Source organism: Rhinoderma darwinii, chromosome 2 (assembly GCF_050947455.1).
Source record: "Rhinoderma darwinii isolate aRhiDar2 chromosome 2, aRhiDar2.hap1, whole genome shotgun sequence".
NCBI classification, from domain to species: domain Eukaryota; kingdom Metazoa; phylum Chordata; class Amphibia; order Anura; family Rhinodermatidae; genus Rhinoderma; species Rhinoderma darwinii.
Genome location: NC_134688.1, coordinates 316,375,383 through 316,447,471, shown reverse-complemented (window position 1 = coordinate 316,447,471; position 72,089 = coordinate 316,375,383). Strand labels below are relative to the sequence as shown.

The window sequence follows — 72,089 nt, the reverse complement described above, 5'->3', positions numbered from 1 at the left end:
ACCGGTTCTCTAAGATGGCACATTTTATCTCGCTGACCCGCCTACCTTCTGCTCCCCGACTGGTGAGTCTCTTCATTCAGCACATCTTTCGCTTGCATGGCTTGCCTCTTCACATTGTGTCCGACCGGGGGGGTTCAGTTTACCTCTAAGTTCTGGAGAGCCCTCTGTAAACTCCTGGATGTGAGTTTGGACTTTTCCTCTGCCTATCACCCCCAATCCAATGGGCAAGTTGAGAGGATCAACCAGATCATGGAGAATTATCTCCGCCACTTCATCTCTTCACAGCACGATAACTGGGTACAGCTTCCTCCATGGGCCGAGTTTTCATACAACAACCACACAAGTGAGTCCACCACTTCCACTCCGTTTCACATCGTGTACAGTCAACATCCCAGAGTTCCTCTTCCTGTGTCGACTTCATCTCAGGTACCCGCTGCTGACTCTGCATATGGGGACTTCCTGCAAATCTGGCAACAGACCCGGTCCTCTATTTTACTGGCAGTAGATCGCATGAAGCGAAAGGCAGATACTAAGAGAAGAAAGCTGCCTCAGTATATTCCGGGGACTAAAGTCTGGCTGTCCTCTCGGAACATTCGCTTGAAGGTACCCTCATACAAGTTCGCTCTCAGGTTCCTTGGTCCTTTCGAGATTCTGCAAAAGATCAACCCTGTCTCCTATAAACTGCGGCTGCCTCCTACCCTCAGAATCCCTAACTCCTTCCATGTGTCCCTCCTGAAACCAGTGGTACTGAACCGCTACAGCAAGACTTCTAGTTCCACAGTTGCCCCCAGCGGTCCTTCTGATGTATTCGAGGTAAAAGAGATCCTGGACTGCAAAAGGGTAGGAGGAAGGACTTTCTATTTGGTGGACTGGAGAGGGTTTGGTCCTGAGGAGAGGTCCTGGGAGCGGCCTAGCGGGTCCACATACCCTGTGTCCGTGACATGTACCTTGCACATGTTTCTGGAGGAGTAGTGAGAGATGCTGTTTAAGCATGAATCTCTATATGTACATATACCTATGGTTTGGGGGGAATATTTTTGTATGTTTGATTATTTTACATTTTGTTTGTATGATGGGGTAGTGTGTAGGAACCAATAGGGACAGGTAAGGTACACACACACCCTTGTAGGTAATTGCCACCTCAACCTTAGAACTGGTATGATTCATTTGATGATGGATTGAATGTTAGAGGGGAATTGGAAGGCGATACTCCACCCCACAATTAGATTCCTAGGTACCGAGACATCATCTCCTCCTCAGGGATGTTAACCTGCCATCATAGTGACCTGGGTATCGGCCCACAAATATTGTTTCATCTTAAATGAAGGTGCTGGAAAGAGTTGGAAAAGTAATGAACTATGTGTTGAGGCGAGAGGCAGGGCTAAGCCATTCCAAGTCTGACCATGTGAGGGCATAAGTAGCCTTACACGGGTCGGCATTCTAAAATTGGATCGGCCGCTGGAAAGACCCATTGACGCCTCTAAAGAGGAAGGAATTCCAAGCAAGAAAGAACAAGGACTCTGAGGTTCATTGACTTCGATGTTTCATATGAGCTTCGTTCCTCTGATGGACTTTGAGGAGGTTTTGTTTGAACTTCAGTCTATGGACTTTGAGGTTTCATCTGAGGTTCGTTCTATGGACTTTGAGGTTTCATCTGAGCTTCGTTATATGGTCTTTGAGATTTCATTTGATGGACTTTGAGGTTTTGTTTGAGTTATAGACACAGGACTGACGGGAAGGTGTCCTTGAGTAGATAAGTGAGGTTGAGCACGTAAATCCAAAAGTATACTTCATTACATCTAAGACCTTTACCGGTAACAAGTGAGGTTGAGGGGGTAAATACAACCCTACAAACACTTCCCTAAATTGCTTTGTCGAGTCCCCGACAACAGGGGGATTGTAAAGGGAAGTGTCCCCTTTTAATGGAGATGGAGGGGGGTATGTATGTGTGTATGTATATATATATATATATATATATATATATTTTTATATATATATATATATATATATATATATATATATATATAGTGTATTTCTTAATGTCCCACAGTCCAGGTCTGGGAATCTGTCTCTACACTCTGCAGGGGGCCGGCGAGGTAATTGGGGATGTATCCTGTGGTGCACTCGAGCACCACAGGACATTTCCCCCACTGATTAACTTACCTCCCTCCCTCCGCGCGCTCATGAGTCCACCAGTGATGTCATATCACCGCGCCGACACATGTAAGTGGGGCACGAGCGGCACTATTGTGCCTGCGCCTGGCTAACGAGCGAGCATACCGGCGTACTTTAAATAGCCCAGTACGTCCTCGCTCTCTCTGTTCCTGCTTGCCCACACCAACGAACCTCCTATCCTGCTCTCCTCTCCCCGGCTCAGTGCTCCACCAATGTCCTCCTCTCTCTCTGGACTCCCTCACTGCTATAGGCCTGATCCCTGCATGGAGGCTCCCCTACACCAACGATCCCCTGGACAACGAGCGCAGCTACACGCAACCCTCTCTTCCCTACATAACAAGCACATACCCTTGCTTCTCCCCCCTAATCTCCCCCTATACAATGAGCTTTCACCTACACTTAACCCTTACTTCTTCCCCCTATACAACCTACACTTTCCTAGTAACCCTTTTCCACCTGCCTGCACATTATACCCTGGCCCCCTTGTTATCCCTCTCCCACCTGCCTGCACATATCCCCTGGTCCAATTGTTCACATTACCTGCACTTCCTCTGGTACCTGTACATCCCCTGGTACCTGTTTAACCCTTTCCCACCATTTACCTGCTATCCTAATGATAATAGATTGCTTTACAAAACATTACGTAGAACTTGGCAATAACAGTATATATAAAATGGTTCATAAATTGACAGGTAGACAAATCGGTAAAAAGTATGTGTAAAAAACATACATTATACAGAGATAAAAGATATTTGGTAATAAATAACTTACTTTAATATAGGAGAAAGAATGATCCAGCGCTGATGGTGATTTAAAAGGGAAATGAGTGTCCCATGTTTATTTGAGAGGGAAGTTAAAATCAGAAGGGAGACGCAGTCCCAAGACACAAGTAGTCAGGGTATATACCCAAGCCTACGCGTTTCGAACGCGATCTGCGTTCTTAATCATGGCAAAAAAGATAGTGACCGTGTGTCTGAGGCTCCCCTATATACTGAGTGGTCAGCTGTTAGAGCCAATATGCAAATGTAGATAATTAGCAAGATTCTTCAGTTAAGGAGTGGCTAACGAGCACCGGCAAGTGAGCTGGAATGGCATAAAATCAACATAATGATATTGTATGTACGTCTAGTATATAATGTTTGCTCGAAAACAATTCAAAGTCATAATATATAAGTATAACTTCAATATTATTATTAATAGATAAGCCCATTTATCATTGGAAATCTCGTACGGGAAAGACTGAGACACACGGTCATACTAGTACCTGTGCATACATGAAAAACAAACATGACATGTTGACATATCAAAACATTAAAAATATTTATATGAAAAAAGTTTAAAAAAGATTTGAAGAAAAAAGAGAAATGGTTATGTATTTATATAGCAAAATATTAATTATTCAGAGCCTATGATTGTAAAGTTTCTATGTATCAAAGTTAATCCCTTGATTGTAAGTTAGATGTATTAGCATATTGTCATATTAAATGTTATAATAATTTATTGTCCCCAGCAGAAAGATAAATATTTAATTATTTATGATGTTTGTCGGTATAATAATAAACATCTCCCTATTTCTATTAACTTACTTTAATGTTAAAAACATAGAAATGTGGGGGCGTGGCCGGATGTCTGCCTGAGTAGACGTGCTTCACAGTGCTCCTGAGATCCCTGACTCCTTATCCTGCTGATATCCTTGCCATCCTGCGTTTTAAGTTGCCCAAACGGGCAGGACAAGTGCATCTCTCACCCCTGTACCCTTACCGGTCGGTAGTTTTTGGGGATCTGGTGCCGTGGAGCCCTCCTGGAGAGAGAAGATAATTAGTCGGCAGTACTTCCTGTGGAGCACGAGGCGGGCGGAAGTGAAAGGCTGACTGCAGGAATCTGGCTGTGTCGGTTGCTGCTGCTGGAGGCTGGTGTTGTGGATTACTGACGGCGGGACTGTGGATCGACTGGGAAGCAGAGCTGTGCAGCGGTGTGTGGTGGTTGTCCCGTTGCAGGCAGGAGGATCCGTCTGAGGAGCACTTCCCAGGTATTTTACTGGACTGAGCTAGCCATTCACCCTGCCAGCTCCTACATACCCTGCATCCCCACATTTACATCATGGGAGGCAGTAAAGCTGGAAAGAAGGGGAAAACGAGGTCCACGCAAGGCAGTTATATTCCCCCATCAGATGAGGAATCCCTAGATGAGATGGAGGATGGAGCCTCTGGCTCGGCCCTGGCCAAAATCAAGGCTAATGCAGTAAAGAGACTGGAGCAATTTGCTAGGCCTGAACACCCCCCCCCCCCCCCCCCCCGCTTCTCCGGACCCATCTTTATCCCTGTTTGAGGGCTCGCTGAGTCCTCCAAGACCAATTTCACCACAGGACCTGCCTGTTTCTTCCTCTCATGTGGATACAAAATTTGCTGAGTTAATGTCTGCAATTACCTCCTGTCAATCCTTGTTGGTTACTAAGGTTGATGAACTCCGTCAGGACTTTGTTATCCTGAGGCATGATGTGCAAAAAGTGAGGGAACGCACTACAGAGGCAGAGCGCAGAATATCGGAGGTGTAGGATATTCTACACCCTATTCCAGCTCATATTGCTGATTTGAGGAGACAGATGGAGACCTCGGTCGAACGGGCTGATGATTTTGAGAACAGATTACGCCGGAACAACATCCGCATAGTCGGGCTGCCAGAAAAGTCAGAGGATACAGATGCTGTTTCTTTCTTGGAAAAATGGCTGAAGGACACCTTTGATGACACTGTATTTTCAGCATTCTTCACGATTGAACGGGCTCATCGGGTCCCTGCTAGGCCCGGGCCGCCGGGAGGGCCCCCTCGGCCTATGTTGGCGCGACTGCTGCATTTCAGGGATAGAGATGCTATTCTTCAGGCGGCAAGACGTAAAGGCTCTATTTTACATGGCTCTCAGCGGATCTCAATTTACCCTGATTTTTCGGTCACAATCCGGAAGCAGCGTGTGCGTTTTACAGAGGTCAGGAAGAAGCTCCAAGAAAAGGGGTACAAATATGCGATGTTATATCCTGCTAAACTGCGGGTGGTGGATGGGCCGACTGCAAGATTTTTCCTTTCCCCTAATGAAGCCTTGGACTGGGTGGCTGCCGCTCCCCGAGCCCCAGGAATGAACCTCCCCCCATGATTGCTGCGATCCCCTGCTGGGGTAGCCCCCCCCCCCGGATGTTTAATGTGTTGAAATTGTCTCTCTCTCTCTCGTTGAAAAGTATTTACTGCACTGATTTGGTTGCTGATTACATGCTGTACTTACAATGTTACTTAGGAGAGATGATGTGATCTGACTGTGATATACTGCTTTAACCATTTTGTCACTTGTCTTTCACTGTTTACTTTGTATTTCTTTTGTTCCTTTTCCCCTCTTAGTGGGGTCAGGCCTCAGGGCTGTGCTGCTGTTGTAGCTGTTAGCTTAGTCAGGGACCACTGTTTTTTAGTTGTAGTTCAGTTAGTGGGTACAGGTCTGCACTAGAAGTCTGGTGCTTGACAGGGACGGTTGGGGTTTGTTTTACTGTATTTCAATGTACGGGTATGTGTTATATGTGGTGTGTCATGAGTGTGTGTGTGTGTGTGTGTGTGTGTGTGTGTGTGTGTGTGTGTGTGTGTGTGTGTGTGAATGTGTATGTATTCTTCTCCTCTCCATTCCCATCATATACTAGCTCTGGGTCTCCTGCTGTTCTCTGCTCTTCAGGCGTACCATGGCTGTAATTAAGGTCTTGAGCTGGAATGTCCGTGGGCTCAATTCAAAATTTAAACGGTCTCTTGTGTTTAGCCCCTTAAGGACGCAGCCTAGTTTGGGCCTTAAGGCTCAGAGCCCATTTTTCAAATCTGACATATTTCACTTTATGTGGTAATAACGTCGGAATGCTTAAACCTATCCAAGCGATTCTGAGATTGTTTTCTCGTGACACTTTGGGCTTCATGTTCGTGGTAAAATTTGGTCGATATATTCAGTCTTTATTTGTGAAAAATTGCAAAATTTAGAGAAAATTTACAAAAAATAGCATTTTTCAGAATTTAAATGCATCTGCTTGAAAAACAGACGGTTATACCACCCAAAATAGTTACTAGTTCACATTTCCCATATGTCTACTTTAGATTGGCATCGTTTTTTGAACATTCTTTTATTTTTCTTGGACGTTACAAGGCTTAGAACATAAACAGCAATTTCTCATATTCTTAAGAAAATTTCAAAAGCCTTTTTTTGAAGGTGCCAGTTCAGTTCTGAAGTGGATTTGAGGGGCCTATGTATTAGAAACCCCCATAAAACACCCCATTTTAAAAACTAGACCCCTCAAAGTATTCAAAACAGCATATAGAAAGTTTTTTAACCCTTCAGGCATTTCACAGGAATTAAAGCAAAGTGGAAATTAAATTTGCAAATTTCATTTTTTCTGCTGAATTTCAATTTTATTCAATTTTTTTTTAGTAACAGAGAAGGTTTTACCAGAGAAACACTACTAAATATGTATTGTCCAGATTCTGCAGTTTTTAGAAATGTCCCACATGTGGCCCTACTGCGCTCGTGGACTAAAACACAAGCCCTAGAAGCAAAGAAGCACCTAGTGCATTTTGAGGCCTCTTTTTTATTAGAATATATTTTAGGCAGCATGCCAGGTTTGAAGAGGCGTTGAGGTATCAAAACAATGGAAACCCACCAGAAGTGACCCCATTTTGGAAATTACACCCCTCAAGGAATTCATTTATGGTTTTTGTTATCATTTTGACCGCACAGTTTTTTCACAGCACCTATTTGAATTGGGCTGTGAAATGAAAAAAATGATATTTTTTCCAATAAAATGTCATTTTTGATCAAATTTTCTTATTTTCACAGGGAACAACATAACCCATTTTGTTGCCCAATTTGTCCTTAGTGCGGCAATACCCCATTTGTGGTGATAAACTGCCGTTTGGGCCCATGGGAGGGCTCAGAAGGAAAGGAGCGCTATGTGTTTGTTGGAGTCCTGATTTTGCTGGATTGGTTTTCGGGTGCCATGTCGCATTTGCAGAGCCCCAGAGGTATCAAAGCAATGGAAACCCACCAGAAGTGACCCCATTTTGGAAACTACACCCCTCAAGGAATTCATTTATGGTTTTTGTTATCATTTTGACCGCACAGGTTTTTCACAGCACCTATTTGAATTGGGCTGTGAAATGAAAAAAATTATATTTGTTCCAATAAGATGTCATTTTTGATCAAAATTTCTTATTTTCACAGGGAACAACATACCCCATTTTGTTGCCCAATTTGTCCTTAGTGCGGCAATACCCCATTTGTGGTGATAAACTGCCGTTTGGGCCCATGGGAGGGCTCAGACGGAAAGGAGCGCTATGTGTTTGTTGGAGTCCAGATTTTGCTGGATTGGTTTTCGGGTGCCATGTTGCATTTGCAGAGCCCCAGAGGTATCAAAGCAATGGAAACCCACCAGAAGTGACCCCATTTTGGAAACTACACCCCTCAAGGAATTCATTTATGGTTTTTGTTATCATTTTGACCGCACAGTTTTTTCACAGCACCTATTTGAATTGGGCTGTGAAATGAAAAAAATGATATTTTTTCCAATAAGATGTCATTTTTGATCAAAATTTCTTATTTTCACAAGGAACAACATACCCCATTTTGTTGCCCAATTTGTCCTTAGTGCGGCAATACCCCATTTGTGGTGATAAACTGCCCTTTGGGCCCATGGGAGGGCTCAGAAGGAAAGGACCACCATTTGGCCTACTGGAGCTTTTCTGGTGCTAAGTCATGTGTGCAGAAGCCCCTGAGGTACCAGTACAGTTGAAACCCCCGAGAAGTGACCATATTTTAAAAACTACACCCCTTAAGACATTCATCTAGAGGTGTAGTGAGCATTTTGACCCCACAGGTACTGTGTAAAAGATAATGCGCAGCAGATGGTGCAGTGTGAGATTTGCAATTTTATATATGTATATGCCATTTCAGTGTCCAATATAGTGTGCCCAGCATGCGCCACCGGAGATATACACCCCTTAAATTGTAATGTGGGTTCTCCTGGGTACGACAATACCCTACATGTGGCTGTTATCAGCTGCCTGGGCATACGGCAGGGCTCAGAAGGGAAAGATGAGGGGGGTAAGCTGTGCGGAGTGCATCAGGGTAAATTGAAAATCAAGGGATGTATGATACATTTTAAAACAATCTTTTATACAGAGCCCTGGTTTTTCGGGACACGTGTCACATTGGTATATTGTGTTCTTCCTTATCCCCCTCTTATAGCAGACTCTGCACCTCTTTTGACTCTTTCCCTTTCCACCGGTTTGGGGACCTTCTCCTGGAAAGTGTTGCCCTGGTACGATGCGCCCCCCCTTCCTGGTCCCTAAAGATTAGATCTTGAAATTCCAGGAAAGTTCCCCTCTGGCCTGCACATCGACGTAGCACATACGCATTGTACAAAGCCATCTGTATGATGTGCCCGGCCAGCTTCTTATACTACACCGCATGGCGCTGTAGGGCTTCAGGACTTGATTTGACAAGTCCATCCCTCCCATGTACCTATTGTAGTCCAGGATGCAGTCTGGTTTGGGGGTGGCCTTTCCTTCATATATCCTAAACCTGTAGGTATACCCTGATGCACTCTCACAGCTTATACATCTTCACGCCATACCTTGCCCTCTTACCTGGCAGGTACTGGCGGAATTGAACCCTCCCTTTAAAATGTACCAGGGACTCATCAATAGAAAAACACTTCTCGGGGGTGTATGCTTGGGAAAACCGGGCACTGGAACGGTCTAATAGGGGTCTCCGTTTATACAAACGGTCAAAACTGGGGTCATCTCGGAGTGGGCACGGCTCATTATCAGTATAATGTAAGAAGCGAAGTATTGCCTCATTTATTTATTTTTTTAGGTTCCAGTTCATTTCTGAAGTTGCTTTGAGGGGCCCATATATTAGAAACCCCTATCAAACACCCCATTTTAGAAACTAGACCCCTCAAAGTATTCACAACAGCAATTAGAAAGTTTATGAACCCTTTAGGTGTTTCACAGAAATTTAGAGCAAAGTAGAGGTGAAATTTACTCTTTTTATACCATTTTTTTTAAAACACAAAAGGATTTATCAGAGAAACGCAACTCAATACTTATTGCCCAGATTCTGCAGTTTAGAGAAATATCCCACATGTTGCCCTCGGGCGGTAATGGACTGAAGCACCGGCCTCCGAAGCAAAGGAGCGCCTAGCGGATTTTGAGCCCTCTTTTTTATTAGGCACCATGTCCGGTTTGAAGAGGTCTTGTGGTGCCAAAACATTGGAAACCCCCCAAAAGTGACCCCAATTTGGAAACTAGACCCCTTGAGGAATCCATTGTAGTTTTCTTGGGGTGCATGCGGCTTTTTGATCAGTTTTTATTCCATTTTTAGGTGGCGTGGTGACTAATAAACAGCAATTCTACTATTGTTTTTGTATACTTTTTTTTTTACAGCGTTCACCGTGCGCTATAAATGACATATTCACTTTATTCTGCGGGGCGATACGATCACGGCGATACCAGATGTTTATAGTTTTTTTTTATGTCTTATGGCGTTTGCACAATAAAATACGTTTTGTAAACAATCATTCACTTTTTGTGTTACCTTATTCTAAGAGCCATAACGTTTTTATTTTTCAATCAATAAAGCCGTGCGAGGACTTATTTTTTGCGTAACGAACTGTATTTTCCATCAGTACCATTTTTAGGTACATGCGACTTTTTGATCTCTTTTTATTCCATTTTTTGGGAGGTGAAGTGACCAAACAATTGTGATTGTGGTACGGTTTATTAATATTTTTTTTTACGGCGTTCACCGTGCGGGATAAATAACAAAATAATTTTGTAGTTCAGGCCGTTACGGACGCGGCGATACCAATTATGTATAGTTTATTTGTTTGTTTATATATTTTTATTAATAATAAATGACTGATAAGGGAAAAAGTGGGACTTTTACTTTTATTACTTTTAAAACTTTTATTTTCTTATTTTTACACATCTTTTTTTAACTTTTTTTTTACTTTATTACTTTGTCCCACTAGGGGACATGAGGGCAGGAGGCCCTGATCGCTATTCTAATACACTGCACTACATGCGTAGTGCAGTGTATTAGAACTGTCAGCTACTCACTGACAGCAAGCATAGTGGGTCCTGACGTTGTCAGGACCCACTAGGCTTCCGTCTATGGCATAGCCGGACGCCATTGTTTGGTGTCCGGTTGCCATAGTCACCATCGCCGGCCGCTATCGCGTAGCAGGCCGGCGATGGCAGCTTAACCCCTAAAAAGCCGCGATCTCTATAGAACGCGGCTTTTAAGGGGTTAATCAGCGGGGACACAGCGATCGGTCCCCGCTGTAGGAGCTGTGACAGCTGCTGAACAAGACAGCAGCGTCACAGCTCCTGTATGTGTCGGGAGGACGGCCGAAACGGCCGTTACTCCCGAGACGTACTATTACGGCATGGAGCGCGAACGATACAGCTGCCATGACGTAATAGTACGTCAAGGAGCGGGAAGGGGTTAACTTCCTGAAGAAACACTCGCCTCATGTTATATGCTTACAAGAGACGCATTTAACTGGACAAAAAAATTCTGGCCCTTAAACGGGCCTGGGTAGCTAGAGGATATCATTCCTCATACTCCTCTTATTCTAGGGGGGTGTCTGTTCTGATAGCCAAGAGTGTGCGCCTGGAGGTGTTGAAGGTAGCATGTGACCATTTTGGGCGCTATGTCATTGTACACTGCTCATCCCCTGGGTCCTGTTTTACCTTAGTAAATGTATATGTTCCCCCGCCCCTAGATCCCACACTATTGGACTTGATAGCCCAGAAACTCTCAGAGTTCCCCGCTGGCCCAGTGTTGTGTATGGGTGACTTCAATGCAGTCCCTAATATATCCTTGGATCGTACTGGAGGTTCGGATCAGTCCTCTGTTCACCTCAACTCCTGGTCCTCAATGCTTCATCTGACAGATGTGTGGTGCTGGAAATACCCGCAAGAAAAAAAATACTCCTATTACTCCTCTGCCCATAAAACCTTTTCTAGAATTCACCTTGCTCTGGTGTCACAGGACCTTTTGCCCGCAGTAACTGCTATAGATATCACTCCACGAGGCATCTCAGATTACTCGGCTCTCATTTTGTCATTTACGGTTGGTCCCCCAGTTGACTCCAAAATATGGAGACTACATCCGGCCTGGCTGTCCTCTCCTGAGGTTCGGTCAGAGGTGGCGGCCTCTCATGACTCATATTGGGATCATAATTCCTCATTTCCAGACCCCTTGGTAGTGTGGGATGCATATAAAGCCACTCTTAGGGGTGCGTTTATGGCAGGGGTTGCAAGGTGTAGAGCAGTGTCCAGAGAGAAGGAGAGGTCGCTGATAGAAGAGAGTCGGAGAGCTGAGAGAGACTATATTGCAGATCCTTCTCCAGGTGCGAAGAGTCGGTGGGATGGGGTCCAGAGGGAACTAAACCATATACAGGTCGAACAAACTAAAAAGCAGGTGCTGCATACGGAGGCAAGGGTGTTTGAGTTTGGTGACAAAAATGGCAAGCTTCTTGCATACTTGAAACGCCCATGTGCCTCTGTTCCATCTATTCTTTCTTCTGAAGGTACTCTCTGTACTGCCCCTAAAGATTTAAATAAAGTATTTAGTGATTTTTATGCTGACTTATATAGTTCCAGATGCAGTGGGCCCCCGGAGGATATAGAACGCTTTTTGGATGACCTCCCCCTATGGCGTTTGACTGATGCTCAGGCAGGGGAACTAGACGGCCCGCTTACAGAGGACGATATCACTGATGCGATTCGGTTGTTGCCATCTGGTAAGACCCCCGGACTTGACGGCCTGGGGGCTGATTGGTATAAGGATAGCTGTGAGGTTGTGGTGCCCAGGCTTAGGGAAGTCTATTCTGCTGCTCTGGAGATGGGGGTTCTGCCGGCATCTATGAGAGAGGCCCTAATTGTGGTGCTGTTGAAGCCTGGGAAAGATCTGACTCTCCCGGATTCCTACCGGCCCATCTCGTTGATTAACTCAGATGCAAAAATACTTGCCAAAATATTAGCTACCAGATTAAACAAAGTTATATTGTCCCTCATCCATCCTGACCAAACAGGCTTTATGCCTGGGAAGGGTACGGATATTAACGTACACAGGTTGTTTCTTAATATTGATGCGGCACAATACGATACATCCCCTGGGTTTGTTCTCTCCCTAGATACATATAAAGCCTTTGATTCGGTTGAATGGAGGTATCTCTGGATACTGCTTTCCCGTCTAAACTTTGGTCCCAGATTTCTGGCCCTCGTCCGTCTGTTATATGAGCAGCCTGTCGCTAGGGTGAGAACAAATCTGGATGTCTCTAAGCCCTTCTCTTTAGGTCGGGGTACGCGCCAGGGCTGTCCACTTTCCCCTTTGTTGTTTGCTCTTGCAATTTAGCCTCTGGCGCTGGCAGTTAGGCGTTCTTCCTCCATTATTGGTATCCCTCGAGGCTCGCTAGTTGAGAAAATATCCCTGTATGCAGATGATAGTTTGGTGTACCTAGCGGATGATGGTCCTTCGTTGTCTTCACTCTTGCAGCTGATTGTTACTTTTGGGGCGTTCTCGGGGTTGTCGGTTAATTGGTCTAAGTCGGTTATGTTCCCTCTATGTGCAGGATATCGCTCCCAGCAGGGGCTCCCTGTCCCGTTGCAGGTCGTGTCTCAATTTACGTATCTTGGGGTGCGGATTTCCCTCAATTTGTTACGCTTTCGTGAACTTAATCTGTGTCCCTTAGTGGCCTCTACTGAAAAGCAGCTAAACTCTTGGAGGAACCTCCCCCTCTCATTATATGGTAGGATAAACCTTTTTAAAATGATATATCTGCCTAAATTCCTTTACCTCCTACATATTTGTCCGATTATCTTGCCCAAACAATTTTTTGGCCACCTGGATGGGATCCTACGTGGGTTTTACTGGCAAGGCGGCATACCCAGGTTTAGTCTCAGTCTTCTGCAGGCCCCAAGGAGTGTGGGGGGGATGGCGGCGCCCAACCTTTACTTATATTATCTGGCTTCGCAGCTGGTACTGGCTCACTGGTGGATTGACATTGACTTAAGTAATGCGGCCACGGCGCTGGCTGGAGCACTCATGACTTCCTATGAGAGTCTTACCAACCTCTAATATAGGTTTAAAACTTCGTGTCAGACGCCCTTACCGTTAAAAACTATTGCGAATGCCTGGAAGAAGGCACAACTCTTACTAAAAGATACTACGGATTCTTCTGTTTCCCCCAGGACTCCGTTATGGAATAATCCATGGCTGCCTCACCTGGTGTCCCTGCCAGGAGCGATAATGTGGGCTGGGATAGGGGTTCGATTTTTAGGCCAAATATACTCTGTAGACAGCGAGTTTGTCTCCTTTTCTGAGCTAGAGGAGAGATTTGGGGTCTCAAGAAAGGTTTTTTATCATTATCTCCAGTTGAGACATGCCTGCTTGGCTCAATTTGGTTCTGTTATGCCAGCTTTGGGGTTTTCCGGATTGGAGGACCTACTCGGCACCCCAGACCTTCCTAAGACCCTCACTCAGACGTATGCCCTGTTGCTGTCCTCTGTAAAACGTCCATTTGATAGGGCGTACCTGGGGTGGAAGAGAGTTATCCCTGATCTGTCGGAGGAGGAGTGGAGGGAGGTGGAGCTTTCCTTTTTTGATTCCGTAGTTAGTGCTCGAGATTTTTTGATACAATCACGGTTTCTACACAGAATTTACTATACTCCGGTTAGACTTCAGAGAATTGGGGCCTCCGGTTCGGACAGCTGTTTGAGGTGTCAGTCGGATATTGGCACGTACCTCCACTGTGTCTGGTCCTGCCCTAGGATTTCACTATTTTGGTCAAGGGTTGTAGAGTTTCTACATGACAACTTTGAGTTTCCCAGGGTTCTTTCCCCTCAGGTGTGCCTCTTGGGCATTATGAATGAGTTAATACAAGGCTATTATGACAAAATCTTTTTCCGATTTGTTTTGTTCTGTGCACGGAAGGTTATAATTATGGAATGGAAGGCCACGGTGTGTCCTAGTATAGAACATTGGTTACAACTGGTAAATAAGTATATACCATTATATCAGAAATTATACATTAGCAGAGGGTGTCCTGACAAATTCGGGAAGATATGGGCTAGATGGATGGAGATTTCGGACACTGTTGTCTGATAGGTAGGAGTGAGTGACGTGTGACTGGTTGTCTGTTTTTGGTAATAATGGCGGTCAAATGTTGATCCTATTTTCTTCATAATACACTTATATGCACCTGTAATTCGTTAAGTTTTCATGTGGGCTTTTGCACTGTAATTGTGTTTTTCTATATGAGGATTGTCATTGCCAACTAGTGCGGTTGGTCAGTATGTTATGTATGTTTTTGTGCGCAATTTTGCGCTTTTGTACATTTGTATTTTTAGAAAAAGTTAATAAAAAAAATCTAGGAGGGAGTGAGACAGAAACACTGAACGTGTGTGTATTGTAACGCAACTTATATGTATGTTTAGATAAGTGGGTGGTGGTATAAATTTGTATTGTAATACCTTGTTAATAATACTGTGTAGTGTCAGTGTATTCAATACATATTAAGTTATTATGTGTATTGGGATACACTGATGCTATACTGTGATTATTTACTGTGTTTGGTGTAGTTTATATCTAAGAGTGATTATTGTTTGTGTTAATAAATATTACTTTTATTTACTATACAATTGTATACCCTAAGTAGCAAAGCAATTAGATTGACGTTAGTATAAAAGAAAGGTGGGGGATCTAGGCATAACCCTAGTGACCCTAAGATAAAGGAGGTAGTGGGCGACACTAGCCAGTGAACCCTGTTATTACCACGTGCCCTCTTACAGTTATAAAAGAAAACAAGCATCAGTGGTAGAACATCCAAGAATCATCAACGTAAGTGTATGACTGACAATTTTTCTTATGTTTTCATGTTCTGTTAATATTAGCTTTAAATAAATAAAGCGTGTTATTTTAGCATGAAAACATCACCACCAGCCATTGTCTTTTGATAACGGCTGTATTCAAAGCCCAGTTACCCCTGCCACCATTATACGACAGGTGGAGGTAAACAGATTATGGATAGGCTAGCGCAGTATGCTTGCCCCCCCCCCCCCCTGCTAAAATTTGCCAGTCAGCCCCTGCCTGCAGCCTATAAAACGCTGGGACAATGATGACATCACTGGATTACGCCGGCCTACGCAAGGGTCCGCCTCGGCGTGTGGCACCATCTACAGGCTGTGTGTGTGCATAGGACTATCTACAGGGGGGGTAACTATAGGGTCCATAGTCTTATAGATATCTCCGAGATATATATATTTTTTTGGGGGGGGTAAACATATGTCTTGGGGCTTGTGCCCCTGATCTTTCAAGACCCTAGCAACACCCCTGCTTTAAACCCTTCCTGCTCCTTGACGTACCATTAGGTCTTGGTAAACGCATTGTTCGCGCTCCATGACCTAATAGTACGTCACAGGAGGATCGCCCATTTCGGCCATCCTACCGGCACATACAGGAGCTGTGACAACTGCTGTCTCGTAGAGCAGTTGCCGCAGCTCCTTCAGCGGGGACCAATCACGGTGTCCCCGCTGATTAACCCCGTAGAAGCCGCGTTCAATAGCGATCACGGCTTCTTAGGGGTTAAACCACCTTCGTCTGCCCACTACATGATAGATGGCGGCGATGGTTGCTATTGCAATGGCCTCTGGCTATGCCATCTACGGAAGCCTAGTGGGTCCTGACAAAGTCAGGACCCACTATGCTTGCGGTCAGCGAGTAGCTGACAGCTCTAATACACTGCAATACGCATGCAGTGCCGTGCATTAGAATTGCGAACAAGGCCTCCTGCCTTCAAGTCCCCTAGTGGGACAAAATAAAAAGGTTAAAAAAAAGTTTTGTAAAGATAAAAAAATTAACAGTTTAAAAGTAATTAAAGTAAAAATCCCCCTTTTTCCCTTATCAGTCCCTTATTATTATTTAAAAAAAAATAAAATAAACGGCCTGAACTACAAAAGTATTTCGTTATTTATCCCGCACGGTGAACACCATAAAAGAAAATAATAATAAACCATACCAGAATCACAATTTTTTGATCACTTCATCTCCCAAAAAAATGTAATAAAAAGAGATCAAAAAGTCGCATGTACATAAAAATGGCACTGATCGAAACTACAGTTTGTTATGGAAAAATAAAAAAGTTATGTCTCTTAGAATATGGCAATACAAAAAGTAAATGATTTTTTATAAAAATATTTTATTGTGCAAACGCCATAAGACATAACAAAATCTAGAAACATATGGTATTGCCATAATCATATCGCCCCTCAGAATCAAAGAGGCTCTGTCACCAGATTATAAAATCCCTATCTCCTATTGAATGTGATCGGCGCTGCAATGTATTGTTGTTTTTTTTTTAAAAATGATCATTTTTGCCCAAGTTATGAGCAATTTTAGATTTATGCAAATGAGCTTTTCAATGAACAACTGGGCGTGTTTTCTCGTTTTACCAACTGGGCGTGTATTGTGTTTTTACCAACTGGGCGTGTTTACTCGTTTTACCAACTGGGCGTTGTGAATAGAAGTGTATGATGCTGACAAATCAGCGTCATACCCTTCTCATCGTTCCCACCCAGCTTCTTTCACTGCACAGACACAGTGTGACGTCACCCACAGGTCCTTCAACCTTGGCGTCGAACGAAAGAAGATACATCGGCTCCAGGCGTGCGAGAGGGTAATATGCTCATCTCTAGGGAGTTACATAGTTACATAGTTACATAGTTAGTACGGCTGAAAAAAGACACATGTCCATCAAGTTCAACCAAGGGAAGGGAAAAGGGAAGGAAAAATTTCTACACATAGGAGCTAATATTTTTTTGTTCTAGGAAATTATCTAAGCCTTTTTTAAAGCCATCTACTGTCCCTGCTGTGACCAGCTCCTGCAGTAGGCTATTCCATAGATTCACAGTTCTCACTGTAAAGAAGCCTTGTCGCCTCTGCAGCTTGAACCTTTTTTTCTCCAGTCGGAGGGAGTGCCCCCTTGTTTTTTGAGGGGGTTTTACAAGGAACAGGATTTCACCATATTTTTTGTATGTGCCATTAATATATTTATATAAGTTAATCATGTCCCCCCTTAGTCGTCTTTTTTCAAGGCTAAATAGGTTTAATTCTTTCAATCTTTCCTCATAACTTAAATTCTCCATGCCCTTAATTAGCTTCGTTGCTCTTCTTTGTATTTTTTCCAACTCCAGGGCATCCTTTCTATGAACTGGAGCCCAGAACTGAACTGCATATTCTAGATGAGGCCTCACTAATGCTTTGTAAAGTGGTAATATTACATCCCTGTCCCGCGAGTCCATGCCTCTTTTAATACACGACAATATCCTGCTGGCCTTTGAAGCAGCTGATTGACACTGCATGCTGTTATTGAGTTTATGATTTACAAGTACACCCAGATCCTTCTCAACAAGTGAATCCGCCAGTATAGCTCCCCCTAGGACATATGATGCATGCAGGTTGTTGGTACCCAGATGCATAACTTTACATTTATCTACATTAAACTTCATCTGCCAAGTGGACGCCCAAACACTTAGTTTGTTCAAATCTGCCTGCAATTCATGAACATCTTCCATAGACTGAACTATATTACATAGCTTGGTGTCATCTGCAAAAATAGAAATAGTGCTATTAATCCCATCCTCTATATCATTAATAAATAAGTCGAATAATAGTGGTCCCAGCACTGAACCCTGGGGTACACCACTTATAACCGGTGACCATTCAGAGAAGGAATCATTGACCACAACTCTCTGGATACGGTCCTTGAGCCAATTCTCAATCCAATTACAAACTATATTTTCTAAACCTATAGTCCTTAATTTACCCATTAGGCGTCTATGGGGGACAGTGTCAAATGCCTTTGCAAAGTCCAAAAACACTAAGTCCACAGCGGCCCCTCTGTCTAGACTTCTGCTCACCTCTTCATAAAAACAGATTAGGTTAGTTTGACAACTTCTGTCCTTAGTAAAACCGTGCTGGCTGTCACTTATAATGCTATTTATTGTCACATAATCCTGTATATAGTCCCTCAATAGCCCCTCAAACATTTTCCCCACGATGGATGTTAAGCTTACTGGTCTATAATTACCTGGGGAAGACCTAGAGCCCTTTTTGAAAATAGGCACCACATTTGCGCTGCGCCAGTCCCTTGGCACTATACCAGTCACTAGAGATTCTCTGAATATTATGAAAAGGGGGACAGAAATAACTGAACTAAGCTCTTTAAGAATTCTAGGGTGTAACCCATCTGGTCCCGGGGCCTTGTGCACATTTATTTTATTTAATTTAGCTTGGACCATCTCTACATTCATCCAATTCAGTATATCAACTGAAATATTAACAGCACTGGCAGCTACATCAGCTGCTCTTTCTTCAGTTGTATATACAGAGCTAAAGAACCCATTTAGTAACTCTGCCTTCTCTTGATCCCCTGTGATCAACTCCCCATTACCATTATCTAGGGGTCCTACATGTTCAGACCTTGGCTTTTTAGCATTTATATACTTGAAGAATTTTTTGGGATTTGTTTTACTATCCTTGGCCACCTGCCTTTCATTTTGTATTTTTGCTAATTTTATTACATTTTTACAGATTTTATTAAGCTCTTTATATTTTCCAAAGGCTACAGCTGTACCCTCAGATTTGTATTTTTTAAATGCCCTTTTTTTGTCATGTATTGCCCCTTTCACAGAAGGTGTAAGCCATGTGGGGTTTAATTTGAGTCGTTTATACTTGTTACCTATAGGAATAAATTTTGCACTATAATAACTCAAAGTAGATTTGAAAATCTCCCATTTATCATTTGTTCCATTATTTGACATTAGTTCTTCCCAGTCCATATCCTGAATTGCAGCCCTCATCCTGGGGAAATTGGCTTTCTTAAAATTAAATGTTTTTGCCCTCCCAGCCTGCGTTTGTTTTTTACAGTATAGGTAAAAGGAAACTATATTATGATCACTGTTACTGAGGTTTTCACGAACATTGACATTCCCAACAAGATCTGCATTATTAGAAATTACCAGATCCAACAGAGCTTCACCTCTAGTCGGGTCTTCCACAAACTGGCCCATAAAATTTTCCTGCAACAGGTTGAGGAAATGTCTCCCTTTTGCAGTTGAAGCCGAACCATGACACCAATTAATATCCCGGAAATTAAAATCTCCCATTATCACTACAGTACCCGCCTGTGCAGCCCGCTCCATCTGTTTATATAGCTGAACATCCATCTCCTCAGTTATATTGGGGGGTCTATAGATTACACCAAAAGTAATTTTTTCAGTGTTTACCTCCCTTTCTAGTTCCACCCACAAGGTTTCAACCTCCTCACAGTCTTCACCCACTATTGTCTCTTTCACACTCGCCTTCATATCATTTCTCACATACAGACATACACCACCACCTTTCCTATTTGTCCTGTCTTTCCGAAAAAGTGTAAAACCCTGTAGATTTACAGCCCAGTCATGTGAAGAGTCCAGCCATGTTTCAGCAACACCAACTATATCTATATTTTCTTCCAGTATCAAGGCCTCCAGCTCCCCCATTTTGCTTGCTAGACTTCTGGCATTTGTGAACATACACTTTAACTTGCCTGTCAGTTTTTCACTTTTATTATCAGAAATGTGATTTGACATTAATCGGGCCTTTTTATTTACACTGATGTTTTGTAACGAAAGGATCTCCTTATCTTGTTGTCTAGTCCTCTACCCACATTCTGTTTCTCCCCCCACCAATATAGTCTGACCCCTCTCTAACCTGGCTACCCCTTTTTTTTCTACATTGACCTCCCTCCTCAGCCCTAGTTGCTGCCCTAGTGATGCTGCTGCAGATTCAACTGTACCCTCTCGGACGCCTGGAGCCGATGTGTCTTCTCTCGTCCGACGCCAAGGTTGAAGGACCTGTGGGTGACGTCACGCTGTGTGTCTGTGCAGTGAAAGAAGCTGGGTGGGAACGATGAGAAGTGTATGACGCTGATTTGTCAGCGTCATACACGTCTATTCACAACGCCCAGTTGGTAAAACGAGTAAACACGCCCAGTTGGTAAAACGCGAAAACACGCCCAGTTGTCCATTGAAAAGCTCATTTGCATAAATCTAAAATTGCTCATAACTTGGGCAAAAATTATCGTTTTTTAAAAAAAACAAACACTTTACTGTTATCTACATTGCAGCGCCGATCACATTCAATAGGAGATAGGGATTTTATAATCTGGTGACAGAGCCTCTTTAAGTGAATATGTAAGTTATAGTGCACAGTGAACGCTGTAAATAAAAATAATAAAAAACAATAGCAGAATTGCTGTTTTTTAGTCACCACACATCTTAAAAAATAGAATAAAAACTGATCAAAAGGTCACATGCACCCAATGAAAACTACAGTGAATTCCTCATGGGGTCTAGTTTCCAAAATGGGGTCACTTTATGTACAGGGATTTCCCCTGTACTGGTACCTCAGAAGCTCTGCAAATGCGACATGGCGCACAGAAACCAACCCAGCAAAATCGACATGCCTAATAGCGCTCCTGCTTTCTGAGCCCTGTCGTTTGTCCAACCAGCAGTTTATGACCACATATGGGGTATTGCCATAATCAGGAGAAATTTCTTTACAAATTTTGGGGTGCTTTTTCTCCTTTATTCCTTGTCAAAATTAAACATTTGCACCTTTTATCAGAAAAATTTGATATTCAATTATACAGCCAAATTCCACAAAATGCAGCAAAAAACTTGTGAGGATTAAATGCCCACTATACCCCACAATAAGTTCTTTGAAGGGGTGTAGTTTGCCAAATAGGGTCACTTTTGGGGGTTTCCACATTTTTGGTACCACAAGACCTCTTCAAACCAGACATGGTGCCTAATAAAAAGGAGGCCTCAAAAGTGCTCCTTGGCTTCTGAGGCCTGGGCTCCAGTTCATTACCACATTAGGGCCACATGTGGGATATTTCTAAAAAATGGCAGAATCTGGGCAATAAGTATTGAGTTGTGTTGCTCTGGTAAAACCTTCTGTTTTACAAAAAAAAATGGATTTTCTGACAAAAAAAAAAAGAAATCTGTAAACTTCACCTCTACATTGCTTTAAATTCCTGTGAAACACCTAAAGGGTAAATAAACTTTCTAAATGCTGTTTTGAATGCTTTGAGGGGTCTAGTTTCTAAAATGTGGTGTTTTATGGGGGGTTTCTAATACATAGGCCCCTCAAAGCAACTTCAGAACTGAACTGGTACCTAAAAAAAGAGGCTTTTGAAATTTTATTCAAAATATGAGAAATTGCTGCTTATGTTCTAAATCTTGTAACATCCTAGCAAAATAAAATAATGTTCAAAAATGATGCCAACATATAGTAGACATATGGTAAATGTAAACTAGTAACTATTTTGGGTGGTATAGCCATCTGCCTTACAAGCAGATACATTTAAATTCAGAAAATGCTTTTTTTTCCAAATCTTCTGTAAATTTAGCTATTTTTCACAAATAAACACTGAATATATCAAACAAATTTTACCACTAACATAAAGCCCAATGTCTCACGAGAAAACTATTTCAGAATCGCTTGGATAGGTATAAGCACTCCGAAGTTATTACCACATAAATTGAAATATATCAGATTTGAAAAATGGGTTCTGAGCCTTAAAGGAACCAAAATTTTTTTTTTCATGTCAGTTTTATGTTAGTGTTTTATTAAAAACGTTTTTATTTATTTGTGTGTTTGTGTGTTACTTTTTTCTATTTTTTCACTTTTTCTTCCCTATGGGGGCTGCCATTTTTTTTTCCATTTCTGTATGTGTCGATTAACGACACATACAGACATGGAATACGGCAGCCACAGTCCCATAGGGACTGCGAACGGGCCCCGTCCCGTCCACTTCTGTGTACGCCGTCTGTGTGGGAACGGCGCATGCACCGCTCCCACACAGTCCAATTTGAAATGCGCGCCGTCCGGCGCCATTTTCCTGTGGACCGGAAGTAGCGGCCGGACAGTAAGATTACTACTTCCGTTCGCGGCTTCCGGACTTGTGCACTTGGACCAGCGGCAGCAGACGGAGCGGACGAGCCGGAGGGAGCCGCGGCGGCAGGAGCAGGTAAGAGATTTCTATGTATGTTCGTGTTTGTGTGTGTTTACTACTGTATGTAAACCTACTACACTGTGTGTTAGCTCAAAAAATGGCGACACACAGTGTAGGAGGTTAGACCGTTCAATCCCCTCGTTTATCCCGGCACTAGCTAGGATAAAGGAGGGGGGGATTCTCAGAGCTCACTAGAGTGAGTGCTTTTTTCCCAATTTTGCAGCAAAGAGCAATGTGGTTGCTTTACCACATGCAATGCTGCAATTTTGGGAATAGCTCCATCTAGTGACCAGCACTGGGAAATCTTGTAAATTAGAATCTAATTTATAATATTTCCTGACTCGTGAAAAAAATAAAAAAAATTTGAACAATGTTTAATCACCTACACACTAAATGTTTAACTAAAAAAAAAAATACATGTTTTGCTGGCAACACATTCCCTTTAAGGCCAAAACTAGGCTGCGTCCTTAAGGCTGGATTCACACGATCTATTTTCAGGCGTAAACGGGGCGTATTATACATCGATTTACGCCTGAAAATACGGCTCCAATACGTCGGCAAACATCTACCCATTCGTTTGAATGGGTTTGCCGACGTACTGTGCCGACGAACTGTCATTTACGCGTCGCTGTAAAACGACGACAAGTAAAAAAGACGGCTCTTCAAAAGAAGTGCAGGACACTTCTTGAGGCGTAATTTGAGCCGTTTTTCATTGATTCCAATGAAGAACAGCTCCAAATTACGGCCGTAATTGACACCTCGCAAAACGCGAGTACCAGCAATTACGTCTGAAATGCAGGAGCTGTTTTCTCCTGAAAACAGCTCCGTAATTTCAGACGTAATGGTCTTTATCGTGTGCACATACCCTAAGGAGTTAAGGTAATCATCTGTGAGCTGAACACATCAGTGCACCTATCACTCCTGTTCTAGACTCCAGGCTGATAGCACTTGCTTGCACTGATACGTACATTGTAACTGGGTGAGCCAAACATGGCTATGACTGGCTGCAGACAGAGTAAGACAAAATATATTAGAAATGTGTAGAACTTGTAAGAGGAAAACCTTTATTTACATAAGACAGGAAAGCCATTGAAGATCAAGTGTTTAAACAGGTGTATACTTTCTTAGCTGTTATGTTCATTTCTATGCTTCATTGGGGTCCTTGCAGTATCCGAAATCTGTGTTTGTGATGGTTCCAATTATTGATCTGTCCACTTCACATTTTAGCCCACTTTCACATGGGCAGTAATAGTAGACACCATAAAGATGCTAAAGAAAAATAAGATATTGTTAATGAGGATACATATTGTTTACAAGCTAACAAGATTAAAAAGATAAAAAAGAGCATAATTAATAAGCGCCTAGGAGGAAGGTCAAACTAGTAAGAGTGAGTGTATGCTGTGTGTGTATATAGGGTATGCTGTGTGTGTGTGTGTGTGTGTGTGTGTGTGTGTGTGTGTGTGTGTGTGTGCGTGCGTGTGTGTGTGTGTGTGTGTGTGTGTGTGTGTGTGTTGTATGATGTGTGTAGTGTGTGTAACAAAATGGACTAGCTTTCTTGCATTAATAGTAAATGTCTAATGGGCTGGTGCTCGGTGGGTTGGGTGTCATATAGTTTGCTTACTGCTCCTCGCTCCCCCTCACCTCCAGTGCCGATGCCACCCAGCAGCAGTGTCAAAACCTAGTGTGGCAATGCCGGTAGTTTAAAAAGAACCATGGAGCGGTAAGTAAATGGAGGTGTCTGGATTCCTTTTAGGATCTGATTTTTTTGGGTTCTGGTCAGGGGGGTCAGGATTTATATAGGGGTCTAATCTGTAAGCAGCAAAATATTTTTTGTGCCAATGCCTGAAACAGGGCAGCATAGTATGGTGACAGATCTGCTTTAAGACTCTGGTATATGTGAAGGAGAAACCAGTACAACAGCTATTTACAGATACTCACCAAAGGGGAACATTTCTGAGTTTCAGCTGCTGTTGGTGCACATCTAGCAAGGCCCAAGGTGCTCTCCCTGTGGCAACAGTTGCTCTTACATTGTGCACTTTGAAGACATAATTCTCCATTGTCCTACATTTAAAATAGAACAAATTAACAATTTGTGAAATTGTTTAAAAGATTTGCTGAATTGTTATTATCGTTATTGAGACAAGCCACAATTGTTACTTCACATGAAGAAGTAAAGACTATTATTAGACTGAAAATAGTAAATACCTATACAAATATAGACCATAGACATACGTCAAAAATTAAGCATCCGCACGTATCACACAATATTATTAGACTGAGTTGACACATTTTATTTTTTTTAAGCGTTTAAAACCACTTGAAAAAAGTCCCAGAAACACTTGCAGGTTTTTACATTTGTAAGCGTTTTTAAGTTGTTATTTTTTGTCTTTAAATAATGTATTTTTGTACATGTGGTTTTTTATTTAGGCTTTTTAATGGTATATTAAAATGTCTAAGGAATACTATAGAGAAAAACACAATTCCTAGAACTTGCTGCTTGACCACAAAAACGGCACAAACCAAAATGCTATGTATGCATTTAGATATTTTCACAATCTACTATAGATTTTCAAATAACTAACACCAACAGCACTAATGTTACGTGTTATGTTGTATGTGTTACATAATGGAATATTGTTTTGTCCCTGAACTTAGCCTTCAACACATTGTATACACAGGGCCGAGTCTAGCTTTTTTGCTGCCTGGGGCGAAAATTTAATTCCCTCTCCCCCCCCCCCCCCCCCCCCCCCGCCTGTTCTACATCACTAGCAGCCTCAAAAAAAATGTGATTACTGATTAGGGACAGAATAAACATTTACATTAAGTGAATCACCGGTGACGTCTCAGATTCTAGTTGTTCTTTTTCTCTTTTCTTCTCCAGCCGGTCTTGACCTCTATGATGACTTCTCCCTGCAACAGCCCATTTCAGCAGTTTTCCGCTCAGCTGTCTTCAGCTTCTCATTTTATAAACATTTCTGCACCTATAAACGAAGATACAATTCTTATGGTGCCACACACTACGCCCCTGAATATAATAGTGCCATACACTGCACCTCTAATTATAATAGTACTATACACTGTGCCCCATACACACACAGTACCCCCTGTAGATAGTGGCCCCCATAAAGCCCCCTGTAGATAGTGCCCCACATAGAGCCCCCTGTAGATACTGTCCCCATAGAGTCCCTGTAGATAGCCACCTGTAGATAGTGATCCAAATATAGCCCCCACCTACTGTATATCAGCGTCCTCAGGGGATCAAAATGGGGCTAAGCTTTTGCAGCGAAACATGTCGGGGGGGGGGGGGCTATTGTGCTTTTTCACACTTAGTCATCACAGATACCTATCCATGCTATGGCAACGCACACTTCATTTATACGTTGTGCTAGCCTACCTTGGATAAATTTTAACCATTGTATATGTTATATGTTATTTGTTTCCTGTATTGGACATCTTAAACTTATATCATTAAAATATGATTATTTTCATTAATTTAGTAGTTGGGAACCAGGCTTTCATTGTGCTTTCATTTCATTTTCATTAGGCACATTAGATTTCTGATTCATTCATATACCTGCCAACTACTAGGGTCTTTTTAGTCCTTCGATATTAGTATCGATCTCACCCGTTTAACCCCTCAGATGCGGCGCTCAATAGTTGGGAACTAGGGTTTCATTGTGCCTTAGGGACATTAGTTTTCTGATTCAATACTAATATTGATTTCATACGTTCGAGCAGGGATGCCCCCAGCCCTCAGCTACCTCTGGCAGCTGAGCGCAGGGAGATTTAACGGCTCCCTGCTCTGTTTATTTATTCATATGCAGCGCCGTAAAAAGGCTATTGCATCGGAATAAAGCCCGTTAGTGGCTGCCATAAAAACACTATGGGGCGGTCACTAACGAGTTAAAGGGCCAGCGCGTGCACAAATGGAATCATCATCATCAACTGCCCATAATTCCATGGACTATAAAAAGGGCCCTGCCCTTCTGATCTTTGCCTGAGCATTGTTCCCATGTCAGTCTTGAAAATGGTCCCTTAGTGTTATCCTGTTCCTGTTGTTACCCGTGCCATGTATCCTGTATCCCGTGCTGTTTCCTTGTTCCAGAGCCTGTTAGTGTTGGATTCGCGTCCCTCTGCACCTGCTGTCGTATGCCTCGTCCAGTGTCTCCTGCCACGTCCAGTGCCATCTGCCACGTCCAGTGTCATCTGCCACGTCCAGTGTGATCCGCCACGTCTGACGCAACCTGCTGCACCTGCTGTCATCCACCACGTCTGGCATAACCTGCTGCATCCATCTCCATCTGTGCCAAAGCCTCGGCCACTGTCTGGACTATTCAGGTACCCTAGTGCGGGACTTTGTATTGCTGGGGTACTCTGTTGTTTGGCCAGCTGCCTCCCCGCTACAGCGGTGTGGCCTAGGGGGTCCACATACCCACAGACCATGACAGCTACGTTATCTCACCTGCCGGCAGGGGCACGTCCCTACAGGAGACCAGCAAAGTTGGTGAGTGTTTTTTTCGTGGAATTACAAGTTCCCCCGATGGCCTTGTTTGACTCTCTTATGTCTTCTAGGACTGTGTCCCACTTGAATACAGTCGTGGAAGACATCAGAGAATCTAATAGGGATATCAGGGATTTACCATTCGCAGCAAGTTTATGTAATGACGGGGGTGGGGAGACAGACAAGTGAGACCTAATCTACCCACCACTCAGTCCCTGCCTACTTGCAACGACCCACCCTAGGCGACGGGGTACAACTGGGCGATGGTCCCTACGCTCAATAAGTGCACGACAGACAAACAGACAAGGGTACACAGAGCTAGGGGGAGAAAGGGGCAGTTGCCCACGGCAACACCGTGAGCAACAAGAGAAGTGAACAAGCCGAGTCAAACCAGGAGTGTACGAGGTGCCAAACGCAGAGCAGAAGAGTAGTAAACAAGCCGGGTCAAACCAGGAGTGTACGAGGTACCAAACGCAGAGCAGGAGAGTAGTCAGGAAGCCGGGGTCAATATGAAGCAAGGACAATGGTACAAGAAGCTGTAGCAGAGCCAGGAAACCAAACGAGAAGAATCACAAGCAAAGGAGGAACAGGAAAGGCAGGTATAAATAGACAGAGGGCGGGAGCTAGCTCCGTCTGGCCAGGCTGTGATAGGTTCTCCCACTCCTAAGCCTGCCACCCTGAGTGGTGGAAGATGGAGTCAGTCTCACAGACATAGAAGCAGGTGCAGACTGATTATCTATGGGCGTTAACCCTGAAGCTGTGCCTGGCAGATCCTTTACAGTTTATTTACAAAATTCACTCATCACTACTTTCAAGAAGATTGGAGGTTGGTATTGCTGCAAAAAGGGGCTCAACTCCAATGGGATGACTAACAATCTCTTATAGGGATGATAGAGTGGGAGCAGGGCCGGCCTTAGGGGTGTGCAACCTGTGCGAGTGCACAGGGCGCTGTACCCTCCCAGCATGTAGGGGGCGCCACTGGGCTCTGCCTCTACTCTGTTCTTTGCTCTTAGTTACACACATGGAGTAAATAAGAGCCGAGGAGCAAGAGAAGAGGAGGAAGCACTGCCCTCAGCCTGTCCTGCAAGAAGCCTGTGATCCTGTCAGCAAGGAGAGATGGTGAGTTTCTATGTGTCTCTGTGTGTGTATACAGTATGTGTCTCTGTGTGTGTATACAGTATGCGTCTCTGTGTTTATATGTGTATATGTTACAGTGTGTGTATATATCTGTCTACATGTGTTTATATCTCTTTGTAAAAGTGTGTGTTCAATATTAAAGGGGAACAGATAAAACTAAGATATATGTGCTGCCCCTTATGTACCCTGCTGCCCCTTATGTACCCTGCTGCCCCTATGTACCCTGCTGCCCCTATGTACCCTGCTGCCCCTTATATATATGCCTCTGCATGTGTTTGTGTCTATGGGTATAGTTATCTTATACGACATTATCTGTACTCAGAGTTATCACTATTATCTGTGGTGTTACATAGGACTGCAGGTAACATCTACTACATTATCTGTACTCAGAGGTATCACTGTTATCTGTGGTGTTACATAGGACTGCAGGTAACGTCTACTACATTATCTGTACTCAGAGGTATCACTGTTATCGGTGGTGTTACATAGGACTGTAGGTAATGTCTACTACATTATCTGTACTCCGTTATTAGTGTGTTATCTGTGGTGTTACATAGGGCTGCATGTGAAATCTACTACATTATCTGTACTATGTATATATGTGCCTGTGTGGGTATATATGGGTCTGTTTGTGAATGTGTCTTTGTGCTTGTATATATGTGGTTAATTTTTGGTTGGTGTAGGGGGCGGCAATAGAGAGTCCCGCACAGGGCACAATCCAACCTAAGGCCGGCCCTGAGTAGGGGTGTGGGTAAAAATTCACAACCCTTAAAGGAGACTTTGCGTTGCTGTAGGGTATAATTTGTATGTTGTGTATCTATGCAGTATTTGGTCTAAGCGTTATGCACTGTGTTTTGAACATGTGCTGTTGTGCTGCCTATTTCATGCTATTTTCATCCCTAGGTGGTATTCTACAGAAGGAATGGCCTGTCCGGCTATGTTTATTGCACTGCAATGTTATGACTGATTCTTTGTACAAGCATGGTTGGCTTATTGGCTGTTCTAAATTGCTTTTGGGCCAGAATGTACTGCACGGATGCCATCTTTACTAAATATCTGCTTCGCCATAACACCGCCCGGGCGTTGCAGCGTAGCTACGCTGCGTCCCGTTGCTGGAGAAGGTGCCTTGTGTGATAGAGGTACTCCCACCAAGCCGTGCTTAGTAATTGAGTGAAAGAGGAGGAACCTGGCTGTGACAGTAAGAGAGCTGCTGTAGACAGAGCTTTTGAGGAAGTGACAGGAACTAGTGGTTGGCCTGAGCCTGTGGCCCTGGAGCTAGTTGCAGGATAAGGGCAGGAGCCTCCCGAGAAGTACTGCAAGCAAGTTGCTCCTTAGTAGGCCTGAAATTGCCGAACCAGTCTTTGCATCTGGGAGGACCAGCCTTGGTTCTGTCCGCTATAAAGTGTGAGCCAGCCAGTCACCATTCGCCTGCTTTAACCATGTCTAAGAACTGTGCCTCTTACATTGAGAGGCGTTGTTATATTTCCTGCTGTGGCTGGGTGAACACCAGCCTAGTAAAGTTGAGTTTGCATGAAATCTCCTATCTTCATACCATCTTTGCCGGGGCCATATACCACCTAGGCCCACCTTACAATAGTCGGGTGTCCACATACTATTGGCTGCCTAGTGTACATAAACGGTAATCTAGCAACAATGATTGGTTACAATAAGGGGCTTATTTGCTCCTTGTGGAGAAAGTTTAAATCAAGACAGAAATTAGATTCTAGACAGGCCTGACTCAGGATGCAAGCCATGGGGGAAGGCTGGCATGACAGAGTTTGGTGGGAGGGAAGTTAATAGGAGGAGATAGCGTGGGGTAAGAGGCGTAGTTAGTGAGGGAGGGGGTTTAATAACTCTTTTCCTGGGCTTTTTCTTCAGAGTGCAGGGAAGCCGTGAAGAGTGACGAGTCGCATTCTGCTACTCACGAGAAGATGAAAGATGGCGTCTATTGGAGAGATCCTGGAGCAGCTGCATGTGTTTCTAGCGGCGTCTTCTGCCAGGACTGGCTGCAAAGGCAAGTCGTCGGGGTCCTGGGGTCCCGACGTCCTCAACCGTGGATGATGCGGCGGTGGGCGTGAATGGGCCCGCCGCCTCGGAAAGGCCTACTTCTGCATCTGGGTCCTCATCAGCAGTGTCCCCCTCCCCTCTGTTTCCGGCTCAGCGCCGGTCTAGGTGGGTGCGGCACCTGGAGCACCTTAGCCCAGGCTTTTTGTCAAGAGTCCAGCGTCGGCTTGGGAGCCCCTCCAGGGACCCTCCAGGCCGGGGGCGCCGCGGCCTACAGCTCATGGCCATTGGTTCCACATTGGGAGGAATCCCACTGTGCGGCCGTACTCCGTGGAGTTGGGGGACCTTCTCTCCAGTACAGGGGATCCCCTCCTGCCTCCCGTCGTCCATGGCCATCTGTGGCGGCCGGTCCCTCCGGCAATGCTCCGGTCGGGGAACCCGCTAGTGCAATATCGGTGCCATCCAGAGAGCGGCCTGTTGATGATGGGCGGCATGCGGCTGGGTCCGCAGTATTGATGATCCCGAAGGTGCGAGCAGCTTTGGCCCTGTCGCTACACACTCCCACCTCAATCCTGGATGGCAGATGGGATGATTTGGCCTGCCGTAATGGCCCCTCTGGATATGTTGGTGTAGATTTGGACTACGATGACGTCGACACGCATGATGTGGAGCGGCTTGTGCATCCAAGTCTGTCTGGTAGGATCACAGCACCTGCGCAGCCTGGTGAGTCCCTGTCTATGTTTTGTTCATTGCTAGCTGTTTTTAGATCACCTGGATTAGTGAGTGAGTCATAGTTGGGCTCACTGCGGTTGCATGCGGGATCGGGGGTGCAGGGGTTTCTGCGTGGGAGGGCTTGCGTGAACTAATTGGATGGTATTAGGGAATTGTTGGCCCGTAGTGAGAGATCGGGGTGGGGGTGTAGTCCTTCACCTGTGTCGGCATGGCTTGGCGCTGGGAGGTTGTTTCCTGCCCCTTATTTGCCCACGGAGGTTAGTGAGGGTGTGGTTTCCCGGGACGCTGGGGTGGCGGTCTCTCAGTACAGACTGAGAAGGAGAAGGAAGTAGATGGGTTGGACAATAAGGCCAAGGGTGAGGTGTATGTCTGCTTCGAGGGCCCCTTGGGTTCCCACTTGAGGCAGGAAGTGAGGGATAAGATCTAGAAGGATGAATATGTCGAGATCTTTTCCCTTCTGCTGTTGGAGAAATTTAACTTTGGCAAAGCTAAAAGGGCGGAAAGTAAAAAGGAGGAGGAGGAAAAATGGAGGCATCGGTTGATCCCTCAAACGTTTGCTAACTGGCTCCAGGCATTTGCCATTTTGGCGAGCATTATAGGAGAGAAGGCTCCCGAAAATCGTTCGGGTTTGTATTGTTAAATGGATGCCATAGGGGAGGCTCACAGGGTGTATGGCGGTCAGCCCCGGCTGCGGTACGACGAGCAGTTTAGGCAGCATATAGTGGATCGTCCATCGATCCGGTGGGATCAGCAAGACATAGGGCTGTGGCTTCGGGTAATGGCCCCTGTGCGTTTCTGCAGTCCTTTCCCGGGCGAGGGGGTGGGTCCTCCAGCCAATCTAGACATTTTTGGGGGTGCGTGTTCTGGCGGCAAATCCGGTTTGTGCTGGTAATTTAGTAAGGGCCAGTGCAAATTTGGCGCCGGGTGCAAATTCAAGCACTCTTGTTCCGTCTGCAGGGGCACATCCGATGGGACTGCACAGTGTTTAAAAGAGGTAAGGGAAAGGGTGGTTCAGGTACTGCCAAAGGGGGTGACGCCAGTGAATCTGTATGCGGTTCCCTAATAGGTCCCGGGCAGAATTGTTGCTATTGGGGTTCAGAGACGGTTTCCGAATACCGGCCCCTGAATATGAGGTCCTCTTTTCGGTTAGTAATTGAAATCGGCACACCAATTCCCGTTGATGGTGTCTGCTAAATCATCAAAGGAAGTCTCCTTGGGTAGTATGGCAGAGCCGTTTTTGTCACTGCCATTCCTGGGCCCGGTAGTTTCCCCTTTGGGTGTGGTCCCCAAGAAGGAGCCTAATAAATTTCGGTTAATTCATCACTTGTCGCATCCAAGGGGATTGTCGGTTAATGATGACATTGATCCAGAGGTGTGCTCTGTGGTTTACACTTCCTTTGATGTGGCACTTAAGTGGAATCGTGAGTGTGGCAGGGGGGCCCTCATGGCCAAAACAGATATTGAGTCGGCTTTTTGCCTCCTCTCGGTGCATCCCGAGAGCCTCCGTCTCTTGTGTTGTTTTTGGGATGGCGCTTACTTTTGTCTATCGGTGACTGCCTATGTGTTGTTCCATCTCATGCACCTATTTTGAGGCTTTTAGTTTATTCTGGGAATGAGTGGTGCGTGACGTGTCAGGAGTCCCGTCGCTTATTCATTACTTGGATGATTTTTTGTGCATGGGCCTTGCAGGCTCCCCGATTTGCCTTAATTTACTGACGAACATGGAATGGGTAGCCACCCGTTTTGGTATTCCTTTGGCCCCGGAAAAAACTGAAGGTCCCAAGTCCTGTATTAATTTCCTGGGGATTGCGATCGACTCTAATAAAGATAGAGTGCAGACTCCCCCTCGACACGATGGGGAATTTGCGAGATAGGTTTATCCGGGCCCATCGGTTGCAAAAGATCCCGCTCAGAGAGTTATGGTCCCTACCGGGTAAGCTTAATTTTGCTTGCAAGAATATGCTCAAGGGGGGGGGTGTTCTGTCGGCGGTTGGCTAGGGCGACGGAGGGGGTTCAGGTCACCCACCATTTTGTCCATTTGACCAGGGATCACAGAGATGATTTGGGTGTGTGAGTTGAATTTCTCAGCCTTTATAATGGGCGGTCCCTTGTAATGGCGATTGTGCTCGATAGCTATGATTGGGAATTGTACAATGACGCTTCAGGTGGAGTGGGTTTCGGGGCATACTGTCAGGGACAATGGTGTAAATCCAGATGTCCTGCGCCTTCGGTTGACTCGGGTTTAGTGCGGAACCTAGCTTTGCTCAAGCTTTTTTCAGTCGTGGTGGTGGTTGCAATATGGACGGACATATTGTGATAACTTGGGAGTGGTGATGACCATCACTAATGTCTCGGCCTCGCCCTCTCCAGTGGTGCGACTATTGCGCCATTTGGTTTTGCGGTGTCTTTCAATTAATGTCTGGATAGTGGCTGTTCATATCCCCAGGGTGAAGAACTCAATTGCTGATTCTCTTTCTCACTTACAGTGGAACCGGTTTCGGCGATTGGCTCCAGAAGCGAATGTGGAGGGGACACCGTGTCCTCCTCAGCTATGGCAACTGGTCTGCGAAAGGTGGGATAACTGATTTGTTCCTTGCTGTTTCCGAGTACTTGGTCATCCTATGAGGTGGCGTGGAGTCAATGGGAGAGCTGGTTGAGTGGTTTGGGAGATGTGTTATTCGATAGTGACAGAGTGGTAGCTGGTTTTTCTGGGGTATGTCGCAGTGGCGGCCTTGGCATTAGGTTTTAAACGTCATGGACTCCCTCATGTCACAAAAGATTTAGTGGTGGACCAGGCCCTGAAGGGGTATAGGAGAGGTACAGCCAGATAGGTGATTTATATTTAGCAGTTTAGGTGACATCCGTGTTCGCAGTTTGCTGTTGCCATTTTTTGTGTACTGTATATTTGCAGTCACAGGCGTTCTTGCACCTGCATATACGTTTGGTTTCATTTTGTTGGAATGTGCTATTCAAACTTTTGTGTTGTTTGTGTGATCCATATTTGTGGGGTTATCGACTGCCACCATTTTTTGTTCTTTCACTCCTCCCATTCTGCCCTGGATGATTTTAATTAGTTTAATGCTGCTTCCTACCATCCCCAGATATATGTAGGTTTAGTCCCAGTTCTGGGTGTATGTGGAGAGTAGATCCCCACCTATGGAGGACGCTTTGTCATGGCCGGTGGGCAAACACTTTTTGACCAGAACCTCCTTATTGTAAGTAGATTTAGCATGTAATGCATATTTATTTATATTTAGCGGTTTAGGTGACATTAGTGTTCGCAGTGTGCTGTCGCCATTTTTTTGTGTGCTATATATATATATATATATATATATATATATGTGTGTGTGTGTGTGTGTGCGTGTTATCTATTTTTGTATGTTAATAAAACAGCTGCTGTGGCAGGAATTATCCAAATAATTACTGTTTTTGGCTATTATTCAAGGGAGGATTTATATTAACCCCTTCAGGACGTAGCCTGTTTGGGCATTTTGTCAAATCTGAGATGTGTTAATTTATGAGGTAATAACTTTGGAATGCTTTTACCTTTCAAAGCGATTCTGAGATTGTTTTCTTGTGACATATTGTACTTTGCATTAGTGAAAACGATTATTCGTTAAATTCAATATTTATTTGTGAAAATACCAAAATGTGGAGAAAATATGCAAAAATTAGCATTTTTCTAAATTTATATGCATCTGCTTGTAAAACAGATAGTACTACCATACAAAATAGTTACTAGTTTTCCCAAATGTTACAAGGCTTGGAACTTTAGCAGCAATTTCTCACATTTTCAAGAAAATTTCAAAAGGTTATTTTTTTCAGAGACAAGTTCAGTTCAGAAGTGGCTTTGAGAGATTATATATTAGAAAGTCCCCATAAATCACCCTATTTTAAAAACTACAGCCTCAAAGTATTCAAAACAGCATTCTGAAAGTTTATTAACCCTTTAGGCGTTTCACAGGAAATAAAGCAAAGTAGAGGTGAAATTTTAAAATGTAATTTTTTTCTGTAACACAGAAGATTTTACCAAAGAAACGCAACTCAATATTTATTTCCCAGATTCTGCAGTTTTTCAAAATATTCCACATGTGGCCCTAGTGTGCTAATGGACTGAAGCACAGGCCTCAGAAGCAAAGGAGCACCCAGTGAGTTTTTAGAATATATTTTAGGCACAATGTCGGGTTTGAAGAGATGTGTTGGTGCCAAAACAGTGAAAAGTCCCCAAAGTGACCCCATTTTGGAAACTACACCCCTCAAGATATTTATCTAGGGGTATAGTTAGCATTTTAACCACACAGTTTTTTTTTGCTAAATGTATTGGAATTCGTCTGTGAAAATGAAAATATTCTTTTTTGCAATACCCTGGAGGGACCAAAACAGTGGAAACCCCCCAAAGTGGCGCCATGAGAAAAAGCACCCCAACATTTGAAAAGAACTATCTCCCGACAATGGCAATACCCCACATGTGGTCATAAATGTTTTTTTGTTCAATAGAAATTAATTAACCCTTTCAAGACTGATACTTTTTTTGCTTTTTATTTTCGTTTTTCACTCCCCCCCCCCCTTCCAAGAGCCATAACTTTTTTATTTTTCCGTCAATGGAGTGGTGTGAGGGCTTTTTTTTTTATTTATTTTTTTAAATTACCATATAATGTACTGGGAAACTGAAAATAAAATAATTTTTGGCCTGAAATCTGAAAAAACTGAGATTCCTCCATTGTTTTTTGGGTTTAGTTTTTACGACTTTCACCGTTCGGTAAAAACGACAACTTAACTTTGTGCTGCAGCTCAATTTCATTTTGGTGATACCAAATTTATATAGGTTTTTTATATTTTACTATTTTTACAAAGAAAAAGCTAGTTAAAAAACAAATTGCTTTGTTTCACCACATTCTGAGATCTATAACTTTTTGTTTTTTGGTCGATTGAGCAGTGTGAGGGCTTATGTTTGGTGGGACAAACTGTAGTTTTTATCGGTACAATTTTTTGGTACATACAACTTTTTGATCACTTCATATAAAAAAAAAATTTTGAGAGCTAAGGTGACCAAAAACAGCGATTTTGGCGTTTTAAATTCTTTGTTTCTTACAGCGTTCACCATGGGCTATAAATTACATTTTACTTTATTCTGCGGGTCGATACGATTTGTACGGTTGAAAAAAGACACATGTCCATCAAGTTCAACCAAGGGATGGGAAAAGGGAAGTAAAAAATTTCTACACATAGGAGCTAATATTTTTTTTGTTCTAGGAAATTATCTAACCCTTTTTTAAAGCCATCTACTGTCCCTGCTGTGACCAGCTCCTGCGGTACACTATTCCACAGATTCACAGTAAAGAATGCTTGTCGCCTCTGCAGGTTGAACCTTTTTTTTTCCAGACGGAGGGAGTGCCCCCTTGTTTTTTGAGGGGGTTTTACATGGTACAGGATTTCACCATATTTTTTGTATGTGCCATTAATATATTTATATAAGTTAATCATGTCCTCCCTTAGTCGTCTTTTTTCAAGGCTAAATAGGTTTAATTATTTTAATCTTTCCTCATAACTTAGATTCTCCATGCTCCTTATTAGCTTAGTTGAGGCCTCACTAATGCTTTGTAAAGTGGTAATATTACATCCCTGTGCCGCGAGTCCATGCCTCTTTTAATACACGACAATATCTTGCTGGCCCTTGAAGCAGCTGATTGACATTGCATGCTGTTATTTAGTTTATGATTTAAAAGTACACCCAGATCCTTCTCAACAAGTGACTCCCCCAGTGTAGCTCCCCCTAGGACATATGATGCATTCAGGTTGTTCGTACCCAGGTGCATAACTTTACATTTTCTACATTAAACTTAATTTGCCAAGTGGATGCCCAAACACTGAGTTTGTTTAAATCCACTTGCAATTCACGAACATCTTCCATAGACTGAACATTACTACATAGCTTGGTGTCATCTGCAAAAATAGAGATAGTGCTATTAATCCCATCCTCTATATCATTAATAAAAAAGTTGAATAATAGTGGACCCAGCACGGAACCCTGGGGTACACCACTTATAACCGGGGACCATTCAGAGTAGGAATCATTGACCACAACTCTCTGGATACGGTCCCTGAGCCAATTCTCAATCCAATTACAAACGATACTTTCTAAACCTATAGTCCTTAATTTACCCATTAGACATCTATGAAGGACAGTGTCAAATGCCTTTGCAAAGTCCAAAAACACTATATCCACAGCAGCCCCTCTGTCTAGGCTTCATAAAAACAAATCAAGTTGGTTTGACAGCTTCTGTCCTTAGTAAAACCGTGCTTGCTATCACTTATAATACTATTTTTTGTCACATAATCGTGTACATAGTCCCTCAATAGCCCCTCAAACATTTTCAGCTTACTGGTCTATAATTACCCAGGGAAGACCAAGAGCCCTTTTTGAAAATAGGCACCACATTTGCCCTGCGCCAGTCCCTTGGAACTATACCAGTCACTAGAGAATCTCTAAATATTATGAAGAGGGGGACAGAAATAACTGAACTAAGCTCTTTAAGAACTCTAGGTTGTAACCTATCCGGTCCCGGGGCCTTGTGTACATTAATTTTGTTTAATTTAGCTTGGACCATCTCTACATTCATCCATTTCAGTATATCAACTGATATATTAACAGCACTGACACCGGCTACATCAGCTGCTCTTTCTTCTGTTGTATATACAGAGCTGAAGAACCCATTTAGTAACTCTTGATCCCCTGTGACCAACTCCCCTTTACCACTATCTAGGAGACCTACATGTTCAGACCTTGGCTTTTTTGCATTTATATACTTGAAGAATTTTTGGGGATTTCTTTTACTATCCTTGGCCACCTGGCTTTCATTTTGTATTTTTGCTGATTTTATTACCTTTTTACAAATTTTATTAAGCTCTTTATAATTTACAAAGGCTACAGCTGTACCCTCAGATTTGTATTGTTGAAATGCCCTTTTATTTTTATCATGTATTGGCCTTTTTACAGAAGGTGTAAGCCATGTGGGGGTTTAATTTTAGTCGTTTTTACTTGTTACTTATAGGAATAAATTTTGCACTATAATTATCCAAAGTAGATTTGAAAATCTCCCATTTATCATTTGTACCATTATTTGACATTGCAACCCTCATCCTGTGGAAATCGGCCTTCTTAAAATTAAGTGTGTTTGCCCTCCCAGCCTGTGTTTGTTTTTTACAGTAAAGGTAAAATATAACTATATTGTGGTCACTGTTACTGTGGTTTTCACGAAAATCAACATTCACAACAAGCTCAGCGTTATTAGAAATTATCAGATCCAACAGAGCGCCAACTCTAGTCTCATCCACTTCTAAGGGAATTACTGAAACAGCGTAGAAAAGCAAGCTCGGCTGTTTACGTATTCCAAGTCACCCCGTAACTCAGTGGCTGGAAAGTAATGACAGCAGGAGAAGGTATGGCGGGGGTCAGGACCAATGTTCCCTATAAGGTGTGCGGCTGCGCAGCCGCGCACCTTCCACGGCCTTCCCGCTCACTGAATTTTAACTGTCAGTGCGGTGGGCGAACGTTTAACAATCTCCTCCCTCACTCATCTTCACGGAGCGGCCACCCAATGAGACCTCCCGGAAGGTGAGAGTGGGAGGAGATAGCCCAGAGTATCAGAGACGGCATGCAGGCCATCCGCTGACAAGTGAAGATCTGCAGGCTGGCCACTGACAAGTGAGGTCGGTGCCGGGAGTGGACCAATCCAATCACCTGACATGAGGTCAGGTGGCTGAACTGGTCCAGTCATGTGCCGTCACCGACCCCAGACAAAAATGATCCGATCTTTGCCGCATGACCACCTCCTCCTGACGGTTAGTCGTGTCAGGCAGAGCAGAGAGTTGTAGCGGTAGGCTACTGCTCTCCACTCTGTTTGCACTAAGTACAAGGGAAGGGGGAGGCTGGGCTACTTACAAAGGAATAGGGTGCGTTATCTAGAAGGGGGGCTGTGTGTAACTATCTACAAGGGTGGGTTGTGTGTAACTATCTACAAGGGGGGCTGTGTGTGGCTATCTACAAGGGGGGCTGTGTGGCTATCTACAAGAGGGGGTCTGTGTGTGGCTATCCACAAGGGGGGGGGGTTGTGTATGGCTATCTACAAGAGGAGCTGTGTGGCAGTATATACAAGGGGGGCTGTGTGGCAGTATATACAAGGGGGGCTGTGTGGCAGCATATATACGGGGAGCTGTGTGGCAGTATATACAAGGGGGTCTGTATGGCAGTATATACAAGGGGGGCTGTGTGCCTGTACATACAAGGGGCGCTGTGTGACAGTATATACAAGGGGCGCTGTGTGGCAGTATACAAGGGGGTCTGTGAGGCAGTGTATACAAGGGGGCTGTGAGACAGTATATACAAGGGGGCTGTGAGACAGTATATACAAGGGGGCGCTGTCGCAGTATATACAAGGGGGGCTGTGTGGCAGTATATACAAGGGGGGCTGTGTAGCACTACATAAAAGGGGTGCTATGTGGCAGTATATACAAGGGGCGCTGTTTGGCAGTATATACAAGGGACGCTGTGCGGCAGTATACAAGGGGGGCTGTGCAGCAGTATATACAAGGGGGCTGTGTGGCAGTATATACAAGGGGGCTGTGTGGCAGTATAAACAAGGGGGCTGTGTGGCAGTATATACAAGGGGAGCTGTGTGTAGCTATTTACAAAGGGGGGCTGTGTGTAGCTATCTACAAGGGGGGGGGCTGTGCGTGGCTATCTCCAAGGGGGGCTGTGTGTGGCTATCTACAAGGGGGGTGTGTGGCTATCCACAAGGGGGACTGTGTGTGGCTATCTACACGTGGGGGGCTGTGTGTGGCTATCTACAAGGGGGGCTGTGTGGCAGTATATACAAGAGGGGCTGTGTGTAGCTATCTACAAGGGGGGCTGTGTGTAGCTATCTACAAGGGGGGGCTGTGTGTGGCTATCTACAAGGGGGGCTGTGTCTGGCTATCTACAAGGGGGACTGTGTTGCTATCTACACATGGGTGGCTGTGTGTGGCTATCTACAAGGGGGGCTGCGTGGCAGTATATACAAGGGGCGCTGTGTGGCAGTATATACAAGGGGTGCTGTGTGGCAGTATACAAGAGGTGCTGTCTGGCAGTATATACAAGGGGGCTGTGTGGCAGTATATACAAGGGACGCTATGTGGCAGTATACAAAAGAGCTGTGTGGCAGTATATACAAGGGGGCTGTGTAGCAGTATATACAAGGGAGGGCTGTGTGGCAATATATACAAGGGGGGTCTGTGTGACAGTATATACAAGGGGGGCTGACTGGCAATATATACAAGGGGGCTGTGTGACAGTATATACAAGGGGGGTCTGTGTGGCAGTATATACAAGGGGGCTGTGTGGCAGTATATACAAGGGGGGCTGTGTGGCAGTATATACAAGGGGGTCTGTGTGGCAGTATATACAGTATCAACATTGGGTAGTATCTACATGGGTCTGTGTTGCGCTATCTACAGGAGGGTCTGTGTGGTTATATCTACTGGGGGGTCTGTGTGGCGCTATCTACAGTTGGGGCTGTGTGGCGCTACCTACAGGGGGAATCTGTGATTGGTGGGCTGATGGTCATTTTACTGTGAGTGGTGGGCTGAATCACAGGCAAAGGAGGAACAGGAAAGGCAGGTATAAATAGACAGTGGGCGGGAACTAGCTCCGTCTGGCCAGGCTGTGATAGGCTCTCCCACTCCTAAGCCTGCCATCCTGAGTGGTGGAAGATGGAGTCAGTCTCACAGACATAGGAGCAGGTGCAGACTGATTGCCCACGGGCGTCGACACAGAACGTTTGTCTGGCAAATCCTTTACAGATACGCTGCGTAAAACTACTGGCCATCAAAAAATACTGGCCGTCAAAAAATATAACATGTTCTATTTTTGTCCGTTTTCACAGCCTGACGGCCCCCATGGAAGTCAATGGATTCGTTTTTAACAGCCGTTTTTCAGAAATCAATCTTGTAATGACCATTAAAAACTTGACACTCACAAGAGGACTCCATGGGCACAGCGCTACTTTAATTGCTGAGCCCATGGAAGCCCTTGACGTCACTGTCCATATTTGGACAGTGACGTTAGGGCTTTCAACTACACTGTGTTCCAAATTATTATGCACATTGAATTTAAGTGTCATAAACATTTAATTATCAGTTTTTCAATTAAACTCATGGATGGTATTGTGTCTAAGGGCTCTTTGGATCATTGTAATCAATCTCAGACATCTGTGATAATTAGTTTGCCAGGTGTGCCCAATCAAAGGAAAACTACTTAAGAAGGACATTCCACATTATTAAGCAGACAAACAGGTTTCAAGCAATATGGGAAAGAAAAAGAATCTCTCTGCTGCCGAAAAGCGTGAAATAGTGCAAAACATTGAACAAGGTATGAAAACATTGGATATTTCAAGAAAACTTAGGCGTGATCATTGTACTGTGAAAAGATTTGTGGCTGATTCACAGCACAGACGGGTTCGTTCAGGTAAAGGCATAATGAGGAAGGTTTCTGCCAGACAAATTAATGGGATTAGGAGAGCAGCTGCTAAAATGCCATTGCAAAGCAGCAAACAGGTATTTGAAGCCGCTGTTGCCTCTGGAGTCCCGCGAACCTCAAGGTGTAGGATCCTCCAGAGATTTGCAAGTGTGCATAAAGCTATTATTCGGCCACCCCTAAACAATGCTCACAAGCAGAAACGGTTGCAGTGGGCTCAGAAATACACGAAGACTAATTTTCAAACCGTGTTGTTTACTGATGGGTGCCGTGCAACCCTGGATGGTCCAGATGGATGGAGTAGTGGATGGTTGGTGAATGGCCACCATGTCCCAACAAGGCTGCGACGTCAGCAAGGAGGTGGCGGAGTCATGTTTTGGGCTGGAATCATGGGGAGAGAGCTGGTAGGTCCCTTTAGGGTCCCTGACGGTGTGAAAATGACCTCTGCAAAGTACGTAGAGTTTATGACTGACCACTTTTTTCCGTGGTACAAAAAGAAGAACCGTGCCTTCCGTAGCAAAATTATCTTCATGCATGACAATGCACCATCTCATGCTGCAAAGAATACCTCTGTGTCATTGACTGCTATGGGCATAAAAGGAGAGAAACTCATGGTGTGCCCCCATGTTCACCTGACCTGAACCCTATTGAGAACCTTTGGAGTATTCCTCAAGTAAAATGGCAGTTCACATCAAAACAGAAGCTCTGGGAGGCTAGTCTGACATCCTGCAAAGATATTCAAGCAGAAACTGTCCAAATACTCACAAATTCAATGGATGCAAGAATTGTGAAGGTGATATCAAAGAAGGGGTCCTATGTTAACATCTAACTTGGCCTGCTAAGTTTTTTTTTGATTGAAAGAGCTTTTGATTTCTGTAATCATGACCTCCTGATGCTGCAAATTCAACAAATTACCATTTTCGTTCTCTTTACAAAATTTAAAATGTTTTGATCTCTGTTGTGCATAATAATTTGAAACAGTGCATTTTGAGTTTTTTACTTCTAAAAAAAATCTGTTATCATTAGGAGATTTGTTCAATGAAATTCGCATTATACTCCAACGGTTGATGGCTTGAAGATTATACTGACTGTCATTTGCATCGACTATTTAGAAAAATCAGCGTTATTTGCATAATAATTTGGAACGCGGTGTATGGAGTCCCTGGCCAGAGCAACGCAAGCTCTCAGGCTGGGGACTCCTGTCTTGGGAAAGCCCTTGACATCACTGTTCATATATAAACAGCGACGTCAGTGTCTCCTCCAGGATCAGAACCCCGGCAAGAGTGTTGCCGACGCTCTGGTCGGGGATTCTGCTCCTAGAGCCCCGGTCCCAGAGCGGAAAACCCCGGCTCCCAAAGGGAGCCCCCGACGTCCCTGCCCATATATGCATTGGCACTACATATGTAGGCACTATCTATGTGCGCACTATGTACAGAGGGCACTGTGGCACTATTTTCAGAGGCATTGCAGCACTATTTACATGGCACTGTGGTGTTTTCAGTTGGTTGGGACAACAAATACCCCGATACAAATTAAATGCATCCGTTCTTTATGCACAATAAGCGCAAACGGAGACAAATGGCCATTAAAAACTGTCAGACCGACTTGAAATGAATGACACACTGATGCAAACCGGCCATGAAAAACTGACAGTTGAGGAGTTTATAATGGCCATTTATTTCACTGTCTAAGGCCTCATGCACACGAACGTATTTTTGTCCTACCGTAAATACTCTCGTAAATACGGGTCCTTGGTTACACGTATTCGACCCGTATTGCACCAGTATTTACGGACCCGTGCCCGTAAATACGGGTCCGGTATCACCAGTATTCCACCCATATTTACGGGCACGTTTTCGCTGCAAAATTGCACTGCACTAATTGGCAGCCCTTCTCTCTATCAGTGCAGGATAGAGAGAAGGGACAGCCCTTTCCAAAGTTAAAGTAAAATAAATTCATATTACCCGGCCGTTGTCTTAGTGACACGTCCCTCTCTTGACATCCAGTCCGCCCTCCCTGGATGACGCGGCAGTCCATGTGACCGCTGCAGCCAGTGATTGGCCTGTGATTGGCTGCAGCGGTCACATGGGATGAAACGTCATTCCGGGAGGCCAGACTGGAGGAAGAAGAAGAAGAAGAGTTCTGGGTAAGTTAACTTGTAATACTATTAACTCCAGCAGTAGTCACTGTCCCGGGTGCTGAGAGTTACTGCCGATCAGTTAACTCTTTCAGAACCGGGACAGTGACTATCCCCTGACGTCGCCTAGCAACGCTCCGGTAATTACGGGTGCACACACGTAGCGTAGCTAGGGGGGGCAGGCGGGGCATGTGCCCCGGGCGCAACTTAGAGGGGGGCGCCAGTGCCAACTCCTCCTACACTGTAATTGTACCTGTGTCTATAGGACACAGGTACAATTAGAAGCATGAATGGCCGAGTATGTTTCGTGCCCGTCCATTCAGCTCTTTCAAGCACTTCTCAAGTCGCGCTTCCGTCGCTGAAAGGCGCTGAATGACAGGCAAAGTCATCCTGCCCAGCCAATCAGCGCTTTTCATAGTCGCTTCGTTCAACCCCCAGGAGACCTGCGCAGAAGAGAGCAGGTCTCCATTGATGCCGGCAGGCGTGGGAACGGGATTAAGGTGAGTTTGAATAATTTTTATTTATTTTTTTATTGTAAGAAAAAAGTGTGTGGCTGTATCTACAGGGGGACTTTATCTACACGGGGGGGGGCTTTATCTACAAGGGGGACTTTATCTGCGGGGGGGCTTTATCTACATGGGGGGGCTTTATCTACACGGGGGGGGGGGCTTTATCTACACGGGGGGAGGCTTTATCTACATGGGGGGGCTTTATCTACAAGGGGGACTTTATCTATGGGGGGGCTTTATCTACGAGGGGTGTCTATCTAAAGGGGGGCTATATACTGGGGTGGGCTATATATGGAGCACCATATACAGGGGTGGGCTATATCTACAGGGGGGCTATATACAGGGGTGGGCGATCTATGGAGCACTATATACAGGGGTGGGCTAAATCTACAGGGGGGCTATATACAGGGGTGGGCGATATATGGAGCACTATATACAGGGGTGGGCTATATCTACAGGGGGGCTATATAAAGGGATGGGCTATCTGTGGAGCACTATATACAGGGGTGGGCTATATCTACAGGGGGCTATATACAGGGTTGGGCTATACGTGGAGGACTATATACAGGGCTGGGCTATATCTACAGGGGGGCTATATACTGGGGTGGGCTATCTGTAGAGCACTATAGGGGGAGCTATTTGTCGGACACTATATACAGGGGTGGGCTATATGGGGGCACTATCTACAGGGGGCTCAATGGGGGCACTATCTACAGGGGGCACAGTGTGTGTGTGCGGGACACGGTATATAGTGCTATTATAATTAGAGGTGAAGTGTATGGCGCTATTATATTTAGGGGCGTAGTGTGTGGTATAATGATAACTTTATCTTAATTTATAGGTGTAGAAATGTTGGAAAAGTGAGAAGCTGAAGACATCTGAGTGGCAAACTGCAGAAATGGGCTGTGACCGGGAGAAGTCATCATAGAGGTCTGGATCGGATGGAGAAAAAGAACTAGAATCTGAGACGTCAACGGTGAGTCACTTAATGTAAATGTTTATTCTGCCTCTAATCAGTACTGTAGTCACTGTATGATCTGCAGCGAGATGATGGGTGGTATGATTATGATATGATTTATTTTTTGTGAAACAGCATCTCCCAGCATATCCTTATCATTGTTCGGGCCATGCTGGGAGCTGTAGTTTTACGCCATACAAACCTGTACAGCAGGGGTTGCACTAAATTGAGCTGTATTTGTGCTGGTGCTGTATTTATGTACTGAGCTTGGTTCTGGGGCTGTATTCATGTACTGAGCTTTGTTCTGGTGTTGTGTATAGAACTATATTGCTTGTAAAATGTACAAATGTTTTTATGCTCAAGTTACATAAAAAGAAATATGGAAAAGAAATGACACGTCATTGATTGGTAGAGAAAACAAACACAGCGAGGGGGAAGGAGATGTCGGGAAAGAGGTTGGGGGGGCGCCAAACTGAATCTTTGCCCCGGGTGCTGGAGAACCGAGCTACGCCTCTGCGTAATTACGGGAGCCCCATAGACTTCTATGGGGCTGCCCGTGCCGTAATTACGGCCTGAAATAGGACATGTTCTATATTTTTCAACGGCACGGGCACCTTCCCGTAAGCATACGTGGAGGTACCCGTGGCCAATCGAAGTCTATGGGCCCGTAATTACGGCCCTTTATTACGGGCATTTTTACGTTAGTCTGCATGAGGCCTAAGCCTATGACTAGTAATTATAAAGCCAGATTACAGCTGAAATACCTTGTAAAACGTATGGGTAATCAAAAAACGCATGCGTTTTTTTAGATGCGTTTTTATTTCCAACAGTTCAAAAACATGTAACATGTAAACCCAGCCTTAAGATTGGGTTCACACGCTGCAGTCAATGTGTTTTTTGCGATGGCATTTCGCTGTGGTTATGCGAAATAAGAGGTTTTTCGCATAAGAACAGTGCAATATTGCTGCATTCGCAACAAAAGTAAGCAGCTTGGACACTGTGTATAAGTAACTGTACAAACAAATTTAAAAGCACAAGCATTATTATAAATTTATAAACACAGCCCCCCACCTAAAACTCTCATTTGTGCCCTAGGCAGCAAACACATACCCCTTGCCCCAAACCCCTTTAGTATACTATATTTATACCATCAAAACATTTTTCCCAGTAGCATCATATAAGCATCATATAAAAAAGGAAATGTTCAGTTCACACGTAGCGTAAATACTGCGGATTTTCCACAATGGATTTTGCTGTGGAAAATCCGCAGCATAATACAATAGCAGCAAAGTGGATGAGAAAGAACAAATCTCATACTCATGCTGCGTAAATGCTGAGTGGAAAAACCGCTCAGAAATTGACATGCTTCGCGTTTTTTTTAATCTGCAGCATGTCAATTGCATTTGCGTAAACGCTGCTTATTTGTTGTGGGATTTCCCCATTGAATTCAATGGGGAGGTAAAACCTGCAACAAAGAGCAGATGTTGCGTTGTTTTGCAGCAGAAAACAAAAAAATCTTGTACTTACCCTGAAGTCTGTGTTTCTTCCTCTAGGCCGGCCTTCTTCCTCCAAATCGTCTAAATAATTTTACAGAGATACAATCATGAATTTAAATTTTGTAACGTTAAATTCATGATTGTATCTCTGTAAAATTATTTTGACAATTTCCTGAGCTTTTTTTGGGTTTGGTGTTATTTACTGTATGCCTATACTGATTATATATTGACATGTATTATTTTTCTTCTTATAGAGTGGGCTCAGTCAAGCAGTATTTGTGGCACTCATCGTTGAAGCTTATATGCACCAGAATTTGGACCCACACTGGTTATGTACAATTTTTCTGTGCTATGTCGCACTATTCATTATACATCTTCTGCGTGTGGTAACTACTGCTGGTCTGCAACATGTTAGTTACTATCAATATTCATCTAGTTATGCGGTTGAGGTTAATATTGGTTGCTCTCGTTTTTACACATCCTACACCTTGACATATGTTTCAGTACCTTGGACCGTACATGGTAGGGTCAGCGATCCCAGAATGGGTACCTTTTATTGCAACTTTGGGGATTTTATTAAATCCTTTTGTTGCATGGGTTCCTATTAGGGTGGGCATTTCTGACGGATCTGCCGTCCCTAGGGACATTAGTTCAATAGATTATAATTATGGTCATGGAACGAGACACGATGTTTACCAATTTTTGGTCCAGACGTAACATTTGGGTATTTAACCCATGTGTAGCAACTCTCCTTACTGGGTTCTGTAGAACATAGACTTTATAACTTGGACAACCGTACAATTTAGATCAGCAGTGGACATATGTAGGTGCTGTTACAAGCTTTATGGTTCTGCGCATTCACGAGTGGGGTTAGGTGATAGCTTAGATCAGTAGTTGACATGCGCAGGTGCTGTCTTGCGGTCAACTAGCATGTTAACAAGCATGTCAACAATCTTATTGGTCTGCGCATGCGCAAGATCTGATGTTTCTCGTGCGATACATTGCGCTTCATCTATGGTTTGACCACATGATATGCTCTGACCAATAGCGGAGCTTCCGTGACGGACATGTGCAGTTCAGCGAATGAGACGCTGACAGTGTAATACAGTGTCCTAGGTGGCATCCGATTCTATTGCTGTCAGGGGCCCATGTGTTTTTAATTGTATCGATCTTCTGTATTCATGACACATGATTGTATTTATGGATATATTTATCTATTTCATTGATTCACTGTACGTCATGGTCACATATATGATATGTACACTATTGTATCCTGTTTATAACATTCATTTTGATATCATGATCTTAAAGATTTTACTAAAGTGGTTTACATTGATATATTTTGTAATTTTTATATTAATGAAATGTAATGATTTGATGAGCTTTTAGCTCCATATACATTCACCTATGTTCACTGTTTTTGTACACTTGAAAAAGCCATCAGAGAGAGGGTGAAACTTTGTGATGCTGTTCGGTGAATACATTTCTAATTTTTTGGAGTGCTGCTTCCTCACCAACCGTGAGGTGTTTTCCTGCTACTGTGCTGCTCCATTTTTGCTTTGTCTATTGTGTGTATGTGTATGTGTGTGTGTATGTGTGTGTGTGTGTGTGTGTGTGTGTGTGTGTGTGTATGTGTGTGTGTGTGTGTATATATTTATTTATGTGTGTGTGTATATATATATATATATATATATATATAAAATTTATTTTATGTATTTGTATGTATATATATATTTATATGTATATATGTATGTATGTATGTATGCATGTATGTAAACATATATACACACACACACACACACACTGTTTCTTTTAGTTTACTGTAAGCAATTTTCCTTACACTCAACTCTAATATATGAGCCAGAAATATCAGAATAAATGCAAATAAACAATGCATAAAAAAAACAAAAGCTGAAATATAATTTACTTTACCAGATTAAAGATGAGTCCAGACTGTGCTACCTCAAAAGTGATCAGTAGACACAAGAACAGCAACATGGTATTAATCCTATTTTGTGCCATATCTCTAATGATGGTTCCAGATTCACTAAGTCCTACATCAAGCTTTATAAATATAACTTCTCATAATAACATGTGACCTGCTATAAACCAATCCATGTACCAAGCATGTTTGTGAAGTAAACTTCTCTATCAGTTATGGGAACACTACAGGTGTAAAATGAGATAACTATGGTCACATGCATTGCTGTTTTCCACACGTTACAAGTGTTATTTTACAAATTAACCATGAGAATTTTCTGAACATGGCTGCATGGTATTCTACAAGCTTTTATTAGAGCTAATGTGGAAAATGTGCACTGTATTGTCTGTCAGCTAGAGGAGAGTAAACTAGTTTTTACATTTTTACTTCCGTGGCCCTTTATCAACATTTGGTTCACATACAATTTTTTTTATTCGGTATACTGCCAACCAAAATAGCCAATCAAGAGTCTCTTTTTAATCATATGATGCATGACCTGCAGGAAGCTAGTTGGAAAGCTAGAAATGTGCGAATCAGTTTGCCGATTTTCATTTTGGCAGCGAAAATGGTCCCTCATCGAAATGTGGTTAACACAGAACTTTCTGATATTCACCAATGGTAAATGGCAAACCCCAACAGTAAATCAGGGGTGTAATATTCAATCAAGTGATATATGGCACAGGCCTACAATGTAAGTCAGGTATTAGTGGAAGAAATATATATTTTCAGCCGCAAACCATGCATGGAAGATAGGAAGGGTTAGAGCGCTAGATACCAGACTCTTCCTGGTTTAGCGGGCACGGTGTGTGGTAGAATAAAACTTTTTTACACTAATGCAAGCAGGAACACAGGTATGTCCCTAATTTATTACCTGAAAGCTACCTAGAAAAGTCGGCCATTTGATAGTGTAACATCTGCTGACAGACTACCTTTAAAATTTGCTTTTGTTTTTGTGTTTTGGTTTAGTTGGATTTTTACATGTACCTGTCTTATTTTAAACCTAAAGGGAAAAGAACACAATAAATTATGTGATGTCACTTTCGAAGCTTTAAGTATTTTAACCCTCATGGCACAGACGAAATAGGGGTCCCATTCAAGTGCATGGGTTCTTCATAGTATCTCTATATGCCTCCAAGATTTTTCTTCTTTCTGGTTCTGTATAAATTCCAAAGAAAAAAATCATGGTATGCTCCATTGCATGCTGTTTCTACGGAGGTTTTCTCTCCAAGAAGCATTTCGCCATTCTGCCATGTGCATGGGGCCTTAATGTGTAATTACATGTTAAAGTATTATAACATCACACCAAGTGATGTCATATACAGTGAAGGAAATAAGTATTTGATCCCTTGCTGATTTTGTAAGTTTGCCCACTGTCAAAGTCATGAACAGTCTAGAATTTTTAGGCTAGGTTAATTTGACCAGTGAGAGATAGATTATATAAAAAAAAAAAAACAGAAAATCACATAGCCAAAATTATATATATTTATTTGCATTGTGCACAGAGAAATAAGTATTTGATCCCCTACCAACCATTAAGAGTTCAGCCTCCTCCAGACCAGTTACATGCTCCAAATCAACTTGGTGCCTGCATTAAAGACAGCAGTCTTAGGCCTCATGCACACGACCGTAGCCGTGTGCACAGCCGTGATTTTCGGGTCGGCCGGCTGCGGACTGTCAGCGGACTGTCAGCCGCAGGCCGCCCGCAAATCGCGGGACATGCACATTGCCGCGGCCATTGTTTTCAATGAGCCCGGACCGCAGAACCGGGCCGTAATAAGACATGCCCGTTCTTTCTGCGGTCCGAGCGCCCGGGCCGTGCACGGACCGCAAAAACGACGGTCGTGTGCACGGCCCCATAGAAAAGAATGGGGCCGCAATTCTCCCGTGGATTTTCGTGGGAATTGCGGCCGCAAAAACACGGTCGTGTGCATGAGGCCTTAAATGGTCACCTGTATAAAAGACTCCTGTCCACAGACTCAATTAATCAGTCTACCTCTAACCTCTACTACATGGGCAAGACCAAAGAGCTTTCTAAGGATGTCAGGGACAAGATCATAGACCTGCACAAGGCTGGAATGGGCTACAAAACCATAAGTAAGACGCTGGGTGAGAAGGAGACAACTGTTGGTGTAATAGTAAGAAAATGGAAGACATACAAAATGACTGTCAATCGACATCGATCTGGGGCTCCATGCAAAATCTCACCTCGTGGGGTATCCTTGATCCTGAGGAAGGTGAGAGCTCAGCTGAAAACTACACGGGGGGAACTTGTTAATGATCTCAAGGCAGCTGGGACCACAGTCACCAAGAAAACCATTGGTAACACATTACGCCGTAATGGATTAAAATCCTGCAGTGCCCGCAAGGTCCCCCTGCTCAAGAAGGCACATGTACAGGACCGTCTGAAGTTTGCAAATGAACATCTGGATGATTCTGAGAGTGATTGGGAGAAGGTGCTGTGGTCAGATGAGACTAAAATTGAGCTCTTTGGCATTAACTCAACTCGCCGTGTTTGGAGGAAGAGAAATACTGCCTATGACCCAAAGAACACCATCCCCACTGTCAAGCATGGAGGTGGAAACATTATGTTTTGGGGGTGTGCAATTAAAATCATCTAAAAAAAAATGAAAACATACACTACCGTTCAAAAGTTTAGGGTCACTTAGAAATTTCCTTATTTATGAAAGAAAAGCACAGTTTTTTTTTCAATGAAGATAACATTAAATTAATCAGAAATACACTCTATACATTGTTAATGTGGTAAATTACTATTCTAGCTGCAAACGTCTGGTTTTTAATGAAATATCTACATAGGTATATAGAGGCCCATTTCCAGCAACCATCACTCCAGTGTTCTAATGGTACATTGTGTTTGCTAACTGTGTTAGAAGGCTAATGGATGATTAGAAAACACTTGAAACCCCTTGTGCAATTATGTTAGCACCGCTGTAAACAGTTTTGCTGTTTAGAAGAGCTATAAAACTGACCTTCCTTTGAGCTGGTTGAGAATCTGGAGCATTACATTTGTGGGTTCGATTAAACTCTCCAAATGGCTAGAAAAAGAGAGCTTTCATGTGAAACTCGACAGTCTATTCTTGTTCTTAGAAATGAAGGCTATTCCATGCGAGAAATTGCCAAGAAACTGAAGATTTCCTACAACGGTATGTACTACTCCCTTCAGAGGACAGCACAAACAGGCTCTAACTAGAGTAGAAAGAGAAGTGGGAGGCCCCGCTGCACAACTGAGCAACAAGACAAGTACATTAGAGTCTCTAGTTTGAGAAATAGACGCCTCACAGGTCCTCAACTGGCAGCTTCATTAAATAGTACCCGCAAAACGCCAGTGTCAACGTCTACAGTGAAGAGGCGACTCCGGGATGCTGGCCTTCAGGGCAAAGTGGCAAAGAAAAAGCCATATCTGAGACTGGCTAATAAAAGGAAAAGATTAATATGGGCAAAAGCACACAGACATTGGACAGAGGAAGATTGCAAAAAAGTGTTATGGACAGACGAATCGAAGTTTGAGGTGTTTGGATCACACAGAAGAACATTGGTGAGACGCAGAACAACTGAAAAAATGCTGGAAGAGTGCCTGACGCCATCTGTCAAGCATGGTGGAGGTAATGTGATGGTCTGGGGTTGCTTTGGTGCTGGTAAAGTGGGAGATTTGTACAAGGTAAAAGGGATTTTGAATAAGGAAGGCTATCACTCCATTTTGCAACGCCATGCCATACCCTGTGGACAGCGCTTGATTGGAGCCAATTTCATCCTACAACAGGACAATGACCCAAAGCACACCTCCAAATTATGCAAGAACTATTTAGGGAAGAAGCAGGCAGCTGGTATTCTATCTGTAATGGAGTGGCCAGCGCAGTCACCAGATCTCAACCCTATAGAGCTGTTCTGGGAGCAGCTTGACCGTATGGTACGCAAGAAGTGCCCATCAAGCCAATCCAACTTGTCGGAGGGGCTTCTGGAAGCATGGGGTGAAATTTCTCCCGATTACCTCAGCAAATTAACAGCTAGAATGCCAAAGGTCTGCAATGCTGTAATTGCTGCAAATGGAGCATTCTTTGACGAAAGCAAAGTTTGAAGGAGAAAATTATTATTTCAAATAAAAATCATTATTTCTAACCTTGTCAATGTCTTGACTATATTTTCTAGTCATTTTGCAACTCATTTGAGAAATATAATTGTGAGTTTTCATGGAAAACACAAAATTGTCTGGGTGACCCCAAACTTTTTAACGGTAGTGTATATGTGACCCTGTTGCAGCCACAACACTAATTCTAGCAATAACCAGACAAACATTCATAGGAAACAACTTATGCCAAACTAATAGTATACTATATATATATATATATATATATATATATATATATATATATACAACTATGACATTTAATTACTGTTAAAATGTAGATGTTTTATCCATGCAAACTCTGTGTGAAGATTTTGCCACTGTGTCTCTCTTCCCGGGAGAGAACGCCTACGCGATGCTGCCTCTTCACTGTTTTGCCACCCGCTGTGCAGGTAACTAAAACACAGCTCAAATCAAGTGCATGGGAATGTTCTGCAGTTCACTGCACAGCTAATGGTCGGGAAAAATCAATGCTGAAGCTTCTTCACTCTCAAGATTCTCAGTCGCATCCCAGACTCTGTCGCACCCCACCAGTTGCAAAATGATGGCATAGCCCTGTGATGGGAATAACCCTTTAATTTTTTTTGTATACTAACTGAACTTCTGTTAAGCCATCCATTTATCATCAGAACTAGGATCATATCCTGATATGCCTTAAAGGCAATGTGTTGCCAGAAAAACATGTTTTTTTTTTTTAAATTAAACATTTAGTGTGTGGGTGATTAAACATTGTTCAAATTTTTTTTATTTTTTTCACGAGTCAGGAAATATTATAAATTAATTCTAATTTATAGTATTTCCCATTTCTGGTCACTAGATGGAGCTATTCCCAAAATTGCAGCATTGCAAAATTGGGTAAAAAGCCCTCGCTCTAGTGAGCTCTCAGCATCCCCCCCTCCTTTATCCTGGCTAGTGCCGGGATAAACGAGGGGTTTGAACGGTCTAACCTCCTACACTGTGTGTCGCCATTTTTTGAGCTAACACACAGTGTAGGAGGTTTACATACAGTAGTAAACACACACAAACACGAACATACATTGAAATCTCTTACCTGCTCCTGCCGCCGCGGCTCCCTCCGGCCCGTCCGCTCCGTCTGCTGCCGCTGGTCCAAGTCCGGAAGCCGCGACCGGAAGTAGTAATATTACTGTCCGGCCGCGACTTCCGGTCCACAGGAAAATGGCGCCGGACGGCGCCAATTTCAAGTTGGACTGTGTGGGAGCGGCGCATGCGCAGTTCCCACACAGACGCCGTACACACAAGTGAATGGGACGGGAGCCGTTCGTCGTCCCTGTGGGACTGTGGCTGCCGTATTCCATGTCTGTATGTGTCGTTAATCGACACACACAGAAATGGAACAAAAAATGGCAGCCCCCATAGGGAAGAAAAAGTGTAAAAATAAGAAAAAGTAAAACACAAACACACAAATAAATATAAACGTTTTTAATAAAGCACTAACATCTTGAACATATGAAAAAAATTTCTGTGATGACACTGTTCCTTTAACACTGCTGTTGCTGTTGTTTTGAATTGCTTCCCCTAGATTGTGCGATGAAAGTCGTTCCCTATGCTTTTATGAATAAAACTCGAACTACTGTTGTGGTGAAAGGCCAGAGCAGCCGCATTTATTAAGAAATATTTTCCATAAATAACATCAGTATGCAATTTTGCATAATAATAAAATATAAATAGCATATAAATAACATATGCATAAATTGTCATGCAAATATTAAAAACATTCCTTAAACATTTTACCCTGCTCTATTCATCTAACTTATGGGGAAAAACGATCCTTCAAGGAAGTCTCCATTCTAATCCCCACTTTCTATGTGGGGTAAATCATCTTACCCTTAGCCGTCCAAACCTGACCCAAGGGCACGAATATAACTTATCAAACTGCTCCTGGGGACTCCACCCCCCTAGAAACTCCCCACTCATGTAACAGTGCCATGCACATAACAGGAAAGACAGCGGGAGCTTAGGGAGTTAAATGCATGGCTTAAGTCTTGGTGTAGAGGAGAAGGCTTTGGGTTCCTAGAGCACTGGGCTGACTTTTCATTGGGGTACAAACTGTATTCTGCAGATGATTTGCACCTAAATGGAAGGGGGTCCGCTGTGCTGGGGGAGAGAATTCTAGCTGGGGTGGCGGAGTATTTAAACTAGGGCTGAGGAGGGAGGCCAATGTAGAAAATAAAGGGGTAAATAGGTTAGGGAGGGGTCAGACTATATTGGTGGGGGAAGAAACAGACTGTGGGGAGAGGACTAGACAACAAGATAAGGAGATCCTTTCGTTACAAAACAGCAGTGAAAATAAAAATGCCCAAATAATGTCAAATAATCACATTTCTGATACTGAAAGTGAAACATTTAAAGGCAATTTAAAGTGTATGTTCACAAATGTCAGAAGTCTAGCAAGCAAAATGGGGGAGCTGGAGGCCTTGATACTGGAAGAAGATATAGATATAGTTGGTGTTGCTGAAACATGGCTGGACTCTTCACATGATTGGGCTGTAAATCTACAGGGTTTTACACTGTTTCAGAAAGACAGGGCGAATAGGAAAGGTGGTGGTGTATGTCTATATGTGAGAAGTCATATGAAGGTGAGTGTGAAAGAGACAATAATGGGTGAATATTGTGAGGAGGTTGAAACCTTGTGGGTGGAATTACAAAGGAAGGTAAACACTGAAAAAATTAATTTTGGTGTAATCTATAGACCCCCCCCCCCCCCCCCAATATAACTGACGAGATGGAATGTCAGCTATATAAACAGATGGAGCGGGATGCACAGGCGGGTACTGTAGTGATAATGGGAGATTTTAATTACCGGGATATTAATTGGCGTCATGGTTAGGCTTCAACTGCAAAGGGGAGACATTTCCTCAACCTGTTGCAGGAAAATTTTATGGGCCAGTTTGTCGAAGACCCGACTAGATGTGAAGCTCTGTTGGATCTGGTCATTTCTAATAATGCAGAGCTTGTTGGGAAGGTGAATGTTCGTGAAAACCTCGGTAACAGTGATCATAATATAGTTATATTTTACATATACTGTAAAAAACAAACACAGACTGGGAGGGCAAAAACACTTAATTTTAAGAAGGCCAATTTCCCCAGGATGAGGACTGCAATTCAGGATATAGACTGGGAAGAACTAATTTCAAATAATGGTACAAATGATAAATGGGAGCTTTTCAAATCTACTTTGGGTAATCATAGTGCAAAATTTATTCCTATAGGTAGCAAGTATAAACGACTAAAAGTAAACACCACATGGCTTACACCTTCTGTAAAAAGGGCAATACGTGACAAAAAAAAGGGCATTTGAAAAATACAAATCTGAGGGTACAGCTGTAGCCTTTGTAAAATATAAAGAGCTTAATAAAATCTGTAAAAAGGTAATAAAATCAGCAAAAATACGAAATGAAAGGTAGGTGGCCAAGGATAGTAAAACAAATCCCCAAAAATTCTTCAAGTATATAAATGCAAAAAAGCCAAGGTCAGAACATGTAGGACCCCTAGATAGTGGTAATGGGGAGTTGGTCACAGGGGATCAAGAGAAGGCAGAGTTACTAAATGGGTTCTTCAGCTCTGTATATACAACAGAAAATGTTTGAGGGGCTATTGAGGGACTGTTTACAGAATTATGTGACAATAAATAGTTTTATTGTAAAGGATTTGCCAGACACAGCTTCTGTGTCAACGCCCGTGGGCAATCAGTCTGCACCTGCTCCTATGTCTGTGAGACTGACTCCATCTTCCACCACTCAGGATGGCAGGCTTAGGAGTGGGAGAGCCTATCACAGCCTGGCCAGACGGAGCTAGTTCCCTCCCACTGTCTATTTATACCTGCCTTTCCTGTTCCTCCTTTGCCTGTGATTCTTCTATGCATGTTTCCTGGCTTGCTGCTGCTGCTTGTACTACTCATCCTCTGCTTGTTATTGACCATGCCTTTCTGACCACTCTCCTGCTCAGCGTTTTGTACCTCGCTCTCTCCTGGTTTGACTCGGCTCGTTCACTACTCTTGTTACTCACGGTGTCTCCGTGGGCAGCTGCCCCGTTTCCCTAGCTTCTGTGTGCCCTTGTCTGTTTTGTCCATCTTGCACTTACTGAGCGTAGGGACCGTCGCCCAGTTGTACCCCGTCGCTTAGGTCGGGTCGTTGCAAGTAGGCAGGGACTGAGTGGCGGGTAGATTAGGGCTCACCTGTCTGTCTCCCTACCCTGTCATTACATAACCACAGGCCCATATACCTAGTCTACCCTGGTCCCTGACACTTCGATTGACCCCCTTGAGACCCTGGCTCAGCAGATGCAGGGCCTCTCCCTACAGGTCCAGGCCCTGGCTCAGAGGGACAATCTGCGTCCCTGGTAGTGCCCCCCACCTCACCTCTTGAACCCCACCTCAAGTTGCCTGACCGGTTCTCAGGGGACCGGAAGACTTTTTTCTCCTTTCGGGAGAGTTGTAGGCTCTATTTTCACTTAAAGCCCCACTCCTCAGGTTCTGAGAGCCAGCGGGTGGGTATAATTATGTCCCGGCTCCAGGACGGGCCCCAAGAATGGGCCTTCTCCTTGGCTCCGGACGCGCCTGAACTTTCCTCCGTTCATCTTTTCTTTTCTGCTCTCGGGCTCATTTATGACGAGACTGACAAGACTGCCTTTGCCGAGAGTCAGCTGGTGACCTTACGTCAGGGTAAGAGACCTGTAGAGGAGTATTGTTCTGACTTTAGGAAGTGGTGTGTAGCTTCTCAGTGGAATGACCCTGCCTTGAGGTGCCAGTTTAGATTGGGTCTGTCGAACGCCCTGAGAGACCTGCTAGTTAGCTATCCCTCTGCTGTCTCCCTAGATCAGGTTATGGCTTTAGCGGTACGACTTGACCGACGTCTCAGGGAACGACAACGTGAAAGTTTTTGTGTTTTCTCCTCTGACTCCCCCATGATGCCTCCCGAGGTTCCGTTGCTTCATTCTTCCAAGGAAAACTCGGATGAACCTATGCAACTCGGGGCCTCCGTGTCCCCCCAACAACGTAGAGAGCTCCGCAGGAAGAATGGTCTCTGCTTCTATTGTGGGGATGACAAGCATCAAGTGAACACCTGTCCTAGGCGTAAGAATAAGCAGCCGGAAAATTTCCGCGCCTAAGTGATCATCGGGGAGGTCACTTGGGCGCACAGGTATTTCCCGTAAATATGAAACTTAATAAAATCTTGCTTCCCTTTCAGGTCTCTTTTGGTGGTAGGTCTGCTACCGGCAGTGCCTTCGTGGATTCAGGGTCGTCTGCTAATATCATGTCTGTGGAATTTGCTATGTCTCTAGCTATGCCTTTGATTGATTTGCCTAAACCTGTCCCGGTAGTGGGTATCGACTCCACTCCTGTTGCTAATGGTTATTTTACACAGCATACACCTGTTTTTGAACTCCTTGTTGGCTCCATGCATTTGGAGCAGTGCTCTGTACTGTTGATGCAGGGATTATCGTCCGATTTGGTTTTAGGCCTTCCCTGGTTGCAGTTGCATAATCCCACGTTTGACTGGAATACTGGGGAGTTTACCAAATGGGGTAATGAATGCTTGACGTCATGTTTTTCTGTTAATTCTATTTCTCCCCCTGAGGAGGTGAACACGCTACCTGAGTTTGTTCAGGACATCGCTGATGTTTTCTCTAAGGAGGCCTCCGAAGTGTTACCTCCTCATAGAGAATACGATTGCGCTATCGATTTGGTACCAGGAGCTAAGCTCCCTAAGGGTAGGATATTTAATCTTTCTTGTCCCGAACGTGAAGCCATGAGAGAGTATATCCAGGAATGCCTGGCCAAGGGTTACATTCGCCCCTCTACTTCTCCAGTAGGTGCTGGCTTCTTCTTCGTAGGGAAGAAGGATGGTGGTCTTAGGCCATGCATTGACTACCGTAACTTGAATAAGGTCACTGTAAGGAACCAGTATCCCCTTCCTTTGATTCCTGATCTCTTTAATCAGGTTCAGGGGGCCCAATGGTTCTCTAAGTTTGATCTACGGGGGGCGTATAACCTTATCCGCATCAAAGAGGGGGATGAGTGGAAGACTGCGTTTAACACGCCCGAAGGTCATTTAGAATACCTCGTCATGCCCTTTGGGTTGTGTAATGCTCCCACGGTCTTCCAGAATTTCATAAATGAGATTTTAAGAGATTACCTGGGGGTATTTCTTGTAGTGTACCTTGATGACATACTTGTGTTTTCCAAGGACTGGTCCTCCCACATTGAGCATGTCAGGAAGGTGCTCCAGGTCCTTCGGGAACACAAACTGTTTGTGAAGACCGAAAAATGTGTATTTGGGGTGCAGGAGATACCATTTTTGGGTCAAATCCTCACTCCTCATGAATTCCGCATGGACCCCGCCAAGGTCCAGGCTGTGGCGGAATGGGTCCAACCTGCCTCCCCGAAGGCGTTACAGTGCTTCTTGGGGTTCGCTAATTATTACAGGAGATTTATTGCTAACTTCTCGGTCATCGCTAAGCCTCTTACGGACCTCACTCGCAAGGGTGCTTATCTCCTCCGCTGGCCTCCTGAGGCTGTCCAGGCTTTTGAGGTCCTTAAGAAGTGCTTTATCTCGGCCCCGGTGTTGGTTCAACCCAACCAAATGGAGCCATTTATCGTGGAGGTTGACGCATCCGAGGTGGGAGTGGGGGCTGTCTTGTCCCAGGGTACCAGGTCCCTCACCCATCTCCGTCCCTGTGCCTACTTCTCCAGGAAGTTTTCGCCCACTGAGAGTAACTATGATATTGGCAACCGCAAACTCTTAGCCATTAAATGGGCATTTGAAGAGTGGCGCCACTTCCTGGAGGGGGCTAGGCACCAGATAACGGTCCTTACCGACCACAAGAATCTGGTTTTCCTAGAATCGGCCCGGAGGCTAAACCCGAGACAAGCTCGATGGGCGTTATTTTTTACCAGATTCAATTTTTTGGTTACCTATAGGGCTGGGTCTAAAAATATTAAGGCTGATGCACTGTCGCGTAGCTTCATGGCCAGCCCTCCTTCGGAGGAAGATCCTGCTTGTATTTTGCCTGCAGGTATAATCATTTCCTCTATTGATTCTGATTTAGGCTCTGAAATTGCTGCTGATCAAGGTTCAGCTCCCGGGAACCTTCCTGAGAACAAGCTGTTTGTTCCCCTGCAATTCCGGCTAAGGGTACTTAGGGAAAATCATGACTCCGCACTATCTGCTCATCCAGGCATCCTGGGTACCAAGCACCTCATTGCCAGAAACAATTGGTGGCCTGGGTTGCCTAAAGACGTTAAGGCCTACGTTGCCGCTTGTGAGGTTTGTGCTAGGTCCAAGACTCCCAGGTCCCGACCAGCGGGCTTACTACGTTCTTTGCCCATTCCCCAGAGACCTTGGACCCATATCTCCATGGATTTTATCACCGATTTGCCTCCATCTCAAGGCAAGTCGGTGGTGTGGGTAGTAGTAGACCGCTTCAGTAAGATGTGCCACTTTGTGCCCCTCAAAAAACTACCCAATGCTAAGACGTTAGCTACCTTGTTTGTCAAACAAATCCTGCGTCTCCATGGGGTCCCTGTCAATGCCCACAGTGCCCTCTGTAGAGGCTGCCACAGTGCCCTCTGTAGATGCTGCCACAGTGCCCTCTGTAGATGCTGCCACAGTGCCCTCTGTAGATGCTGCCACAGTGCCCTCTGCAGATGCTGCCACAGTGATGTCAGGGTCTTGCCCAGAGCTGAAGTCCCGGAGCAGAGCCGCTTTTGGCACTCTGCCTGGGATTCCAGCTCTGCTCCTGACATCACTGTCCATATATGGACAGAGATGTCAGGGGCAACCCCAGAGCTGGAGTCCCAGGCAGAGCGCTAGTAGGCTCTTCCTGGGACTCCAGCTGTGCTCCTGACATCACTGCGACTCCTGCTCTGGGGAAGCCCCTGACATCATTGTCGATGTATGGACAGCGATGTCAGAGGCTTCCCCAGAGTCCCGGAGCAGAGCTGATAATAGCGCTCTGCCCGGGACTCCGCTCTGGGGAAGACCCTGACACACTGTCCATATATGGGTAGCTATGTCAGGGAATTCCGCAGCGTCCCGGAGCAGAGCCGATACTAGCGCTCTGCCCGGGACTCCGCTCTGGGGAAGACCCGGACACACTGTCCACATACGGGCAGCGATGTCAGGGAATTCCACAGAGTCCCGGAGCAGAGCCTGTACTAGCGCTCTGCCCGGGACTCCGGCTCTGGGGAAGCCCCAGACATCGCTGTTCATATGAGGACAGCGATGTCAGGGAATTCCACAGAGTCCCGGAGCAGAGCCGACACCAGCGCTCTGCTCGGGACTCCGCTCTGGGGAAGACCCTGACACACTGTCCATATATGGGCAGCTATGTCAGGGAATTCCGCAGCGTCCCGGAGCAGAGCCTATACTAGCGCTCCGCCCGGGACACCGCTCTGGGGAAGACCCTGACACACTGTCCATATATGGGCAGCGATGTCAGGGAATTCCACAGAGTCCCGGAGCAGAGCCGATAATAGCGCTCTGCCCGGGACTCCGCTCTGGGGAAGACCCTGACAAACTGTCCATATATGGGCACCTATGTCAGGGAATTCTGCAGTGTCCCGGAGCAGAGCCGATACTAGCGCTCTGCCCGGGACTCCGCTCCGGGGAAGACCCTGACACACTGTCCACATATGGGCAGCGATGTCAGGGAATTCCACAGAGTCCCGGAGCAGAGCCTGTACTAGCGCTCTGCCCGGGACTCCGCTCTGGGGGAAGACCCTGACACACTGTCCATATATGGGCAGCGATGTCAGGGAATTCCACAGAGTCCCAGAGCAGAGCCGATACTAGCGCTCTCCCCGGGACTCCGGCTCTGGGGAAGCCCCAGACATCGCTGTTCATATGTGGACAGCGATGTCAGGGAATTCCAGAGTTTCGGAACAGAGCCGATACTAGCGGCTCTGTGTCCCGCAGGCCGCAGATGACAGCCCCAGGGGCCGCATGCGGCCCGCGGGCCGCTTTCTTGAGACCCCTGATATAGAGGATGGGATTAATAGCACTATTTATATTTTTGCAGATGACACCAAGCTTTTTAATATAGTTCAGACTATGAAAGATGTTCTTGAATTGCAAGCGGATTTAAACAAAACGAGTGTTTGGGCGTCCACTTGGCAATTTAAGTTTAATGCATATAAATGTAAAGTTATGCACCTGGGTACGAACAACCTGCATGCATCATATGTCCTCAGGGGAGTTACACTGGAGGATTCACTTGTTGAGAAGGATCAGGGTGTACTTGTAAATCATAAACTAAATAACAGCATGCAATGTCAATCAGCTGCTTCCAAGGCCAGCAAGATATTGCCGTGTATTAAAAGATGCATGGACTCGTGGGACAGGGATATAATATTACCACTTTACAAAGCATCAGTGAGGCCTCATCTAGAATATGCAGTTCAGTTCTGGGCTACAGTTCATAGAAAGGATACCCTGGAGTTAGAAAAATACAAAGAAGAGCAACGAAGCTAATAAGGGGCATGGAGAATCTAATTTATGAGGAAAGATTAAAAGAACTAAACCTATTTAGCCTTGAAAAAAGACGACTAAGGGGGGACATGATTAAGTTATACAAATATATGAATGGCACATACAAAAAATATGGTGAAATCCTGTTCCATGTAAAACCCCCTCAAAAAACAAGGGGGCACTCCCTCCGTCTGGAAAAAGAAAGGTTCAACCTGCAGGGGCGACAAGCCTTCTTTACTGTGAGATCGGTGAATTTATGGAATAGTCTACCGCAGGAGCTGGTCACAGCAGGGACTGTAGATGGCTTTAAAAAAGGCTTAGATAATTTCCTAGAATAAAAAAATATTAGCTCCTAAGTGTAGAAATTTTTTACTTCCCCTTTGCCATCCCTTAGTTGAACTTGATGGACATGTGTCTTTTTTCAACCGTACAAACTATGTAACTATGTAACAGCAAAACATCAGGCGGTCTACCCAGACCAGCATAAAACTGGACTACCAACAGGCAGGGCCACCATCAGGAATTTCAGGGCCCCATACAGCTAAATTTTCTGGGTCCCCCTACCGTGGCACCGCCTGTTAACGATACTCCTCCCAGCACCATATCACGGTCTTTGTGTGATACATAACTAATAACTTTTTATTTGGCCGAAAGATTTTGAAGCTGGCCACCATGACAAGGTAGACTCTTTTGGCAGGGCCCTACTCTACTTTAACGTAAAAATATATAGACTTTATTCCTTTTTCTGCAGATTTAATGAATATAATACTTTCCCAGCCTCTAAAAATTGATGCCCTATCCTCAAGATAGGCCATCAATAGCTGATGGGTCGGGGTCCAACTACCGGGACCCCCGCCGATCAGCTCTTTTGAAGGGAGTGCAGCGCTTGTACGAGCGCTGCTTCCCCTTCATTTCTACTTGCTCACTGTGAATCGTCGACACAGATGTAGTGCAATTCAGAGTATTGCAGCCTTCTTACATTCACTTCATTGGGAGAGGGCTGCAATACTGTGAACCGCCGCTACATCAGGGTCGACGATTCACAGTGAGCAAGTAGAAATGAAGGGGTAGCAGCACTCGTACCGACCCCAAAACTATTGATGGCCTATCGTGAGGATAGGCCATCAATTTTAAGGGACTGGAAAACGCCTTTAAAAGGAACTGTAAAGGATCTGCCAGGCACTACTTCTGTATCAACGCCCATAGGTAATCAGTCTGCACTTGCCTGTTTCCCAATCCCTGTCATTACAGGAACCTTTTAGCACACTCATGCTGCCCTAACAATGGACACAAGCCAGTGATAAAGCTATGACTTCTCTAATATGATGCGGCACTTTAGAGTAACACATAGTTTAGTTTAATCAGTGCACCTGTCACTATATCATACTGCCCGCAGTTAGAGCAACATTAACAGGCCGACAGGTTCACATAAACAAAATAGAAGGTACAGGATTTGTTTTGGTACAATCTTAAAACCCAATCTATGATCAAAATAGATACAGAGGAGAAAAAGGTTGTTAAAACAGTGGCATAACAATTGCGGTCACAGGGGGGTGGATCGACCTGGAATGGGCGAGCCCTACTTAAAACCGGATGCTCGTATTTAACGAAGCGTTAGGACGTGTATGCTGCGTCTCATATCATTTACTAATGCTGCCCAGTCGGATGTGGTAGTGGGCCTTGTGTACCAGGCCATGAAGGCAAGAGGAGCGAGTAGTGGGGAGTAATTTTTTTTACAATTTTATGTCGGTTCTGGGGTCCATGCTTAAGGTGGACGAGGCTACTCAAAAGTGTGGCATGGTGCCCAGCACAATGTAATTACACCCCTGTGTGTAAATATTATTCTAGTTCTATATGTGTCACGTAGGGTTCGTGGACCCATTGGGCCGTACCTTCTTGGCGGTAAGGCAGCTGGCCAACAGGACGCAGGTAAATGTCTATAGTTCGTATAGGGTACCTGTGGCAACGCGGACAGTAGCAAGGCAGGCTTGGCAGTAACTTGTCAGCAGGTGGACATCAGGCGTGGAGAAGCAGGACAGGCATGGTATACAGCACAGCACGACTACATCTCAGCACGGCACTAGATCAGGATACAAGTATAGGAGACAGGAACAGGAACACTGGGAGCAGGAAACACTAGGGGACCTTATGCAAGACAGACTAGGAATTCACAACAAAGCTCAGGCGTGGGAGGATGGGCTGGAACCTTCTTATAGCCCAGGGTACTCTGGACCAATTAGCTCAATCACAAACATGCTTGCGCTCTGGCTTCTCAAGTCTGGACTGAGCTCGTGACCGCACCCTGGTGGTCACTGTGGAGCAGGATGGCCGTATGTGCAAACATCTCTTGAGAGAAGGGTGTCGATTGGATGGAAGGAGTTTGTTGTCAATTACCACGGATGTTACTGTATCCCTCCTCTTACGCCCCCTCCACTTGGGACCAGAACGGGAGAGAAACCTCTTAATGAGGGTAGGAGCGTTGAGATTCTCCTCTGGCTCCCAGGACTTCTCTTCTGGACTAAACCCCTTCGAATCTACTAAATAAAAGGTTCTTTCTCGTACTTTTTTAATGTCCAAGATCTCCTTAACCTCTAAGGTGTCTGAAGGGCCGCTGGAGGCAACCGCAGGGCTTGGAGTCTTGGTAAAGCGGTTTAGAACCACTGTCTTCAGGAGAGAAACATGGAAGGAGTTTGGGATCTTGAGGGTAGGAGGCAGCCGAAGCTTGTAGGCGACAGGGTTGATCTGCTGCAGGATCTCGAAGGGACCGAGGAAACTGGGAGCAAATCTGTATGACGGCACCCTCAGTCGAATATTCCTGGAGGACAGCCATACCTTTGTGCCAGGAAGAAACTGAGGGGGTTCTCTTCTCCTTGTGTCCGCCTTCCGCTTCATGCGGTCGACCGCCAGCAGGATGGAGGATCGAGTCTGCTGCCTGATCTGCAGAAAGTCCCTAAAGGCCGTGTGAGCAGCTGGCAGCTCGGACGTAATAGGGACTGGGAAAAGAATTTGTGGGTGCTGGCCATAGACAATAAGGAACGGTGCCTTCTGTGTGGACTCGCTGGTATGATTGTTGTAAGAGAACTCAGCCCACGGAAGCAGCTGCACCCAGTCATCATGCTGTTTGGAGATGAAGTGGCGTAGGTAGTTCTCCAAGATCTGATTGATCCTCTCGACCTGACCATTGGACTGAGGATGGTAGGCCGAGGAAAAGTCCAACTTTATACCCAGGAGTCCGCAGAGGGCTCTCCAGAACCTCGAGGTGAACTGAACCCCCTGATCAGACACAATATGCTGCGGCAAGCCGTGCAGGCGGAAGATGTGTTGGATGAACAGCTTGGCCAGCAGAGGAGCAGAAGGAAGACAGGTCAGAGGAACGAAGTGGGCCATCTTAGAAAATCGGTCCACCACCACCCAGACAGTACTGCATCCGGCAGAGAGAGGCAGGTCCGCAATAAAGTCTATGGCTATATGCTGCCAGGGGGCATTGGGCACAGGTAATGGCTGGAGCAGACCAGCAGGTCTGTAGTGAGCGACCTTGTTGGCTGCACATACTGAACATGTAGAAACAAAGTCCATAATGTACTTGGGCAGCGTGGCCCACCAGAAATGACGAGCAATCAGATCCCGAGTCTTACGGGTTCCCGCGTGACCTGCCAGTCTAGAGGAGTGTCCCCAGCGGAGGATTCTTTTACGGTCAGCCAGGCGCACAAAAGTCCTCTCTGGAAGAATGTTCCCAACTTGCAGGGGATTGACAGAGACAATGCGAGACGGATCAATGATGTTCTGTGGAATCTCCATGGTGTCTTCTGTCTCGAAAGACCTGGACAAGGCATCGGCCCTCATATTCTTGTCGGCCGGGCGATAATGGAGCTCAAACTGGAACCTGGTAAAGAACGGTGACCACCTGGCCTGACGAGGGTTCAGCCGTTGGGCCGTCTGAAGATAGGTAAGGTTCTTATGGTCCGTATAAATCAGGATGGGATGAGCTGCGACCTCTAGTAGATGTCTCCACTCCTCCAGAGCCAATTTGATGGCCAGTAACTCCCGATCCCCAATCGAGTAGTTGCGTTCTGCGGAAGAGAAGAGCTTAGAAAAATATCCACATACCATTTACTTGCCCTTGGAGCCTCTCTGGATCAGGAGTGCACCAGCACCGACAGAGGATGCGTCCACCTCCAACGAGAACTGTAGAGAGACATCTGGATGATGGAGGATAGAGGATGACGTGAAGGCACTCTTCAGGCTGATGAATGCGGACTCTGACTCAGGAGTCCACACCTTGGTGCTCATGCCCTTCTTAGTGAGGTTAGAGATAGGAGAAGTCAGTGAGGAGAAGTTTGGAATAAACTGTCTGTAAAAATTGGCGAATCCCAGAAAGCGCTTTATGGCCCTCAAGCCTTGAGGGCGTGGCCATTCCAGAACAGACTTTACCTTTTCAGGATCCATCTCGAGACCTCGATTCGAGACGATATAGCCCAGGAAGGGTAGAGCATCTTTTTCAAACACGCATTTTTCCAACTTAGCGTACAGATGATTCTCCCTTAACCACAGCAAAACTTGACGGACATGTCTCTGATGAGTCACAGGATCTGGAGAAAAAAATCAAGATATCATCAAGGTAGACTACTACACAAACATAGAGGAGGTCACTGAAAATGTCATTAACAAACTCCTGGAAGACCGTGGGAACATTACACAGGCCGAAGGGCATTACTAGATATTCATAGTGTCCATCACGGGTGTTAAATGCAGTCTTCCATTCATCACCTTAGCGAATCTGGACTAGGTTGTAAGCTCCACGCAGGTATAGTTTGGAAAACATCTTGGCACCACATATACGATCAAACAGTTCTGAGATCAGCGGCAACGGATATTTATTTTTCACAGTGATCTGGTTGAGACCTCAGTGGTCAATACAAGGACGAAGAGAACCATCCTTCTTTTTGACGAAAAAGAACCCAGCTCCTGCCGGGGAGGAAGACTTCCGTATGAAGCCCCACTCCAAGTTCTCTTTCACATAGGCAGACATGGACAGAGTCTCTGGCAAGGAGAGAGGATTTACCCTACCACGGGGAAGGGATGCACCAGGAGTCAGCTCGATAGGGCAGTCATACGCCCGGTGTGGAGGCAATGTCTCCGCCTCCCTCTTGCTGAAGACGTCCGAAAATGCAGCATAATGACCCAGCAATCCTGCCAATGACCGAGGCAGCAAAGGCTGAGCCAAACGAATCTGCATCAGGCATCAGCTTTGAAACTCAGGGCCCCACTGGAGAACCTCTCCAGAATTCCAGTCCAGGACTGGGCATGTAGTCGGAGCCAAGGCAGGCCCAGCAACACAGGGTTAACGGCTTTGGATAGGACATAGAACGACAGGAGTTCGGAGTGAAGAGCTCCCACTGGGAGCCTCAGCGGCTTGGTCACAGCTATAACTGGGTCTGGTAGAGGTAGTCCATTGACTCATCAACTGTCAATGGCCTCTCCAGAGGGGTAGTGGGTAATTGAAGAAGATCCACCAGGTCCCTAAGGATGAAATTAGAAGCGGATCCAGAGTCCAGATACGCAGAGACCTGATGCGTTCTCTCGCCGGACACTATGGTCACCGGTATGGACAATTTAGACAGAAGCCCTTTCTTACCCAAGGTTGCCTCTCCTAGCAACCCTAGGCTTTGGGATTTTTGGGGACACAGGCGCACAAGATGGCCACCGAGGTCGCAATATAGACAGAGTCCCGAAGTGCGTCTGCGTTGTCTCTCCTGGGTCGATAGTTTACACTGGTCCATCATCACAGACTCCTTAGGAGGATCGACATCTGAGGACAGCAGGGGTTGCTGCAAAGTAGGGACCAGACTAGGAAGGCCTCCCTCCCAACGAACCTCTTGGAGGCGTTCTCGGATCCGCATATCAATCCGGGCGGACAGAAGAATGAGGTCATCCAGGGTAGATGGCAGGTCTCGAACGGCAAGTTCGTCCTTAATTTTAGGAGACCGTCCATGCCAGAATGCAGCCACCAGGGCCTTATTGTTCTATAACAGTTCTCCCGCTAGGGTGCGTAAGTGGATGGCGTACTCGCTCACGGAGGTGTCTCTTTGGCGTAGGTTAATCAAGGAAGCTGCTGCAGATGAGACCTGTCCAGGCTCCTCAATCACCATGTGAAAAGTCCGGAGGAAGCCCTGGAAGTCACGGGTCTCTGGTCCTTGTCTCTCCCAGATAGGGTTCGCCCATACAAGAGCCTTGCCAGTGAGGAGAGAGATGATGAAAGCGACCCTTGCGCCGTCAGATGAAAATGTCCTAGTATACAGGCTGAAGTGGATCTGGCACTGGTTCAAAAATCCACGACAGGTACCTGCGTCTCCATCATAGTGTTCCAGAAGTGGCAAAGAAAAACGCGGGTCGACACTGCCAGGAGGTGTAGTCTGAGGATCAACACTGCCAGGAGGTGTAGTAGGAGGAATGGCAGCTCGTGCCTCTTGCCGACGTGCGAGAATGTTCAAAGTCTGGAGGAGTTGGTCCTGTCGAGACCGGAGGTCTAGCATATCCGCCCGCATCTCTAGTGAAGTCGTCATGGTCTTGGATCGACCAGCGGGGTCCATGGCCTGAGCTTACTGTCACGTAGGGTTCGTGGACCCACTGGGCCGTACCGCCTTGGCGGTATGGCAGCTGGCCAACAGGGCGCAGGTCAGAGTCTATAGTTTATATAGGGTACCTGTGGCAGCTCGGACAGTAGCAAGGCAGGCTTGGCAGGAACTAGGCAGCGGGTAGACGTCAGGCGTGGAGAAGCAGGACAGGCGTGGTAAACTGCACTGCACGGCTAAAGCTGAGCACGGCACTAGATCAGGATACAGGTTACAGGAACAGGAAATACTGGGAGCAGGAAACACTAGGGGTCCATTTGCAAGACAGACTAGGAATACAACAACAAAGCTCAGGCATGGGAGGATGGGGCTGGGACCTTCCTACAGCCCAGGGTACTCTGCACCAATTAGCTCAATCAGAAACATGCTTGCGCTCTGGCTTCTCAAAACTGGACTGAGCTAGTGATCGCACCCTGGTGGCCACTGTAGAGCAGTACGGCCGTATGTGCAAACATCTTTTGAGAGAAGGGCGTCGACTGGTTGGAAGGAGTTTGTGGTCAGCGACCACGGACGTTACACCATCCCATGTTGCTTGCAGCTTGTTGGCAGGGACAGCGACAATCATGAGCACTTGTTGTCCTTCGATAAACTCACGGGTCCTGGCTTTCCGATCATACCAGGTCTTCTGGCAATACGGGGCCTGTTGCAGGTGTTCTTTAGCCAAGATAGTTAGTCACGTAAGGCGATCTCGAAATTCCAGAACATACGGAATGACAGGTACTCCAGTGTCGGTGATATCTCCCTCCCAGTATTCCTTTAGAAGGGTCAGGGGCCCACGGACCTTCCGACCATAAAGCTGTTCGAAAGGGGAAAATTCTGTTGACTCTTGGGGTACCTCCCGGTAGGGAAACAGGAGATGTGGCAGGTATTGCTCCCAGTCCCGTTCAGTGTCTGCAAAGGTGCGTAGCATATTTTTTAGGGTTCCATTGAAACGTTCACATAGTCCATTGGTTTGGAGGTGGTATGGGGTGGTGCGAATGGCTAGGATGCCACAGGTGTGCCAGAGAGACTGGACCAGGTCTGACATGAACTGAGTTCCTTGATCTGATAGTATTTCACTGGGGAACCCTACTCACGTAAAGATGGTAACAAGTGTCTATGCTACCTTCATGGCTGTAATGCTGGACAGAGCCACGGCCTCAGGATAGCGGGTGGCATAGTACACCAACGTCAGGATAAACTGTTTCCCTGTTCTGCTGGGGTGCGCCAAAGGTCATATTATATCCACAGCTACACGCTGAAATGGCTCCTCAATGATTGGCAGGGGTTGCATGGGTACCTTGTGACGGGCACCTGGATGTCGCATCCGTTGGCACACATCACAGGTATGGCAGTATCGGACTACTGATTGTGAAATGCCAGGCCAGTAAAAGCTGTGGGTGAGTCTTTTCTCTGTCCGTAACCTATCTTGATGACTCGATAAGGGGATGTCATGAGCCAGTTGGAGTAGCTGCAGCCTATACTTTTGAGGGACAATGAGCTGCCTGGTAGTCACTTCAGGGATGACCCCACCCCGGGCCTCTACTAACCGATAATACAATCCCTTATCTCTGGTGATCCTATCCCCATTCTCTCCCTCCTGCCCAGTTTCTGCCCTTAGTTTAATAGCTGCCAAGGTTGGATCACCTTCTATTTCTTGCCTAAATTCTTCCCGGTCCCGAAAGTCTCCCAATGTAGAAGCAGTAGATGCAGCGCTTACCAGTTCGGTTGGAGGTCCTGGAGGCTGCTCCACAGTCAATTCCGAAACTCTCTGTGCTTGGGCAGCTGGACAGCTCCCACAAAATGGCACTGTAATTCCCCAATGTCATTCCTAAGGAGCACATCCACGGGAAGTCCCCCCATAACTCCAATCCAACACAGTCGTGCCCCGTAACCATAATCCAAATGTACAGCAGCCTTCTAGATATATTTACGAGTACCCCCTGACAGTGCGATGGGTATTCATGGGCCTTGATGGATTGCCTCTGGCCGAACCACACAGGGGTCAGCAATGGTCAGGAACGCCCCAGGGTCTCTAAAGCCAGTCACTTTGTATCCATCAATCAAAACATCCTGCAGATGGCACTGCCTTTGCTCTGGGTAACTTTGCGCAAAGGGCTGAATGCCATATACGCCAGAGGGGGTCTCCGTTGTGCAGGGTTTGGTAGTCCACTCTGGTGGGGGTGGTGATAACTCTTCCTCAGGCAGGATAGAGTGCACAAGATGCCCAGGGGGAGGGGGAAAAGGTCGGAACTCCCTTCGATTTCTTGAGGGGCATCTGAACTGTAAGTGGCCAGGCTGACCGCACCCATAACACTTCCTTTCAGAGATTCCTCCATATCGCGGCTGGAATTGTGGGGCCCTCAGATTGGTTGGCATGGTTGTCATTGGCCTGTGGATGGGTTGAGGGGCGTATATGACAGGAGGTAGCCGGGGGGCTGGGTTAGGTTGAGGTTTATTGTCCAGCAGCCTCTTCCACTGAGGTTTGATGGTAAGTGCCTCATCAGCCAGAGCTGCCGCTCTATTCAATGTTGGTGGCTTACGTTCGCGGACCCATTCCCGTAGTTCCTGGGGGCACTTGGTATAAAACTGTTCTTTTAGGAGCGCTTGCAGAATATCGTCCACAGTGAAGGCGCTCTCCGCTTCCAGCCATCTCCGACACGCCTGGGACATTTTATGGGCATACATCCTAAAAGATCCTCCAGCAGTACAGGGAAGGTCTCTGAATTGGGCCCGATGTGAGTCTGGAGTGACGGCATAGTAGTCCAAAATAGTTTGTTTCACAATGTCATAGTCCCGGTTCCACTGTGCGTCTAGGGTCCGGTATGCTTCTGCGACTCCCCTTTCAAGGAGCCCCACTAAAACACGCATCCAATGAGAGGTGGGTACATCCAGCAGGGCACACTGCTGTTCAAAGTCCTTGAAAAACCCTTCCACATCCTCAGTTTCTTCATTAAATGGCTTGAATTTCTTCTGGGTGACCCGTAAAGTTTCCTGTATTGTCCGGTTCTCACCCCAGGTAATATTCTACCCTCTTTCGGCCTCCATTGCAGCTTGTCTCTGTTTTGCCATGTGAGCAGCTTCCAACTGATACTCCGGAGTAACGACTGATCCCAGAGCTGCCATTTCCTCCTCGTACCACACCAACCATTGGCTTTTAGTGGTAAGTGCCCCTGTCTCCGGAGCATGTCCATTAGCCACCTGCGAGGAAGTCACCTGGCCAGCACTCACCAGTAGATCAATTAATGGCTCTTAAGACAGTCCCTGGTAGTTCAGACCAAGTTCTCATGCTCGTTCTTGGAGACTAAGTACGGTCCAGTTCCGGAACTCATTCGCTGGGTGGTTCTCCATGGGGTTGCGCTCTGTTGATCCCACTTCTGATGCCAGTTGTCATGGGGTTTGTTAGGTTAATACACGATCAACAGAGCCAGTGATGACAGGGCAACTCCAAGAGGGTTTATTGCATTCAATGCTGACAACAAAACAAGTCGCATTCAATGCAGGAACAACACACAGTCCACAAAATAAGGTAGCCACAGGAACATCTTCAGAGCGATGGCCTCAGCTT

At 45.2% G+C, this 72,089-nt stretch overlaps 1 protein-coding gene across 1 annotated transcript; it reads right to left on the bottom strand.

Moving 5' to 3' along the window:
• Positions 1-23,459: 23,459 nt before the first annotated feature.
• Positions 23,460-48,322, bottom strand: CLPS (colipase). Its single transcript, XM_075850637.1, has 3 exons — positions 48,233-48,322; positions 24,255-24,377; positions 23,460-23,585 (listed from the first exon to the last, which is right to left on the bottom strand). Exons 1-3 carry the CDS (start codon positions 48,320-48,322, stop codon positions 23,460-23,462), a joined length of 339 nt encoding a protein of 112 aa, XP_075706752.1.
• Between the last annotated feature and the right edge of the window lie 23,767 nt (positions 48,323-72,089).

Bases quoted from the DNA above. Each gene is read 5' to 3' on its own strand.
- CLPS (XM_075850637.1), bottom strand. From the start codon at position 48,322: ATGGCACAAAATAGGATTAATACCATGTTGCTGTTCTTGTGTCTACTG. The intron at 24,378-48,232 runs GTAAAGTAAATT...TTTTAAATGTAG, and splicing joins CTGGACTCATCTTTAATCTG to GACAATGGAGAATTATGTCT. The intron at 23,586-24,254 runs GTGAGTATCTGT...ATTTTTCTTTAG, and splicing joins CTCAGAAATGTTCCCCTTTG to CATCTTTATGGTGTCTACTA.